Source organism: Citrus sinensis, chromosome 6, assembly GCF_022201045.2.
Source record: "Citrus sinensis cultivar Valencia sweet orange chromosome 6, DVS_A1.0, whole genome shotgun sequence".
Taxonomy (NCBI): domain Eukaryota; kingdom Viridiplantae; phylum Streptophyta; class Magnoliopsida; order Sapindales; family Rutaceae; genus Citrus; species Citrus sinensis.
In genome coordinates this window covers 17,886,083-17,947,030 of record NC_068561.1, presented here as the reverse complement: position 1 = coordinate 17,947,030, position 60,948 = coordinate 17,886,083, and the positions used below count along the sequence as shown (strand labels likewise).

Genomic DNA, 60,948 nt, shown 5'->3' with positions numbered 1-60,948 from the left:
GAAAAAAAAAAAAAAAAAAAACCTCGGGCCAAGCCAAACCCTTTTTTTTAGAAAATAAATTTATAAATTATATTGATTCTAAACTTTGATTTGCTTCATTTTTTTTTATAATTAATGCTTAAAAGAGAATTTATATTATAATTTGAGGTTTTTTGAATCCCAATGGGAAAGGTCATGGGCCGTGAAATGGGCTGGATTTAGATAATACCCAATCCAATTTAACTAGGTGCCCATTTACCCTTTGAAAGGTGTGTGTGTGTGTGTGTACACATACCCTCACATTTTTGTACAATAAGTCCCCTATGGTTCTTTAATCTTCAATCAGTTTGTTTCTCTCTCTCTTTTTCTTTTCCTTTAAATAGAATTAGAAGTTGTCAAAGGACTGCCGGAACTTGCCAACATTAAGTCCTCACAGCATAAGTAAAGAGGTGACAACTATCAAATCAAACTTAATTAGAAATTTAAAAACTAAAATTGTAAATGATTTTTTTTTTTAAAAAAAAGAGGGTACTTTTGTAATTTCATTTATCATATTTATTTCTTTTTATTAGCAAATTGATTAGAAAGGGCTTTAGGTAGCATTAAAGTGCTATGTAATTCCACATAGAACGCATATTGTATAAAATTTTGTCACATGTGGCAATTGAGATACATGGAAAAAAATAAATAAACAGATGGCATTACTTTTATTTGAAATTGAAAACCAGTTGTTCCACTGAACTAACTAATGGATCATGCAGTGGATGACATTAATTACGGCCGGCGGAGCTTTATCTATGAAGATGATTCTTTGCTTGTTCTATAAGATTGCATCTAGTTTTCAATTTCATCGTCAACAAAATTCATTGCTCGCCTAACAATTGTATGATTACGGATGGAGAACTAGAAGATAGTGGAACCCCATTATTAATGATGCAGTTGAAGAAATTGAAAACCATGTAAAGCGATATGTAACTGAATTTCTTAGCCCAAGTAGACAATTTGAGAAGAAAGCAATGTCAAGTGAAATTGCATTGTTTCAATAATACTGGTGACCATCTAAATTTACTGCTATTAAACAGTTAATAATTTTTCATTCGCAGCTAGCTGATCAAAACTGCCATCAATAATTAATTAATTACTTATGGATGGTTTTAATGCAAATTTGGCCTCTCCTCCTAAGAGATTCAGACCCCCCCCCCCCAAAAAGTGTTTGGTCCAAGGTTTAAAAATATTTAATTATGAGATTATTTATAATTTTTTTTAATTATGAGTTCATAAAAGAGCACAGTAAATTATTTATAAAATTGTGAAAAACTTGTGTGCTAAAAAATTATGAGATATGTAAATAACTATTACTCTATAAGCTTGCTAAAACTGAAAAACATAAACATTAATTTCATTTGATCCTATTATGAGTTCTGGAACAAGTTTTACTCTAAATTGGGTGCCGCATGTGTATGGTTCAAATTAGATACATCAATCAGGTCGCGATGTAACATGTAACACTAATTGTCATTTAACCTTTCAAGTTTTTTTTTTTTTTGTTTTTGAGAGAAATTTAACCTTTCAGGTTTAAATACCTTTAATTGGCTCATTAATTAACAACTACTTACAACAACCACGGTGGTTTGCTCAGCGGCGTCATTTCCCGGCGCCGGAGCTCCGGCAGGTTCCTCCGCGGCACTTGAACTTGCAGTTGAGCGTTCATTATTATTAAGCAAGGAATGGCGACAATTCGGACACGATGAGTGTGACAAAAGCCACGTATCAATACACCTTACGTGGAATCCGTGGTTACATTTTGGCAGCACTCGAACTTTCTCTCCATCAACAAATTCTCCAAGACAAATCGGACACTCGGTGGCTGGAATATCCACTCCTTCCCCGTAAACAGCCACCGGAATTCGCCTTAAATCCCGCTTCTTCAGGCCCGTTACGGCCAGCCGTGCGGCCGCTTGCTCCGGTGTCTCTATAGCAAGCCTGTGGCTACACCGCAGAGCGCAACGGACTATTGAATTTAACCCAAGTGCACATATTAACGCACATAGCAAAGCTGCCAGTATTATCACCATGTTGGTATCAAAATTCGCCTCGTTAACGAACGAATCGTGGGTTCTGTTTCCACTCGCCGTCGGCGGTGACACGCTTAGCTCTGTCTCAAGCAACCGCCTATGCATATTCGCTTCTAGCCGCTTGCTAGGGTTTCTTTCAAGATAAGAAAAGAGAGGAAAAAAAAAAGTGAGGGGATGAAGATTTTTTTTTTGGTAGGATTCAAAGCTCGGACATGGTTTTATTTGTGGCTTTTTTGAGTTACAGTAATGTTGTAAATATTCCAACTAGAAAGGGACATACAAAGTAAGGTGAGTGGCTGTTAATGGAATCCGGGACCGTTTTTGCTGGAAATGGTCCTGTATGGACACTCAAATTTTATCTAGAACCGAAACCCAACAATATTAGAACAAAAAAGATGAAGATTCAGCAGGGAAACATAAATAATTATCAGCCTTACTTGGGGATATTTTCAATTTGATATGGTATAACTCATGAACTGAAATATCTGAAGGTTTATGACTATATATATCAAGTTATTTGAAAAGTGACTTTTGTGGTGCACATATGAGTAGTGGAAGCTAGCTTATGTTGATTTATATCAAAAAGGGATCAACTGCACCCCAAGAAGGGGTCAAGTTGCAAGAGATTATTAGACACTTTTGATACTTACAAAGTGAAAAAGTTTAAGATATTATAGTAATTTTGTATTAGATTAATAACTTGCCTAACTAATCATGATTATAAAGCACTTTAGTTAGCACTACTAAAGCCTATCATAATCCTTGGGTGTAGCAGTTGCACCAAAACCAGGCCAATTGCAAACGGTTTTGGGTTATGATTTTCATGTGAGAGAGGTAGCTTGAATTGTAGTGGGAGGTTTGCTGCCTCTATCTCATTTGCTAGTGTCTTACTTTTGACGCATCATACAAATGATGATAAGTACTATGTTTAATGGGGAAAAGAATATCATCATCGCCCACAAAATATCTCTCCACCTTTTGCACGGCAAAGGTAATTTCGTATGCCTGTAGCCGGTATTGCATAGGAAGATATTTTTTTTTTGTCGTTATTATGAAAAACTAAATGAATTTAGTTCGATTTCTCATCATTAAGATTAATATTGCGCCTTTATCTGGCAACTTGAGTTTATTAGATTAAGTATTAATTCCACTAATATAACCGCCAAAAGCAAATTTCTATGCTAGACCTTCGATCCTTATATATAGTATTGTTTGGTCTCTGTCACGGTTTTTAAAGATCTAAATCTTAAAAGCGGATCATTAACTGCCTCCGCTACCAGCTATAGCTTTTTAGCTTGATGTTAGTGGCTGATCTTAAAACTAATGTTAGGTCTTGCTTATTAAAACTCAAGCTTTTGGTTAAACTATAACGCAATCAAAATTACCCTATATCTCTTAAAATTGATTGAAAAAGACCAAGGAAAAGATAAATTGCATGATATGAAAATGGGATTGGGACAGATAAGAGAGGGACTAGAGATTGCAGTGTGTCTGTTTAGTGCCGCTGCCGTAATCTGTGATCCAGTAATTTGAAAATTTGTGAACCGAAAATTGCTATTCCCTCAATGGGAGTGGACACGTCGATGACGATGGGGCCTAATTGTGTTTGGGTTAGGCTAACGTTGAACATCTGTGAACCTTCATAGAATGCATAGTCGTCTTTTCTTGGTTGGGTTTGTTGAATATCAGAAATATATGCCATTTACTTAACTTTTTAGGTAGGATTGAATTAAAAAGCTATTGGTTTTGGCGGTTGGACCAATTCCATGATCCCATCACTTTTTTGAAGTCTTGCTAGCTACATGTAAAATTATGGTTAAACAGAACCGCTATTACCAAACTTGTAATAAAAATATATATTATAAAGAAGAAGAAGAAGAAGAAGAAGAAAGAAAGCTTTGTAATGTGTGTACTCACTGTACAGGACTTCCCAAAAGAATAAAATGCAAACTATTCTATCGGACGTGTGATGGGTCAAGCAGTCAAACCCCCAGGATCCAAGGGGTCTAACTATAACCGAGAGTTGTCGTCCAACTTATTTAACAATTGGAAGTCATGTCATACTTATTCCATGCTTGATGGTCACCATTTTGTTTTTGTTTTTTCCCCCTTATTTTGGCTTTCTTCTGTTTTGTTTTTTTATGCTTTTTGCAATTGCTATCCATTATCAGCTCATTCGTATATACATCCTTAAACTTATCATTAACTTAAGGTTATAATAAAGTATTTTTTTTTTCTTCTTTTACGAAAGGAATTAAAGTGGGATGGAAGAGAAAAACCAACACAAAAGTTGATTGTCTCAATTTTTGCCAATCAATATAAAAACTAATTATAATTTTTGTATCTCTCTCTTTCTCTCTCTCTTTCTCTCTTATCCCTGCAAACAAATCACAAACATCTCCTTTCCATGCCGTCAGAAGGAGAGCTCCTCTTCTGGCGGCTTTACGCTTTAGTTTTTTCTTCTCTTTTTATTTTTTATCTTTGTGCTTTCTTCAACTTCATGGGTGAAGGTAAACAGGGTGGAACTAAAAAATTAATTCATTGGAGGTAAAAACTATAATAAAATTAGCAATTTATAAAATTGACACTAATGTCAAAGGGAGCCCATAAGTTACATTTGGTTGTAACTTACACCACTCACACGAACAATAACATCAGTGTGGGCCCGTAAAATGTGTGTGAGTGGTGTAAATTATAGTTAAATATAACTTAGCATTTGCTAATATTAAAATTTATTTATAAATTTACCGTCGCTCAAACATAATTTTTTAAAAAAATTAATGTGAAAATAATTTTTTTTAGCACAATCAATGGTCCATACTAATTTGTATGCAGATCTGCTCCTGAAGGTAGATCTCCTTCTACTTCATCTGTGAAGGTAGTTCTTTCTATGGTTGTGTATTCACAGCTTCTGCTTAGGATTGTCAATTTGTATAAACGTGTCATGTTTGTGTTGCGATAAATTTAACCAAATACAAATATGACTCATTTATTAATCGTGTTGAAACATCAAAACATGGATACAACTCGTTCATTAGTCATGTTAATCATATTGACCTGTTTACCATATTTAATAAAAAATTGAAAATTAAATTAAAAAATAATAAACTTATCAATATTATTCTTAAAAATAAGTCACAAATAAATGAACATGACGGAAATATAACATGAACAAGATTACAATATAATAAGGATAGGGCATAAATAATTAATTTAGTGTCAGTGTATACATTAATTAATTTTTTTAAAATAATATTACCACATATTAATTGATATTTGTCTCATAAACATGTAATTGTGTTGAGATGGTCCAGTACGGATTCAACACAATTATTTCTCATGTCTTGTCATTAATTAATCTATTTATTAATCTGTCAATATTTGTCAATACGAAAAAGTTGTGTTATATTTGTATCCTAACTTATTTTACCACCTCTACTTTTGCTTCATGCAAACATTGTTACTACTATTATCCATCAAGATGCATGTACTTTTTTTATAATAGATTTGAAGTTTTTCAGCTCTAGATCTGAAAAAAATAATAAGGTTTAGGTTTAAGTTTTACAAGAGATTTGTTACTTGATTAGTTGGTGAAGCTAATAGAAGTCTAGATATATTCTGAAAAAAAAAATTAAGGAATATTCCTAGTTATACTCTAAAATATTGTATGCATCTTTGGTGAAGATATCATTTAATAATATCCCAACACACTGTTTTCCTCCTCGTTCCCGAATAAGTAGTCGATGGCGCTTGTGTATTCAGGATTTGAATTTTTATATTTTGATATAAAAATATATATTTTGATCGAATCAGGGAAACAAATTCATTTCAATCTTTACTTTCTAGTAAATGGAATATGAAACCCGATTTTCAACCACCTTGGCGCTTGTGTATCCAGCATTTGAATTTTTATTGTTCCCATATAAAATAAAATAAAAAAAAGGGCAGACTGTGGCTGATTGGTCACAACTTCAGATTCTTTTTCGTCGGATACACCCCCTTCCACAATTGCCAAAAACTGGCTTGAAGACTCTTGGGGATGCCTAAATATGGGTTCTTCATGAATTTGACTAGTTCTGTACTATTTCTTTCCCCACTATTTTTCTTTATTATATGTATGTATGTATGTATGTATGTAAATCATGTCCTGAAAATTATTATAATTAAAAAAAAAAGAAATAAAAAGCCAAGTGCTGAGCTCATTATAACACATAATAACAAAATGTCACTCCATAAACGTAACTTACAAAATCTTATTCTTTAGTACTTATGGTTGGGACAGAACCTAACAAAACATGAGACAACATAAATCCCACCAGATGACGCTAACAACTTCTATTTAACACTAACACACCATCAAACAGAAGCGCAGCACTCTTATTCTCTCACCCCATGCTTAATTATCCAAGCACACAGCGTCATAACTGATGGCTACTAGTTCATCATTCTCACTGCACCCTGCAAAAATCACAAAAAAAGAAAAAGTTAATAAACAAAAAGATCAAAACAGAAAATATCAGAAACCAAAAACATCAAATTACAATAATATATAGCACATGATACACGCACACGCACACACACACACACATACACATACATATACATTTACATATATGCATACATACCTGCTGCAGTCAGTAGAAGGGCTGATCTGGTAAGGAATGTTGAGTCCACATTTGCCGGGAAGTCCAGCTGCGAGTCCGAGCTGGTACCTGGTGTACGAGATTCCACTGACAGCTTGTTTCAAGCACGTACACACGGTCTGACGGTCAGCTGTGGACCGAGCGGCATTGTAGAGTGTCCTCACTCCGTTGCAACAGTTCGTCGTCACGGCCCCGCCGTATGACACGTAGGATATGCATGGAGACAAGTCATTCACCACCGTGCGGCATGTTACTTGTGCTTTGGTGGACACGAACGCACTGCCCATCAAGCAAACAAGCACCAAGATGCAGCCTGTCACAAGTTTCATCAGCATTACGGAGCTAGCCATTATGATACCCTAGCTTGTGTTGAGCAACACTGAGCGTTGGTGTGTTGATATATATAGAAGGTAAAATAATGGTGTGTATTTAAGTGAGAGTATCTGAGGTGGTTGATTGAATTCATTGCGATTCATGAATTGTGGTTGAGCGTGTTAAATGCTGTGATTTATGGAATTGAATCAAGTTTTTTACCACTCCTGAAAAATTGGGTCCAGTCAAAAAGAGAGTAGAGCTAGCTTATTGTAGTAGCAAATAAAATTCAAAGATTGAATACTGTGGGTAGGTGACTGACAGTACTCATTTAGTAATTTTCACCTGCAACTACAGCGGGGAAAGTTCATTTATGAAGAAATAGGCAGACAAGAGATATGCACATGAATTTGAATTTTGTAAGCCAGCTAAACTTATTAGTACTTTTTTTTTCTTTTTTCTTTTTTTATTCTTCCTACACGTTCATTCGTGATTAATATTATAAAATTAACAGTTAATTACCTTTTTTTTTTATTTTTGTCTAATCACCATCAATTACAGCTTTCAAAAAAAGTAATGAACACAAAAATACAATTTACTTCTTTATTTTTTGCCCTTTTAGGTCATATGCTAGAGTAGCTAGCTCTTGGGTTCAATGAAATGGCAATATTTTTGAAAAGAGATATGGTGAGCCTTGACAATATCCTTCAAGAAATTAACATTTGTCTATAGCTAAATATATACTAGGAATTATGCTAAGTTCTTATTTGAGAAAACACATTTGCTGCCGATTCAGTAATTTATGCTCTTCAAGGTGGGCATCACTAAATAATATCCAAGGAAAAGGGTCACAATGATAAAGGGGATCTTCAAGGTGGAAACTATAATTGTTCAAGCGTGGGTCAATTTGGTCAACAGCCGGTGTGAATTAATTAATAATAGTGACAAACTAATTCACATGGTTAATGTTTGTTTTGCTTTGGCTGGTCTCTGAAGAAAACCATGTTGCCCGTTTCAGGGTTTCAATCTCAGTTCGGGTTCACACTCGGGCTCAGGCTGTATCTGTCGAAGCCCAAATGGAACTTACTGTAATTACAGGGTTCATTTTTACTGAGGCCCAGAGTAGTTAGCTAAGCCTATGTAAAAGATTAAAGGGAGTAATGAAATGCGCATTTAATTTTTTCTTTTTAAAATTTTTTTTAAAAAAAAAAAACTCTATTTGATTCTTAATGTGTCAGCCTCACGACCACTGAATTTGATATCAACCTCACGACCACTGACTTAAGTGTCAAAATTTGGAATTAGCTGATATTAAGGAAAAAAAAATTGTGGGGTTCTGCTGCTTTGTATTCTTATTCTTGGGTGGCACCAAGTGGTCTGATAAAATTGAATGTTATTGATTATGTGTGTAATATTGTGGGTTAGCATAATTACTCTATAATGAAACAATCAATATATATCATGATAAAAGAGAATCATGAATGCCGTAGACGTCAAATTAATTCGTTTTGCGACTTTGCTTCCGCATTCATCTTTTTTTTTTAAGTGTGCTTCCACATTCAACTTTAATACATGTCCGAACATGATATTAATTGGACAAGTTTGGAGTAGAATAGTTCATGAATTGTTATTCTGAGTCAATTAATTTGTATTTTATTTCAATTTTATCGTTAAATTTTCATATTTATGTCGTTATTTTTTATCCGACTTAAAGAATTGAATCAAGAACAATAAGAAAATGTACCAAACATAATATTAATAAATTTAAATAATATTAATTAAATTTATATATTAATATAAAATAATATTTAAATTTATATATTAATATAAAATAATATTATTTTATATTATACCGTCCATACTACACCAAACATAATATTGCATTATAACTTAATGCAATGCATCCTAATGTAATATATCTAATAGAGTATAATGTAATATAGTGTGCCAACGCACTCTGTATATACTATTTGATAAATAAGAATGAACTTTAAATGTTTTTAATAATAATTATTTCTATTACTTGTTTACATCCTTAAATTTTATTAATTACTCATTACATCTTTGATGTTGTAGCCTTCACATTCAAACATTATTTTTAAATGATTGAATTTGACTTTTTAACATAGAAAAATTTTAATACCTTTTGAAAACATATCACAATAAAGTGATAGAGAGTGCATAATAGGTAATAAAAACACATCAGATTTTTTTTTAACCGTCTTAACAGCAAGATGTAATAGGTAATGAAAAGTATTAGCCAATTGGGATTGAATGTAATAAAAGTGAGAATATTTAAGGAACTCGTGTCATTCTCTCCATTAATAATGTATGATTGAGATTAAAATTTTTATTGTTTAATATATCATAACACACAAAATCTCAAGTCATTAAAAAAATCATTTTTTTAAAGTAAAAATAAAATTATCTTAGAATTTAACAGGAATTATATTATTACACATATTCTATACCACACAAGATTACGATAAACAAGCTGATGACACTTAGACGCATAGTCTAGAAGATTTGACTTCTCCAAAATATGAAAAGAGCTTGAAACACCTTAAATTCAATAATTAGAAAAAAAAAATCTAGAAGATTGGATTTCTCCTAAGTAGCAAAAAGAGCTTGAACTTAAATTCAATTTAAAAAAAGAAAAAAAAAACTCTCTTCAAACCTATAACAACGTCAGATATTAAGTATATCATAGAGAAAAGAGTAAGTAATAAAACTTTAGAAAAAATAAAAATCATCATTGATTTGTACTAACAAGGTACGTTACATTTTTTATTTGATTTTGGTTCAGCCCAAAACATTATGATATTTTGTTTTTAAGAGATAGTTTTGATAATAGTATGGGTTGATTTGTCTTGTAACAATTTTTTGAAGGTTAATAGAATTGGGATGGACTTGAAAATAAGAGAAAACAATCATTAAAGGCGACGCCAATGATGGCCAATGACGGCAGTTTGACGACCAAGTCAGATAAGTGTTGGAGAGAGTGATGGGTTTTTGAAAAACCATAATATCAATAAAAAATTGAGAGTTATGAGGAAGCTAAGTTGAACATGTTTTGTTGAGATTATACAGGGAGTGTCCTTGAGAACATGTTAATGTCTTTTTAGACACGTGCAAGTGTAATAAGTCATTCCCCTTCTCAGGTAAGGGCTTTTGGATAATTTGATTATCTAATTTGAGTGTTTTAGCCTCTTTAGGGCCAGACATGTGCTAGCTGAGAGACTATCTTTGATAACACGTCTTAATCTCTGATTGCTTTATTATAAATGAGTCAATTGAGCTTTTAGAGTAGTTGACTCCTCTATTGATAGGTCAGATTACAATTGGGGTGATTCCCTCTCTTACTCTTGGTGCATGTGATTGTTGAGGAGATCCACATAGGGACCATTATAATGATGTGTAGTTTTGGTGAATAGGTCATTATTATGATCACATGGTCCTCCATTATTATGTAGCAACCTTAAGGCATTTTAGGAGACATTTTCTGTTTTAGATTAATAAGGTGGCGCATGTACTTTTCTTGAGATCTTTCCATTTTTCCTTATCCTTTGAATTTTCTCTTCACATTTTGCAAGGTCCAATTGGTCACGAGGGTTGCTGCACGCATGTCACGCTCTAATCGGATGACCCAAATTCTACCACTAACACGTTCCATAAAAGATTTAATTTTTATTATACTTCAACTAATTATGAAATTGGGATCCAGATCAATCATTAATCAATCGTGGACATCTTGCAGTTGCATGGGCTTGTTTAATTTATATATCAAAGGAGAAAACTTATAATACGTAGGAGGGAATATGTCAAAAAAAAAAGAAAACATGTTCATTTGTGCGCTCTCTGGATTTAAGTTAATTCCAATTTTCAACTTTAACCTATGCTAAAATTAAAATTTTGCCATTATCACAACTTCTTCTTTTTCAATTTTATTTGGTCATTAAAAAAAACTTTATTTGTTAATAATTTATTTAACAAATAAAACAATCTCGTCATTAGCTCCTACTTGGCAGTTGCGAACTAGATGGCTGAATTGCCGTTATTACATTTCTTCTCTAAACTTTTTGTTTGCTCACTTTTTTGCGGAGAATAATAAATAGCAGTTAATTCAGTTGAAATGTTGGCTGATTATCTTGATAAACCTCGAAAATACAATTCAGATAGTTTTTGTCTGACTGTATATGTGCCAAGTGATTTCATAGTTCATGTGGACATAGTTAATTATTAATTTAATTCCTTTTAAGGAATTGTATCATGATCAGTAATTTTTAAATATAAGCCAAGAAATTAATCAAATAAGAAGTGTAAGAAACAGAAGCCATTAAATAACAAAGTAGTATATTATATATGAGAATCGTGGCAAGGGACTCGGTGGATGACACTCTGGTACATATATGATAGATGCATAGTACTAATACTCTCTTGACCTAGGAGAGTCCATATCACCCACTTTATTATTCCATTTTATATTCATATTATATATAATAATACTTCAGCATATATTCTCTTTTCCAAGATCTTCATCTCACTCTGCAACAGAACCAAAAAAAAAATCATTAAACAATTTTGTGAAGGAGAAATTAATGAGTCATGCACGTACAATATATACAATAAAATATGATTTAATGCTGAATATATAATTACCTGCTGCAGTCAACGGATGGGCTGATTTGGTAAGGAATGTTGACGCCACACTGGCGTGGGAGGCCAGAAGCGAGGTTGAGGTTGAGGTTTCTGATGGAGCCAGCAGCGGTTTTCAAGCAGTTGCAAACGCTCTGGCGGTCGGGTGTGGTGGTGGCTGCGGAGTTAAGACTCTTAATCCCGCTACAGCAGGCTGGCGGCACAGCGCCTCCACCGGGGCCCGTCACATATGGCATGCACGCTTGAAGAGAGCTTGTCACTTGGCCACATGTGACGGCAGCTTGGGCAATGGGCGCACCCATCACCATGCACATTAGCAGCACAGCACAAGCAAGCTTAAGAGCCATGTATAATGTTCTTAATTAGCTCTGAGAAATGAGAATGTTGCTTAACTTGGAACTTTTCTTCAGGTCGTTGTATGTTGTGTGAGGATTATGGTAGCTCGGGCCTCGTATTTATATACGATTAGGAATACGAAGTGTGTGGTTAACTTAGTTGGGAGTTGAGTTTGATTTAATGCTTTCATTTTCAAATACGGTTATGGTTGTGCAATTTAAACAATGCTGTCGCAAATTAAATTAATTTCTGAGGCTAGAGGGTACAAGTGTACAACTATGTAAAGTAATATGTAACGTGTACCTCGAGTCTTAACACACTCTCCCAATTTATGAGTCCCACGTATTTATTTGACGAGTGCATCATCATTCCAATCATTCATATACGACCGACACATGTTAAGTAGAAAAATTAAATGATCGATGGCCGTACATACTTCCGGGTCGGTGACATTAATTTTGGTCATGTAAAGGACTACCTGACCAACCCGTAGTTATTAGTTATGGTCAAAAAATGATTCGCATATGCTTTGTTGGATTTTATTAAGTTATAATTAATGTAATTTACAGTCCTTATAAATATGTAAAAATTTGTGATATGTCAATGGAATTCATTGTCATGTTACAAGTATTGTAAGTTATATTGATTGTAATTTAATAAGATCCATGTTTGTTACAAAAAATTTCAATAAGAGAATTCTGTACATTAATAAACTACGACAAAAGTTATTTTATAACATCGTAAAAATTAAAAATAATAAATTAATTATATACAAGTTTATATCGTTATAAGTTTATTCTGTATTTCAATAAAATGCATGCCAAATTCTCTATAGAAGTTGACTTATGTCTGCATAATTCATAAAATAATTATTAGAATCATTAGCAAGATTAACTTAGATTTTAAACAATAACGAACTGCTAAATTATTTTCACCATATATCGCTAAATTGTTTTTTTAAAAGGATAATCCCATGATCTTTGTATTCACAATCAAACACGTCTTGAGAGGGAGGATACATTTGTTATCCTGATATGCCATTCATGAGTTGTTGTTGATCACTTGAAATGTTGCTGAATCAAAAGCCTATTTTATTCGAAATCAACTACAAATTACAGTTTCATCATCATACACACAAAAGCAAAAGCAAATGAGAGGGAGAGAGATGATGAGAGCCACACACACTCTTAACCGAGAATAGACAATGACAAAAAGTGAATTCCAATGTGCTAAAGTCACGTATATACTAATGTGAAGATCCTCGTATATTAGTTATAAAATTATTCATCCCATTGTAAGCCGCAATAACACATTATAAAGTTATACTTATCCATAATATACTACCTACTACATAGAGAGTGTATTCAAAATTAAATTCATTAACATCATATTTGATCACATAGTAAATAAGTCTATCAAATTTATTCTTTAATATTTTACATTATTTAGCTATGTATTAAAATGATTTATCCTAACCCACTATATATGAGAAATAAATACAATAGGAGAATCTTGCATATCCTCCACATGAAAGTCATTATTGAGAAGCATAGAGCAGGTAAGACTCGTAACGAAAGAAATTAATTTACGATTTGCAATGGTAATAAAATTAAACCAAGAGAATCTTTTGTCAGTTAATTAATTTCTTTGCACAATAATCATTTTTGCTACACAAGCATACTAATTGGTTCTCGCATAGAAACAGTCGGGAAATCATAATATAGTTACTTATAAGCTATATTCATCGGTTATAATACAAAAGAGCGTGATTCCGACCTCTGGCTAGTGCTATTAATGAAATGAACGCTCTTGATTTCACTGTGCACAGAAGCGATGCCATAATTTAAAATTTAGGGAATCAACAATTATAGAGATAAAATTTTAGAGGTTAAAGTCTAGAAAGAGTAGATAATGAAATATTCGGTCCTCAACACTTTGCTCGTGCTCTGTTTGGAGATAATTTAAGAAGTTTACCTAATTAAATACATTTTTCTTATAAGGGATGATTGGATGAAGGAGAAAATCTTGAATACATCCATTGTAATACAATTACCCCATGAGAATACAATACGTCAATTTTATTTTAAAATAACTACATTGTCCATTTGTCAATTTTTTAACTTAATAAATTTGCTTATAAATGAATGTATATGGCTTCTGAAATGAATGATGCGGGTACCTTTGGATATACTTGATTTCTGGAGAATGAAGTCATCTAAATTAATATTTTGAAACTTCATCATATCTTAGAATGTGTTTGGGTCATGACGAATTAAAAATGGTTGATTACTTTAACTATAAGGGTATCTAATTTTTCTGATTCAAGTATTATGAATTTAGGAATTTACCTATAAAATACAAAAATCATACTAAAAAATAAATAAAAATAGATGATTTATAAAATAGGTTAGAATTTGTAAATGCGATGAAATTGTTAGTGTTATCAACACTATAAGTGAAAAAAAATAATTTTAATCTTTATTAAATGTACACTTTCTAGTGTTAATAAGGTCATTATTTGAACTTTTTATGTTAAATTATGAATGTGTTGTAATATCTCAATTCACTTGTGATAAAATGTTTAACTAGTAAGTAAAATCTTGGATTCTCTTAACTAGTTAGATATGTATTTTGGATTGTAAAATCGAACAACAAAACTATCTAATTAACGAACACTCACCGTAGTCTAGTTGTTTAAGGTTGTTAAAAGATAAATTTTACATATATTTCATACTTTATAATTAGAAGATGCATCGGTAGTCTAATTGGTTAAGGAAGTGACAAGATAAGAACTTTCATATACATTTCTTATTTTTAATTAGAGAATGCAATCCAATGGAATATACTTTATCTATGATTTCACAATTAATTTCCTATTTTTAATGGTGGAATTTTCACTCTGATGAAGTTCTAATACGATAACAAATACCATCACTTATTAATTTCTTAATCAAGGAGAGTCCCTAACAAGTAGGCTTGGCAATTTAGCCCGACCCTAATTTTGGCCCGATTGACCCGACTCTAATTTTTAGGGCTTTGACCCAAATTTTCAAGTTTAGGGTCGGGTTAGGGCCAAGATTTTAAGGCCCGAACAAATTTAGGGTCTGGGTCGGGTTTAATGCCTACCCGACCCGACCCGACCTTATTTAAAAAAAAAAAAACTAACACAAGTTAACATACGGACACAACACATCCTCACAACATCACACATTGTGTGTTTTTAATTTAATTGTATTGTATTTTTATTTGTATAAGACATGAGTTTTTTTTTTTTTTTTTTATGTTGAGTTGTTGAATTGAATTGTGTATGACTAAAATGATTGTGGAATTACCCGACCCAACCCGATGTTTTGCCATCCCTGCTAACAAGTAAACAGTAACTCCCATTTTATATAGTGTATCTTGATGCAGATTATAACTCCTCCAATAATCTCAATTCACCCTACAATATATACAGCAACAAATCGTAAATTAATAATCCACTTTTTAAATAATAAAATAATTAACGAATCATACACAATGTAATATCAGTTATGTTCTTATACATGTTATATGTATATATATGTGATATAATTAGAGAACTAGTAATTACTTGGCACAGTCGGAGTTTGGGCTAATCGGGTAAGGAACTTTGACACCGCGCTCGCTACTCGCTAGGGAGGCCAGCTGCAAGGGCGTAGTTGACACCGAGGATGCTGCCGGGCGCAGATTTCAAGCACCTGCGCGTCGCCTGGCGGTTGGGTGTTGTGTTGGCCGCCGCATTAAGACTCTTGACTCCACTGCAAGCCGGTGGCACAGAGCCACCAGCCCTCAGATATGGTATGCATGATGAAAGAGAGCTTGCCACTTGCCCACATGTGATGCCATGTGTTAAACAAAGAAGTTAATTTGAAAGTAACGTCGCTCACAACAGAAGTGAGACTTTTTTGTTAAACGACCGAAGTCCGAAATTTTATCAATTTCAAATTTTAAAAAAGTTTGTTTGTTTGTGTTTTTGTAACTTAATTATAATTAATTTTAAGACATTTACATTTGAATAAAAAACTAAAATTTTGTGACTTTTATCTAGATAGATAAACGTTTGAATGAAAAGTAAATATTATATCCTAAATATATTTATATTAAATATATTTATTTTCTTAACTATAAAACCTAATCTCTTTATACATTTTGACTTATGAGAACATAAATATCAAATAACTATATTTTAGATACTTTTATTTATAAAAATAAATAAGATGTATCTTATATATATTCAGATACTAAAAAAATATAATTCAAAAATTTTTACTCACATCCGATCATACTTCAATCAATTTCAGACCTATTCAGATCGAAAATTAAAAAACAAGCACAACTTAAATTTTTAAAAGGATTAATTACCTCTAGGTGACACATGTTTTGAAAATTTTTAAAAAGGTAACACGTGTTTTTAAAATACTCGAGCAGCAACAAACCGTTAACTTTACCGTTAACTTTAATGTAAACAGTAAATTAATTATAAAATGACATTTCTGCCCCATAATTAATTATAAAATGACATTTATGCCCCTATAGTAGCTGCAAAATGACATTTCTAGTCCTACAATTAGTTACAAAATATGTTTTTATCCCTACTCAATTATTTTTTATCTTTTAAGTAGAAAAATTATAAAAAATTATATCTAAGTGTATCAACGGGTTTTTTTCGTTAAATCATGCAATCTTTTTTTAAAAAAAAAAATTCTTGTTGAATCAAACAAAATTTTCTTATTAAATACGGCAAAGTTTGATTCAACAAGAAACTTTTTAAAAATATTTATTTGATTTAACCAAAAAAAGTCTGCTAATTACACTTAGATGAAATTTTTATTTAAAAAATAAAAAATAATTGAGTAGGGGGAAAAACATATTTTATAACTAATTGTGGGGATATAAATATCATTTTGTAGCTATTATACGGACATAGACATTATTTTATAATTAATTCTAGGGGCAAAAATATTATTTTGTAATTAATTTACTGTTTACATTAAAATTAATGATTGACTCGAGTATTTTTAAAACACGTGTCATCTTTTTGAAATTTATCAAAATATGTGTCACCCAAAGATAACTAACCCTTTTCAAAATGAGAAAAAAATTAATTTATTACGCTTGGAGACAAATGTCCAGGATAGTGGACACGCTGCAGTAATTAGGAATGAAATGCCTTCAACTTAATTTGCAATTGCAACCGGATTTTTATCCATGACTAACTATATAAATTTTGAGAATAAACAGAACATGATCGGTTAATTAAGTCAATATAAATGTTAAATGTTTAAAAAGAAATAACCCAACATATGAGGTCTTTTTCTGTTTTATTTTCCTACTTTGTTCCATTAGAAAAATAAATGTAACCAAATAAAGAGTTTTTTTTTTTAGTTTAAATTGTGTTGGTATATATTTCTTACTTAATTGAACAAAGGGTAGGACTATTTACAATTTAAAAATTAATCGAGCTCTCTTATTTTAATAAAATAATTTATTAAAAATTACCTATGATGTGATCTATTAGAAGGAACAATCTATTATGAGTAAATAAAACATAATTACTTTAGATACCCATATAATTAGTAAAATCTTTCTAACATATAAACAATTCTTCTTCCTTAAAACCTAAAAGTCGTACAACTATTTACAAAGAAGCTATTACGTACCCTTTTGATTTTTCAGTAAATAAACAGTTAATTGCTCCAATCGCTTTTCAGCTTCGTAAGATCTAGCAAACTGCTGTTAAGTTGGCAAAATTTGGTGATGGTTCGTTAACTTCATTGATTACTTCCTAAAATTAGTTTCATCTCATGCATCTATGCTTCTATTTTTAGTATAATATTTCTGGCACTTCCTCGTAAGGTTTTTACTCAACTTGCCGGTTGATGGCTAATTTTTTAAGATTGAAGCTGAGTCGGTTTAGATAAATCATAAGTTTGGAATTAATTTAGTTATTTCTTCTTTGTTTGTTTAAGAAAATGAGTTTTTTTTTTTTTAAAAAAAAAAAAACGAATTTGATGGACTTGAATAAGTACTTGAAAATTTTTCTACAGAAGGAATTGAAGATGTCTTCTTTTTCTCCCCCTTTTGGTGAATTGAATATTTTTATAGGTGTGCACTGTAAATAAAAGACAATGAAAGGTTTAAGTAAGGACTTTTTAAAAATTAATTTTTTAAAATGAGTGAGTGGGCTATCTGAACCCACCCAATTTCTTTTTACACCCATTTTAAAAAATAAATTCACCATAAAAAAATTAAAATTTAAATATCTCAAAATTACCATTTAGTAATTTCTTTCTCTTTAGCTTAGGATTGCATATTCTCTCTCTATTTTCACATTAAGCAAACTAAACGCTCAATTTCACCCTCTTTTAAATTTATTTTTTTGGTCTTTCTTATCAGATTATGATCTCTACATCACTCTTTCTATATATAAGAATTTTTTTTTTTATATTCATTAACTTTTGTCCTTAGTGAAACTTAATTTCTCAATATTTATTAACTCTCATAATTGATAAAAAATTGTTGATGTTTAATTTAAAATAGTGGATTTTGTTCTTCTTAATTTGTGATATCAATTATTTACAGCTAAAATATATATATATAAACAAATTGATGAGAATTTGTGAAATCGAAATGAGAAATATAAGAAATGGTTAACTAAATAAATAATTTTAATTAATAAAATTCTTGTTGAAAAAGCGTGTAGAGAAAAAATTGGTGAATTCAAATAGTTCCACCTTTTAAAAATTTATAAATAAGTGTTTAGTGTAATTTTTAGAGTACTAATAACTCTAAAAATAAATAAGTATAAATATTTAATAAATAAAAACAAAATTTTGATTTTATCTAAGCCAAGCTCTTTTTCAATGGTACGGAGCGGCCTTTTTACAACTCAGATTCCAAGTTCGAACTTTTTTTTTTTTATTAGATGGGGCTCAAACTAGCGAGCTAAACAGGAATAAGACGGGGTTGAGTAACCCCATATAAGTCTTGTACAATAATTGAATAAATACCCACAGGCGGGCTAGAAAATAAGTGCAATCCATGGGGGTATGAGTGAGCCATGTTTGCCATAAAATCCGCCGCCGAATTGGCTTCCCGATAAATATGGGTGATGGAAACTTGCCAGTTTCTACTAATAATCTCCCGGATAGCAACGACCAAAGCATAGAACTCGTTAGGCACAACCACTTGCTTCGAGACCAATTGAGTAACACAAAGGCTATCCACTTCAACCAAAAGACGTTTTATTCCAGCCTCCCAAGCTAGATGTAATCCTTGGTACAGACCCCAAAGTTCCGCCATTAACACCGAACTCTCTCCAATATTCATACAAAATCCAGCTAGCCAGTGTCCGACCGAGTCTCGAATAATACCACCAGCACCTGCACCCTCATCTTTTCTACAAGATCCATCCGTATTCAATTTGCACCAAGGCCATGGAGGTGGCAGCCATCTAATAAAGATCTCCTTCCTCTGCGGCTGTTGACTTATATGAGAGTTGTTTAATCTATGGATTTCGTTAGCTCTGGCCATAACATCTACACAGACTGTTGAGCTATCCGCCAGCTTCCCCTCCACCATAAAACGATTCCTCCAATACCATAATCTCCACACCGCTACGCCGAAAATACACTCCCAAGCTAATGGAGAGGGAATGTTCCACTTGTTTTGTAGATTCGCAATTATCCAATCTCGTAAAGACGACTGAAAGAAAGAGGATTGATGCCTAGCTGGAACAAGCCGAAACCAAACCCGCTTGATGCAATGACAATCTCTCAAGACGTGAATAATATCCTCAAGAGGAGCCCCACAACGATCACAACCTGGAGAGACCGGAATATGCCGCCTAGATAGTTCACTCTTGGTTTTTAATTTCACATGTAAAGCCTGCCAAAGGAAAATGCGAGTTGCTTTCGGCCCCTTCCAGGACCATGCATGCTTCCATGCATTATCAGTAGCAGTGAGTTCCAGCTGACCGAGGGACTCATATGCCGAGCGAACCGTAAAGTTGCCACTTGGCTCATAACGCCAATAAATTTTGTCAACACCAAGAAGAGAGCTAGGAGGCATTATCGAGGCAATTTGCATCAGGATAGAATTGGGAAGCAAATGTTCAAAAGCTGACTAGTTCCAGCCCCCATGCACGTTCAGAAAGTCACTCACCGTAGCATTAACCAATTCATGAGGCACTGGATGAACATCGAGATTGATCAAAGGGCCTTGTTTTGTTGCCCAGCAGTCCAGCCAAAAGCGAGTTCGAGAACCATCACAAACAGCCCAGCGAGCTCCCTGCATGGTGGCTGACCACGTGTGCTTTATGGCTTTCCAGATTCCAGAACCTTGTTTCTCAGGGAGGGACAACGGCAAGTGTCTAGAATCCAATCCGTACTTTGAGCAGATAACCTTAACCCACCGTTTGTATGAATTCGAAACTATTTGCCAACTCAGCTTCATCAATAACGCTTGATTCATCACACCCAACTTCTTAAACCCCAGGCCACATTTAGTTTTCGGCATGCAAATTTTATTCCAGCCCACCATACTCATCTTATGGCTCTTCGACTTCCCATCCCAAATAAAACGACGGCAAGACTGCTCAAGCTTCCCACGCACCGGAGCTGGTAATAAAGTTGTCTGCATTGCGTAAATTGGCATTGCTTGGAGCACCGAATGAGCTAAAGTAATTCGGCCAGCAAATGATAAGTGAGCTGCATTCCAACCCGTGAGCTGCTTTTCCACCTTATCAAGGATCGATTGGTAGGTAGCTCTATTTATTCTCGAATGGATGAGAGGCATTCCAAGATAGCACCCTAAGTCATTTGTAGCCGAATACCCCAACACATTACTGAGGAGCTGAGCATCTCTTGAACCAACATTCTTAGATAAATAAATTTTAGTTTTCGACTTGTTGACCTTCGCTTCAGAGCTCCGACAGTAATTGTCTAAAACTGCATCAATGGTGTACGCCTGATCAATTGACGCCTCTGCAAAAAAGAGCAAATCATTTGCAAAAAATAAATACGTTAGAGGAGTTCCATGCTTGGCCAACCGAATAGGCTTCCAGCTGCCCTCCCTCACGGCATGTGATATTCCATGGCTCAACCGTTCAATACACAAGACAAAAATATAAGGAGACAGCGGATCCCCCTGACGGATTCCTCTCCCCGGGACAAATTCTGCTGTAGCCTCACCATTCCATAAAATACTCATCCGAGCCGAAGTTACACATTCCATGACTAATCGAGATAACTGAATCGGGATACCAGTTTGCTGTAGAGTATCGAAAATAAATGACCAATTAATTCGATCGTACGCTTTTTCTAAATCCACCTTGATGGCCATAAACCCTTTTTTCCCCGTTTTCATTCGCATGGAGTGAACTACTTCTTGAGCAACAACAATATTATCAATAATATGGCGTCCGGGCACAAAGCTAGTCTGGTGGGGGCCTATGAGATCTGGCAACAAGGCTTGCAAGCGGTTAGCAATTATTTTAGTCACTGTTTTATAAGCGACCGTGCACAAACTAATAGGCCTAAACATACTTAGGCTAGTGGGGTGCTCCACTTTGGGAATCAAAACCAACAGAGTAGTATTGATTTCTTTGGGGATCTTGCCCGAACTAAAAATGTCACCTATAAGCTTGCAGAAGGAAGGCCCCACAACCGGCCATTGAGATTGGTAAAAGATTGCATGCAGACCATCAGTACCTGGAGCTTTGAGGGGTTTCATACTAAAAATCACCATTTTAATTTCGTCATCTAAAACTGTGACGACAGTACTCTCCAAATCATAAGCATTTAAGACTGGGAATAAATTCGGTACCTGATAACTTTGAGGGGTTGCAACTTCACTTTTGTATAAGGACGAAAAATAATCAATAGCATAATTTCGAATCTCTCCCTCACTATAAAGCCAGTTCCCCGAAGTATCTTGAATAGCTTCAATTCTATTTCTCCGTCGTCTTGCAATGATCTTTTGATGAAAAAACTTCGTGTTCCTATCCCCGTGCAGAAGCTCGTCTTTCCTTGACTTCTGCCACCACAAGATTTCCTCTTGCCCTATCACCGTCTCCAACTCATTCCGAAGCCTAGCCTCTAACCGCACAAGCCCTCAGGAGTTATACCTTTCTAAGGCTGCTTGAATCCCATTTATACGAGCCATTAACCGTCTTTTCCGCTGAAAAATATTTCCAAACACCTCTCTATTCCACTTTTGAACCGCCTGGACAAAATGGGACGCTGCATCTCTATAATGGGCTTGAGGATCCCAAACTTTCTTAACAAAAGAATTGAAGTGTTCATGAGTCAGCCAGGGTGCCAAAAATCGGAAAGGCCTAGTCCCCCGGTGTCTGTACTCAGCTCCCGCAAAACGAACCAGAACCGGCCTATGATCTGAAGCAACCTTCGGAAGGTGAAGAACAGAATTGTCCGCAAATTTTATTAACCAATCACTATTACAGAGAGCTCTGTCAAGTCGTTTAAACAGAAGTCCACGAGACCAAGTAAACCGAGGGCCTTTAAATTTTAGATCAAAAATTCGGTACCCATCAAACCACTGCCGGAAATTACCGCAAACTCCTGAATTCTGTGTAGCACCCCCCTGCTTCTCAGAAGCATACAATATAGAATTAAAGTCCCCACCAATTAGCCAAGGCCCTTGAATTGACATAGCAATGCTATCCATATGCTTCCACAGCTGTCTCCGCAACATCGGGTTTGGGCTAGCATAAACCGCCGTTACCCAAGATATAAAAGTATTATTCCTACATATTTTAAAGTGGATAAATTGCCTATGGTTCAGCATCACCTCAACCTCAATGTAACTCTGCCAAAGAATCCAAATTCCACCCGCAAAGCCCACTGCTTCCACTCGATGGGACTGGTCGAAACCACTCTTCTTAATGAAATCATCCGCTTTGACCCCACTAATGCGAGGTTCCATCAAAACCACCAAGGAAGGGTTGTAGTTTTTAACAATTGTCCTGAATGAGCGCCGAAAAACAGCCGAGGCTGCCCCTTGGACATTCCAATACATAATGCTAATCATCATGAGATAAATAAAAGCAAAAAAAGGAAACATAGACACCTTATTAATGTTGTCCATTCCCGTCATGCATCAACGCCAAAGGCGTTTCCTCGATCATCGAGTCTTCCTCATCGGACATCTCCTCCCTTTCATTCTCCCCCATAGACACAACCGGATGCACATGAGCATTTACGTTGTTTCTACAATCAGCATGTTGATCGTCTGGAGGGTCAGACACGTGCTCATACTCCCGTTGCAGCTGACTGCTCTGATCACTGCCCGCCTCTCTTACCTCTCCAAGAGATCGGTTTTGGTTATCACAGAATATCACCGTATGCTTTTTTGGGTCCAAGGTTGTAACTAGAGGGGACATTTGTTGTTGGCTGGGGTTGAGTTGAGGGTTAAGACATGATTCGGTCCTAGGGTTTGCATGGGGCAAATAGTTTGTATTTTCTGTTCTTAAAGTGAAAGTGGTCTGCTGAAAAGGGTTACGGATTGGGTTCAAGGAGGAAGCTGGTGTCTTCTTTTGGGGTTTGGCAGTAACGGCTGTGGTGTGCTGCTTACATCTAGCCGGAGTTTTAGTTCTATCCTCGTGATTGGCAGTAAATATCTGGTAAGGGTTGGCCGTGTTTGGTTGGTGAGAAGTGGATGGATTGTCTATCACAGCGGCATGTGTGGGGTGCTCACGGTCATCCGTGACCTGCTCAAGAATTTGGAATCTGGAAACACCAGCCCCTGTATTTTCTCGGTTCTTAGTCAAGCCATTGTTAATGTCCTTGCCACTATTAAATTTTCTGCCCTTTCTCGTGGCTATCATCCAAGGTCCAAAGGACTCGGCATTACTATCAATATTACCGTGATCAGCTGGTTGGACAGTGTTCCCCTGGGGCTGCATATTAGGTTGGGGTTGAACCCCTTCTCCAGAATTGGTTGCTGAATTTAATACCTTGCAACTGCTACTACTATGGCCGTATCTTCCACATGTGAAGCAAATCACTGGTAATCCCTCATACTCTACCTTTTGAACCTTCCCATCCAACACAAACTGAGAAACCAGAGGCTTGGCCAGGGAAAGACGAACTGCAATTCGTGCAAATCTTCCACGCGCTGAGGATGCGGTGTTCGAATCAATTCTCATCACTGTACCCACCAATTCTCCAAGTTTCTGGAGTACTTTCCGGTTGTATAGGTGAACAGCGAGTCCGGGAAGACGGATCCATACATTAACTTGCTCTATATCCACTGTATTGGCATCAAAAGACGGCGTCCATGGCTGCACCGTGAGATAGTGCCCCATAATAATCCACGGACCTTTTGTTAGGGCATCGACCGCATCAGTCGCCGAACGAAAGCGAACCAGGAAATAATTGTTTTCTAGGTCAATCACCGAGTAAGTCATTGTTGTCTTCCACATGGCATTCAGTCTCGTACAGAGAGTTCTATAACCGATCGTGCGACCCAGCAGCTTCACTATAACCGAGTTCTGCCATGGTTCACATAACTTCTCGTGAACCCTATCCGAGAAGGTTATGGAGGGCATAGGTCCATCTTTATTTTCCGTCACGTCCCCTTCCTCAAACTCCCAGTCCCCTGCGCCGCCATCGTAACCCGTCTCCATTGCTCGCGACGAGTTTACAAGGGTTTCCTTATACGAAACATGTACAGGGGTATCATCTGCAACCTCCTCATCACGAAACCTTACCTTCTTAGTTGTTCTACTTTCCCTGAACGGTGGAGGGAAAATTCCTCCCGCGTTAGGGTTTTTTCCACGTCCGGATTTTTCGGAGCTCTCCATTATGCCAAATATCCAAGTTCGAACTTTAATAGACGCGTGACTTAATAATAATAATAGCGAAAAAAAAAAAAGAATCCCAATAAAAAAGACGCAACTGCTACACGAATTCTCTCTCATCTAGAAGACTCACTGCAAAAGCCAACTCTGTAGGTAATCCTTCAGCTTGATCTTCTCATTAGCACTTATTTATAAAATGTCAACTCCCAACTACGACCACATAAAATGTTTCTGGCCGAGGCGGGTATTTCAATATTCTTATCATCTTATTCCGGCATTCTTCTTTTGGCTTCTTTATTTTCTTTTGCTTTATTATTTTATTTGGCTTCTTCTGGCATTCTTCTTTGTTGAAGGCGGCTTTGTTGACTCCGATAATCTTTGGCAATCTGTGCCGGCAATTTTTGGTCAAACGTGACGACATAACTTTCCCGTCAAAGTAGCTTTATAATTAACAACATCAATCGAACAAAATCATAATTTCTGTGTTTAAAGACTTCATCGTCAGCTGCCAAAACAGCCCTCATCTACAGCCATTGCAGCACTAATATTTGAATACTGGGGGCGACGGAAGTAGTACGAGTAGTAAGCCCAAACGATACACTGTTCATGCACAATGGTGTCGTTTCTGTTGTAGTCCTAGTGTCATTTCTAACATAACGACAGACATATTAATGAACATGCAAGACTGCAAGTCGAACCTGATACGTTTCTCAATTTAAAAAAATCTGTATTTTTTTTTTTAATTCATTATTATGAAAGTAACAAGACAAAGATATTGAATGATATAATTTCTTACAACAAAATTGAAACAAGCAGAAATTTTTAGAGAATACGAAACGAGAATAATCAAGGACTGACTTAAAACATTTTAGAGAGCAAGACTCTTTGATTCGTACCAATTGAATTGCATCATAATTTGAGGAGGTTGAGGCATGCATATGGCGCTTAAATTTGGAGCTTTATCGTTTGCTAGGAGCTCAATTAATTAATTAAAAACTTTATACTAGATTGATGTAGGACATTATTTTAGAATTATAGGATTTTATTATTTTAATTAGAGTCTATTATAGTATGTTTCTTAATCTTTTATTCTAATATAATTGTGATTTAATTTCTCTTTTTAAGTTAACTTAAGAAAGTAAGTTTTCTCTATTATAAATAGAGAGATTTTATTATTGTTTTCATAACTATAGCCTCAATTAATAATAAAACTCCATTTTGTAATTCTCATTGGGATTATTTATCAAAATCTCTTTTGTAGAGTCTTTCGATTAGAGCGTCATCTAATCTCACTTTACACATTATTAAAAATCTCATTGAGTCGTTTGCGTTAGAACGAGATCTAATCACACTTCAATTAGAGCATAAACTAATCACATTGGCTTGGTCGTCCGGTACTAAAACAATATCTAGTGTTTCCTACCCTATCAATTCCACTTCCGCTACGCCCGCTCTATCATACATGCATTAGCATTTGTTTATCCCTCCATAAACAAGCCAAGAGAAACTTATATTAAGTAACTCATTTTTGTAGCCTATTTGTGGAAGTCTTATTTCGGTGGAATAAAAAAGACTTTCTTTTTCTATTTGAAATTAGTAAATTATATTTGAAGGGTAAAAAATGACCAACATTATATTACCCCCATAGAACATAAATATAAGGCCATATAAAATTCAAATACAGCAGTTAGGGTAACTGAAAACTCAAATATAGCAAAGACAAATGCCTAACAATAATAAAGGAAAAAAAAAAGTAAATAATCATCCACTACAGATTTCTAATAACCGAAAGATAAATGACTTCAAAAGATTTAATAAGGTATGTACTGAATAAATTTTACCAATCTTACCCAAATCAACAGCCCAATATTAGTAGCTCACTTTTGACTGATTTTATTTAAAGATTTCTCAGCTGCTTACATTCCAATATATAGGAACTTTTTTAATTTTATTTTATTAATTTTATCAAGAAGCATGCATGTGGCTGTGTTCATTTTCCTTCCTTAGAAAAGTCATAATGGAGTACTGATGGTCAATAAAATAAGTATCTTATGTGATTGGAGATTTTTTTAAAATTTTAAAAGGATAAAATAAGTATCTTATATGGAGTTTGCTGGTCAAATTTTTGAATGTCACCAAAAAAATTGTCTTTTTGTAGTGTTATTTGAATCGAAATATCCGCCCATTGACACGACTCAAAAGTGATGTTACTCTCAAGTATAAGAGTGTCTAGTTATAATATAACCCGATAAATTCGGGGTCGAACCATAAGAAATTTAAAATCTAGTAGTCAATTTGTTAAATAAAGAAAATTAATTACGGGAAAAGAAATTACTAGGAATCAATTTAAAATTATGCTAATGTTAAGGGATCCACTCTCAGTATTCAAACTATAATTTTAATTCTCTATCATTAAACACTATGCATCTGTGGTCAATTTGCATGTGTTTGTCAAACACTATGCATCTGTGGTTTTTTAAAGTTGTAGCTCCCTTCACATATTTATTTATCGAACTCTATACATACGTGGCTTTTAAACTATATAGCTCCCCAACAACAGTTCCAAATGAACCCTTGTCTTAATTTAAAACAGAAGCTGATTGTTATTTTAATTTCTTATTTTTGCTTCATTTCTTATCTACAAAATTGGGTCTAATTTTAGAGCTTTTCAAATTTGATTTGAATGGATAATCGGACGACCTTTTGCATGCATCCAAAGGAATATGCGATTGGCTTTTATACTACCCCATTTCAACAGTTTTAGGATTGAAATTTGGCTTCTTATTTTGACGGGCTGGTAATATGTTAATACAAGAGTATACATATATTTTCAATAACACAAATTTAAAAGTTTATTCCATGCCAAATTGAAGCCTGCCAAGGCAGAGCCATTGATTGTAAAAGAAAATTTTGTTACACAATGAAAGCACAACAACTGCTTCTTCTTATTCTGTTGGAGTTGTGAAGCTCAAAACTGAACCTGGGGATTTGTATGACATGTCGATTATCCTTCATGAAGCATAATGACTTGTCGTTTGAATTAGAGTTCAGAGAAGCTGAATGGATTAAACGCTATGTCGGCTGGATGTGTTAGCAATGCACGTGACTCGTCACATGATTCACTAACTCAAACGGCAGCCACATTTGCGTTTTAGTTAGCAGATTGCATGAGCCTCTGACAAGTGTCCCAGAGCAGATTCAAGAATTGGTTAATTCGATTAGATCACGCGGGAGACAGCTGATTCATCATCTTGGCTGGAAATACAGAAACGTGAGCTGACCTCTGGGGGCTCTTTCACTTGGTTCTGAAAGGACTATAAAAAGTCCTAGGCTCTATTACTAATGGTATTCTATTGAGTTGTATTAATTCTTCATATGTGTAACTTGTTCTCTGAAATCAGTAAAAGGGTTGCTGCATTTTCCACAGTGGATGTAGGCCAGAAATTGGCCGAACTACTATAATCTTGGTGCAAAGTGTGTGATCTGTTTTTCTTTGATTGTGTGATTAATTTCAGTAGGTATTCTTGGTTCTTGACAAAACTTCTTGAGAGATTGATTCCAGAACTAGATCAAGTTTCTTTGAGTGGGTCTTGGGGGTTCCAAATTGGTCTTGGTAATTAATTTGGATTCAACAAATTGGTATCAGAGCCTATCTCTGGTTTCTTGGTCTTTGCAATGGCGTCAACTAAACTGAAAGTGGAGAAGTTTACTGGCGAAAATGATTTCCACCTATGGAGACTCAAGATGAGAGCCTTATTGGTGCATCAAAGGTTGGATGTTGCACTCGATGATGAATCAACATCCAAGAAGCCAATGAAAGTAACTGAAGAAGAATTATCTGAGGTTCTTGATAGGGCACACAGTGCAATAATTCTAAGTCTTGGGGATGGTGTACTTAGAGAGGTGGGTGGAGAAAGAACAGCAGCAGGTTTATGGAAGAAGCTTGAAGACTTATACACAAAGAAGTCAATGGCTAAAAGACTAGCCACCAAGAAGAAGCTTTATACCCTGCAGATGGAAGAGGGATCATCAATTACTGATCACATTGATGCTTTCAACAAGATCATCTTGGATCTTGAAGACATTAATGTAAAGATTGATGATGAAGACAAAGCCATGATTCTGCTCTGCTCTCTGCCGAGCTCCTATGAGAATCTAGTGGATACTTTGATGTATGGAAGACAGACTCTCGCTATGGGAGATGTAAAAGAAGCTCTGAGTTCCAAGGCTGCAATCAAGAAAGAAACCAGGGATGGAGAAGGGCTGACAGCAAGGGGAAGAACTGAAAGTAGAGAGACAAGTAAAAACAAGAAGAAGAGGTCAAAATCCAGGCCAAAGAACTTGAAATGTTTTCATTGTCATAAGGAGGGTCATTTCAAGAAAGATTGCCCTGAATTCAAAAACAAGAAGAATAAAGCAAAGGAAAAGAGTGGAGATGCTGCTGTTGCATCAGAATGTGAAGAATCTGATGGCTATGACTCTGCTGGAGTTCTAATAGCAACTAATGCTCAAACAAAAGGTAATTGGGTTTTAGATTCTGGTTGTTCCTTCCACATGTGCCCTAATAAAACTTTATTCACAAACTATGAGACCTGTGATGGTGGGGTAGTGGTAATGGGTAATGATTCAAGCTGTAGAGTGGTTGGCAGAGGTTCAATTAGGTTGGAAATGTTTGATGGCATGATTAGGGAACTAAGGGATGTCAGGCATGTGCCTGATCTCAAAAGAAACCTTATCTCCCTAGGAATGCTGGATAAAATTGGATGCCTTGTTAAGCTTGAGTCAGGCACTTTAAAAGTCTTGAAAGGGTCAATGGTTGTGATGAAAGGGAACATGAGCAATGGTCTGTATGTGTTACAGGGATCAGCTGTTACAGGGGATGTTGCTGTGTCAAACCAGAAAACAAATAAAACCATGCTGTGGCATATGAGGTTAAGCCACATGAGTGAAAGGGGCTTGGTAGAACTATCAAAACAGGGAGTCTTAGGTGTAGATAAGATAGAGCCTTTGAGATTCTGTGAAGATTGTGTCCTAGGAAAATCTTCAAGGGTGAAATTCAGTACTGGTATCCATAACTCAAAGGGGACTCTAGACTACATTCATGCTGATCTGTGGGGGCCTGCACAGACAGCTTCTCTAGGTGGGGCTAGGTATTTCTTATCTCTTATTGATGATTTCTCAAGAATGGTTTGGGTATTTAGTTTGAAGAGCAAAGATAAAGTGTTTGATCAGTTTAAGAACTGGAAAATTTTAGTTGAAAATCAGACCAATAGAAAGGTGAGGAGACTGAGAACAGATAATGGGTTAGAGTTCTGCAATAAGGACTTTGATGATTTCTGTACAAAGCATGGTATAGTTAGACACAAAACAGTAAGACACACTCCACAGCAAAATGGATTAGCTGAAAGGATGAACAGGACCCTAATAGATAAAGTTAGGTGTATGCTGATCCACTCTAAGCTACCCATGAGTCTATGGGCTGAAGCTCTTGATACTGCCTGCTTCATAGTAAACAGGAGTCCCTCTTCTGGAATCAATTTCAGAACCCCATATGAGCTCTGGTCTGGCAAACCAGCAGACTATTCTCAATTAAGAATATTTGGCTGCCTAGCCTATACTCATGTCAAACAAGGGAAGTTAGAGCCCAGGGCCTTTAAATGTGTGTTCTTAGGATATCCTGCTGGTGTGAAGGGTTACAAGCTGTGGTGTACAGACATGAAGCCACCAAGGGCAATAATCAGCAGGGATGTGGTGTTTAATGAACATGAAATGCTTCAAAACTCAGCTACTGAAAATCAAACCATTAAGAGAGAATCAGGGGGTGACAAGAAGAGTTTTCTTGAGGTGGAGCTTCCAAGCTCTAGCACAGAAGCTGATAAAAAGATAAGGCCTGAGAATGCACCTGGAATGGATATGCCTGAACAGGAAGATGAATCAGAAGGTGAAGATGACCTCAGAGATTATCAGCTAGTAAGAGATAGAAAGAAAAGAGAAACAAAGCCACCTAAGAGGTATGCATATGCAGACTTGATTGCATTTGCACTATCAGCAGCACAGGAAATAGAAGAAGATGAACCAAAGTCTTACACTGAAGCTGTCAGTAGTAAGGACTCAAAGAAGTGGATTGCAGCTATGAATGAAGAAATGAGATCACTGATCAAGAATCACACCTGGGATCTGATTCCAAAACCAGCAAAGAAGAAAGTAGTTGGCTGCAAGTGGATTTATAAGATCAAAGAAGGTATACCAGGAGTTGAACCACTCAGATACAAAGCCAGGCTGGTTGCCAAAGGCTTCACACAAAAAGAGGGAATTGATTTCAATGAGGTTTTTTCCCCAGTGGTAAGACACTCTTCCTTAAGGATCTTGTTAGCACTGGTTGCAGTAAATGACATGCACCTGGAACAGATGGATGTCAAGACTGCATTCCTTCATGGGGAATTAGAAGAAATGATTGTAATGGCACAACCACGAGGTTATGAAGATCCAGCTAAAGCTGACTATGTGTGTCATTTGAGAAAGTCTCTATATGGATTAAAGCAATCCCCGAGACAATGGTATTTGAGATTTGATAAGTTCATGGCTGAGAATAGCTTTCAAAGATGCTCTTATGATTGCTGTGTATACCACAAAGATTTGAAGGATGGGGGTAAGATCTATCTGTTGCTATATGTTGATGACATGCTTATAGCATGTAACCACATGGATCAGATAGATAAACTGAAGAAGCAGTTAAGGAATACCTTTGAGATGAAGGACCTTGGAGCAGCCAAGAAGATTCTTGGAGTAGAGCTGCTGAGAGATAGCAAGAAGGGGATATTAAAACTATCACAGCACTGCTATATAAAGAAAGTACTTGAGAGATTTGAAATGGTGGATTCAAAACCAGTTCAAACTCCTCTAGCTGCTCATTTCAGGTTGTCTTGTAATCAGTGTCCAAGAACTGAAGATGAAAAAGCTGAGATGAGCAAAACTCCATATTCAAGTGCTGTGGGATGCTTGATGTATGCCATGGTCTTAACAAGGCCAGATATCTCCCATGCAGTAAGTGTAGTTTCCAGGTATATGGCTAATCCTGGAAAGGAGCACTGGAGAGCTGTTAAATGGATCTTAAGATATCTCAATGGGACTGCAAATTATGGCCTCATCTATGGTACAAAAAGAGGTACAGAAGTTGATGTTGAAGGGTATGTGGATGCTGACTATGCAGGGGATCTAGATAAAAGGAGGTCTCTAACAGGCTATTTGTTCACACTCAGTGGCTGCACCATAAACTGGAAAGCTTCACTTCAAAGTGTTGTTGCTCTGTCAACAACAGAAGCTGAGTACACTGCAGCTGCAGAAGCCTTTAAGGAGGCAATATGGCTCAGAGGAATGGTTACAGAATTGGGATTTGAACAAAGACAGGTGGTTGTTCACTGTGACAGTCAAAGTGCTATTTGCCTAAGCAAGAACCAGGTGCATCACGAAAAGACAAAGCACATTGACATTAAACTTCACTTTGTCAGGCTGGAGGTGTCTAAAGGAGTGGTGAAGCTGATAAAGGTTCACACTGATAATAACCTTGCTGATATGTTGACAAAGGGTGTACCAGTTGCTAAGCTAGAGTTCTGCATGAACTCAGCTGGAATATGCAGGCTATAAAACTGCAGGGATAAAGTGGGAAGCAGGAACTGAGGAGTAACTGATTTGAGTTCAAGGTGGAGAATGTTGGAGTTGTGAAGCTCAAAACTGAACCTGGGGATTTGTATGACATGTCGATTATCCTTCATGAAGCATAATGACTTGTCGTTTGAATTAGAGTTCAGAGAAGCTGAATGGATTAAACGCTATGTCGGCTGGATGTGTTAGCAATGCACGTGACTCGTCACATGATTCACTAACTCAAACGGCAGCCACATTTGCGTTTTAGTTAGCAGATTGCATGAGCCTCTGACAAGTGTCCCAGAGCAGATTCAAGAATTGGTTAATTCGGTTAGATCAAGCGGGAGACAGCTGATTCATCATCTTGGCTGGAAATACAGAAACGTGAGCTGACCTCTGGGGGCTCTTTCACTTGGTTCTGAAAGGACTATAAAAAGTCCTAGGCTCTATTACTAATGGTATTCTATTGAGTTGTATTAATTCTTCATATGTGTAACTTGTTCTCTGAAATCAGTAAAAGGGTTGCTGCATTTTCCACAGTGGATGTAGGCCAGAAATTGGCCGAACCACTATAATCCTGGTGCAAAGTATGTGATCTGTTTTTCTTTGATTGTGTGATTAATTTCAGTAGGTATTCTTGGTTCTTGACAAAACTTCTTGAGAGATTGATTCCAGAACTAGATCAAGTTTCTTTGAGTGGGTCTTGGGGGTTCCAAATTGGTCTTGGTAATTAATTTGGATTCAACATATTCAATTTTTTTTTTTTTCAAATGAGCAAGACGTAGCTAGCCAGGTAGCTAGAGTCTGTCAAGGCAGCGGTCAAGGTTGAGATCCAGTTGGATTGGCGTTGTACTGGGAAGGGTTGGGACCTGAACGAACAGGTCTCGAACCAAAAGCAAAAACAGCTTCTGAACCTGAGCCTGAGCCGGGGCTGGAGTTGCTTCCTTTCTTAATATCCTATTAATTCCGAAAAACGAACCCAACACACAGATTATTAAAAACAAAGTTAAAAAAAAAATAAAAAATTTTATTTATAATCAAAAAAGAAAAATCGACGCGTTCCTTAAAATTTTCGCAGTGACAACAATATAAAATAATTATTAAAGTACTGCTAATAATCAAAATATTTGCAATAATATTTTAAATAAATCTAGTTAGTGGGACCTAAAAATATTTTACGCAAAACAAAAAAAATGACCAACATTACATCGCTACATAAAGCATAAATACAAGATTATAAAAAATTTATATACCACTTGGGATAACTTAAGACTGAAGTCTAGTAGTTAAGGAAAGCAAGAAAGTCAAGAAAGAATTGTTTGTTTGGGGGTAGAGGACTGGGGAGAGGAAAAGAATTTAATTTATTTTTTTTCATCTTCTAATGTTTGGTTGGATCAATTTCCATCAAATTGAAGAATTTGTATTCTTTATCAATGGGTACGGATTTCAAATTTCAATATTATCCTATAATAAAATTAATTTTAAATAAATTAAAGTGTAAATAATTTATATTTGTTTTCTTAAATTAATAGGGTAATTTTTTTATTTTTTATTTTTTGGGAAAAAGAAAAAGCATTAGAAGAGATAAGAACGCATTCGTGATGAAAGGAAAGCAAGAAAGTCAACAGGAAATATTTGACCGAAATAAACGGTACATTGTTTTGAAAACCGCTTATAAACTAACTATTGGGACTTCGCCTCTTTGCATTTTGAGTTTGGCGTTCAAAGACTCGTATGTTTGTTGCCTCTTTTAATTGAATCTAATGCACACAACTTACATGTGGTGTGGTCAAAGGAGGTTTTTTGGATGCGGACTGAGATTCGAGAGAAGAATAAAGACCATAATGCGATGCAATCAGGATTCATTTTAATCCAAAAACTAAAAGTGGTCTTTATTTAATAAATAAACAGTGTGTCCATGCTAAATAATATACATCATAAATGCCATCACAGTTGAACGTGAAGTAGAAACCACGCCGCGTGTTAATAATGTTAATGAGAATTGATATTAGAATAGGATAAGGTGCGGATAAAAGTTGTGTCTATTTTGTCTTTTGAAAACTTTTTTTAAAAAAAAAAAAAAAAGCAAGAAATTGGAGAGCTAAAATAATAATAATGTCATTTGTAAAATTGTTGAATGCTAGCTCTTGGATTCAGTCAGAGGCTAAGATTAAAAGTGCACATAATATCAAATTCAGGACTCTTGTTGAGAAAATGTGCTATATATATGAATAAAAGAGAAAAAAAAAAAGCATGAATTTTAATAATATTGTCTTTTAACTCAATCCATATTTGAAAATAACAGATCTGAATGTTAACTCAATCCGTATTCACCGAAATGAGTATAAAAAATAGCACATAAAGTATATATGACAAAAAGAAATTATCTTGTGGTGAATATATATATATATATATATATTTAATCCTGTAGTAAATTTTTTTAATCTTTCAATGGTGGTGTGTAATTTTTTTATACTAATTTTTGTATACTTATCACTACAGAAGATTTTATAATGACTCAACGGTTGTATTTCCATGTCTTAAGAGCTCATATTTTGCTCCTCCTTGGCGTGTAAGGATTGCGTGGGTTAATTGTTTGCGGCTCATTCGGAATATTCATTTTGTTTATTCACTTCGATTAGAAAGAATCTTCTTGAGGTGTAAGGAATATTGTTAAATTTACAATCTATAACCACCTAAACCATTTAACAGACATGACAATTAATAATAACGAAACAGAGCACAAAATATCAAAACGAAGTGTAAAAAAGGTAAAAAATAAAATTAAAAAAAAAAAAAAGAACACCAATGTTAAACACAACCCTCACAAATAATAAAATCAATTCTAGAACGTTTGTAGCCAACGGGCTCATAGTCCATTGGCATGCTCATACCTTCAAGAACCTTGAGGGTATGGATTCTCCACATTAAGATATAATCGATTTTTTTTTAATATTAATGGTGGGGTAAATATCTCTTTTTAATTTTAAATGAGAGTTAATATTTAAACTGTACTGTAATATAATTATTCGAGAGAATTCTGACTGATTTTTTATTGTAAATATCAATAACACTTTGATTGTAATATATCAAAAAAAAATAAAAATTCTAGAACGTTCATCAATCTAAAACCAACAATTATTTTCTTTGATCTATGTTGAAGATAACAAGAGAGTGCGCGGAGAATGTTTTGACACGTGCGTGCTTTCTCACTGGCTGGTGCAATTATTGTGAAAATCAAAATCATTCAACAAGCCAGTTAGTTGTGTGCAGACAAATTAGAGGTCATCAAAACTAACCAATTTCAAGGTCAAAGGTATTAACCATTAAAGACGAGGGCCGGCGAACGAGTAATCGACAAGTGAAAATAAGATCTCATTTCTAGACGTTTCAAAACATGCTACTACCTACTAGCACTAGCAGAGACAAAATTTATGTTCGGAATTCATTTATTCAGTTCAATTAGACATGAAATACACGAGTTCGGGTTTAGAAAAATTATTTTAATTAATAAGTAAATCGAACATGTGTCAATTCGTTTAATAAACAAGTCAAATGTATGAGTTTGAACTCATTGATTCATTTATTAAACTAATTTATATTTGTGTCAGAATTACTCGTTTATGATGCTCGTTTAATTAAATTAATCATTTATGTTTATACTCTAAAATTTATATTTAATTACTTAAAAATAAGGATAAAAAAATATAATAATGCATCACATTATTCATTAATACGATTATTTTACAAATTATTCATGTTTATACTCTAAAATTTATATTTAATTACTTAAAAAATAAGGATAAAAAAATATAATAATGCATCACAATATTCATTAATACGATTATTTTACAAATTATTCATGTTTATATATTCTTTCATAATATTTCTTGTCTTTTATAAATATTATTATTGTGGACGCTGCGATTTAATCCAACGGTGAGTCCACAATAATTTCACTTCAGACCTTTACCCTCATTCTAATTAAATTTGCTTTGATTTGCAAATTTTTCCGCGTGATGCAGGTCTGGTGTTCTGGATATTTACAATTTTCAAGTTACACGTGTTTCGCCGAAGCATCGGCCACTTGCTTTTTGATTAAGCGTGATATCTATAAAGTTGATGGTATGACTGGCATTACCACCTCGGTTTTAAGGGCTAAGGGTCATGCCCGGCTACGTTTAGCTCGGCCTGGCTGAACTTCGACCTAATTTTAAGGGCCAAGACTCGGGCTTGGCTCAATATTGTAGAGCCTGGGTTGGGCTTAGATAAACATAGGCTCCGCCGCTGCCCTGGTCTATAGACCAAGAGTCGAACCTTTTGAAGGTCCAAGCTCTATGTTACGTTTGGAGGGCCCAGCCCCTCAACCCTATTCCTTGTCATTTTCCCCCTAAAAAATTAGGCCCGGTCTATTTTTCCGTTTAAAATCGCCTGACAAATAAGGGCTATGAAATGTTTGATTTAAATAGCCGAACAAGTGAGGTCTGAGCCGTTTATTGAGTATCAATCACAGGTTCATAATCACGTCAAGGAGGCACCATCAGGGCCATCCATTTGTGGTCAATGTAAGGCCAATGTAAGCTAGATGCGACGTCAATGCGCAAACAAGAAAGAGTGATACATGCTGCGATCCGGTACGTCCAAACCACAAGCGGTCATGCAAATCAACGGACCAAACATGCGCGTGTCAGTATCCGGGTCCAAATGTCTTAAGAGACCATGTGCAGAATTAATGGGCTGGGCATTGGGAGTTGGGAATGTTAAAATGAAGTTAAATTAGTGAGGTGCATCTAGTAATTGCTTTGGAAAGGTCCAGTTGTTATCAATAATGAATTTACTTGAAAGACCTTACAAAATGTCGCATTTAAATGTTTGTCATGCATTATATTCATAATCGTCTTACAAACATTTCTTATTGAAGAAACCTCTAAAAATTTTAAAGTAACTTCCTTTTTTATGTCTACCCTGCCGGTAATCCATTTTTCTCCCTACTTATATAAGCGGAATTCAAATTTCAAACATTTTATTTTTCATACAAAATATATTACCACCTTAACTAGTTGGTATTTTTAATTGAATCATTTCCATTACACTCCAATTTGTTTCGGGTTCAATGACTTGAAAAACAGAAACTTAATGTATGTTCATAAAGTTTGCAATCTTGACATGCACGAATGATAATCTTTAACTTATTTTGGTGTATGGATGGAAGATTTTTCATACCACTTTACTTATAATCTTTTGATATTTTTGATATATGATTTATACTAGTTACCATTAAAAGAATGAATAAAAACAATTAATAACACATTCAATTTTTATTCAAAACTTTTTATTTATTTGAATAATCACTACAGAATATTTATATATATTTGGTTAAATATAATTAAACATCTTATTGATGTTTATGTACACTATTTTGATGGGTTTATAAAAACATATTTTATTTATTTGAATAATCACTACAGAATATTTATATATATTTGGTTAAATATAATTAAACATCTTATTGATGTTTATGTACACTATTTTGATGGGTTTATAAAAACATAGTTATCATGATAATTTAATTTATTAAGGTTATATTTACATTTAGGTAGATCTATATCGTAAAATTTAAACTTTAAAAATTTTAGTTCATAGATTTAGTAAGTAAATGAGTTTAACAGTAATTTGAGGATCAAATTAGGGCATCAGGCCACGCTTCAAATTAAATTGGGTTTAAAGAAAGAGAAAGCTGAAGGGGAGAGGGTGCTAAAATATATTTATACAAAATCAAAGTACAAATCTTGGAGCACAATGGGCCTGGGCTACAAGCAAGCAATGGCCCATCAGGGGCTCTAGTCTTTTACCGATGAGATAATTACTTAAAAGGACATAAACATTCATGTAAGTCAATTTTTTTTTCTTTTTTATTTTAAAGACAAAAGGTGAGTAAAATTTAAAAATAAAAAAATGATTTTAAAAACTTATTTAACTCTTTTAAAATTCGAATTCAGAAAATTAAACAGCACTGGCCAAGGCTTTGTACCCTGCACCGCAAAATGTAGTTTGCTTGCCGACTTATTTATTAGCAAGCAGTAGGCCGCCACGTGCTCTACACTGAATAAGCTTAGGTTTTCCCGAAACGAAAGGTTTGTTGGACTGATAACAATTCAGTCATATAAAAAGTTATTTATGAGTTAATATTAGGGCCAGTTTTAGGGAATTTGAGGTCTTAACGAATTTTTCTTTATGGGCCTTCTTTTATTCTACGATTTCAGTATTAAAAAATATAATAACATAAAAGAGCTCAAAAATTGATTCTATTTTTAGTTCATGAATTTTAATAATAATAATAATAAAGATCCTAAAAATTTCAAAAAAATAGTCAAGAAGATATTCCTTTTTACTTCCATTAGAACTATTACAGAAGCAAACAAATAAATAAGAATAATATTATTTTTAAATAATATATTTAGAATAGTAGCACATGCAAAGTTGAAATGATGAATTGATGATTAGATAATGGTTATGAACTTTGTATTTCAAGAAACTATTTTTTTCTTCTTAGAATGAATCAATGATTATAATAATTTTTTTTTTTTGCAGAGAAGAGCGCAATAAATTTTTTACCTTTTGACTTTTGAGATTATAAAGTTTTTCATACAAATTAAAAGGAATGCTAAAAGTGAAAGATTCTAAAATTAAATAATTAAGATTTATTAGGAAATTGAAAAGGTAAATTTTTTTTTTGGAAAGACTAATAATGAATTAAATAATGGTAAGATAATATTAATAATTATATCAATTAACACTAAAGTTACCAAATATAGATTTGTTATAAAAATAATTCTTAATCGTAGAATAATTATTAATTAGAGAAATGTTTAATAGGTTGTCCTACAAAAAGTAATTAAAATTTTTTTTTATTAATTAGAGAATTATTAAGAAAACACCAGAAAAACAAAAATATAGGGCTTTAGGCAACCGCATTTTTTGCCTATACTTAAACCCACCCCTATATGATATAAGTTACATATGTTGTAATTCTAAAAAGAGTTTATGTCAACGATAATGATATCCCTAGACACATCAAATTAGACACACCAAATTAAGTATTGACTAAGCTAAAAGTTACAACCTAGCTATTTAATTTTCAGAACTATTTTTAAAATAAATAATTGAGCAAGCTCTAGAAAACTCGAAATTAAATTTAGCATATTAATAAATATAATTCGTTGAAGGTGGAATCAAGCATGTTTAGATGTACTTCTTTCTTATATCTAGTTAGTCAGCCACCATTACAAAACGAATCATTATATAGAGTTAAAAGATTATGGAGAATAGAGACGCTTTTTACAAAATTACTTTGATTTGTGATCTAATTAACATATGGACTGTTGGAGTGGAGTATCTTAATTGTTAATTCAAGGGTTATATTTTACTTATTTGAAAATTGATTCATAATTTATACATGGAAAGAAAACATATTAATCATCCTGGAATATTGATTTGGCCTAAAATTTTAGATTTTATTAAAGTCTAAAAAAATTATTATTGTATAGTATAATGGTGTAATAATATAATAACATTACACTAATACACTATGTGATGTTAATATGTTATAGCTTTACCATTATAGTTGGATAATTTTTAAACCATCCTAATCTATATTTATGGAAATAATAGAACCTTTAGTCATCAAAAGACAAAAGAAGAAAGAAAAGGATTTCTCCATCTCCGTTATCTGTTCATCTTCCCTAGACCTTGAAAACAACTTTCAATTTATGGTTCTAAAACAAATTCCCTTTTGTAAGAACCTTCTGTGACTTCCACCTCTTCGTTAAAAAGCTGGCCAAGCAACAACGCAGTCATTGGGACCATACGTACAAAGCTCCAAGGAGACATTCATTATTGTTCTAAAACAACGATATGGCCGGTGTTCATTAATGAAACAATGGACCACCCCATCGCTTGCCTTACATATATCACAAATTTAAATTTCTGAACAGTCTGAATTTCATTATTAAGATCTCTTTTTATCGAGCTACGGTAGCTTTTAAAGTGAATATATATATATATATATATAATTATGAAATAAAAATTAATAAAATATAATAAATATAAAATTTAAATAATAATTTTAATAAAATTAATAAATATATAATAAATTTTTTACTATAAAATCAAATCAACTTAATTTTCAAACTATAACTGTTAGTAATTTAGTACTATCGTGTTGTGTGGAAACATATGAAACGGCGATTTGAGATAATAACAAATAAAGGAGAAAAAGAAAACGAATAAATTGCCTACTATAATTCAAATTTCCATTATTATGATAAAGGTGGAACACAACTCTCCCAACCTCACTTCCCAAATCTCCAATAAACCCTTTCTCTTAATTCACAAGTATCAAAGAAAAAATACTCAAATTATTCGAATTCCTCAAATAATAAGAATTGAACCTCACAAATGCTACACGGGAAGCTCTTAACTAATGCTTATAGAAAACTCACAATCATTTTTCTTTGATACTCAAACAAATGGAACTGTAGGCTATTTATAGCCAATTTGCAAACAATAGCCACATTATTTTAGTCCAAAATGGTTACTTAACTTGACCATTTCCTTTACCAAAATGCTCCACCAATAATTATTTAATGACACCTAATTTTGTCACTTGGCTTACTTTACCTAATTGCTTCACTAGCAAATGTTGAATAGTTTAATAAAAGTTACATCGTCAACATGTAGATACAACTACCAAACTTCAATCTCAAATAAGAACTACTCAATTTCAATCTCAAATAAAACTTAAATAAAGCTTAAGATCAGTTCAATTTGTGGGGTCTGGATCTATAGTTATTAAAGAATTACATTGAGGATGACTAAGATGTCGTTTCTTGTCACAAAGTAGTACTTAATTTCTCGTTCGATTTGGACGCTAGTTGTAATATATTTTGAACCAAACCATTATATTTAATTCCTTTTTGGGTCAAATATTATCCAATAATATTGTCGTTTATTCCACATAAAATATGTTATTCGTCTCCGAATTGCAGTGGAAGCAAGAGCTCAAAAGTTCACGTGAATGAGATACTTGAAACTGTGGATAAGTCGTTAAAATGAACACAAGGCAAGATTTCATTTAATAAACAGAATAGACACAAACTGACGATGACATGAAAAGCAAAGACAATAAGACACAACATGAAACGAGGGCGGGAACGAGACTCGCAGTACAAAGTGTAGAGAGAGACTCATAATTCGGACACAAAAATGTCCTTATTATTATACATTTATTCTACTCCGTCAACTTAAATATGAAAATCAACAGCCCAGATTCCTGTTCACCGGACCCTGAAACACAATAAAACAAAAGTGAGTAAAAAAAAATTGAAAATTGAAAAAGAAAAATAATAATAATGTGGAGATTTAATTGAAGTTGAAGACATATATACTTAGAGCAGTCAGTGGAGATGCTGATCTTGTAAGGAATGCTGACTCCACAAGCTCGTGGAAGACCAACAGCATTATTAGGGTTGAGGTTAGGGATTGATCCGGCGGCTTGCTTCAAGCAGTTGCATGCAGTTTGGCGGTCAGGTGTGGTTCTGGCGGCAGCGTTGAGAGACCTGACGCCGTTGCAGCATGGCACAGGTATAGGGCCGCCCGATCTCAAGTAAACGATGCATGGTGCCAATGAGCCAGTCACCTGCCCACATGTTATGGCCTGAGCACTCAGGGGACCAGTCACCAACATGCACAGAACCAAAGCTGAAACAAGCTTGAGGGCAGCCATTTGAGATTTCTCCTGAGATTTTCTTTTTCTTTTTCTTTTTTTTTTTGCCTTTGTTTATGGCTAGCTGTGTTCAGAAGCTTGAGTTGAGTGAGTAAAAGTGTGTTAAGGGCTAGTGTTTATATAGAAGCTTTAAAGAGAGACTACTGTACTGGTTAGTTGGTTGTTGAAATAATTCAATATTGCATTTGATGCCTTTCTCTTTCCTTTTCCACCTATGCGAGTTTCAACGACATTATTGGACTTTTTGATCGTCACATCCTGGACGTTGAAAGCCATTAATTAAAATGGGAATTAGATACGCATGAATGTGCCTACAATTTGTGTTATTCTTTTCTAAGAAAATGCATGTTAAAAAGAAGGCTGATGAAAATTCATATAGTATCCAGGTTTGATTTCATAAACGTATAGTCCAAAAATCATGTGATGGGGGGAGTCGGAGCCGACTGGTTTCCGTGTACACTATAGCGAAAGCAAAGAATGTCTTTTGTTTGCAATATTATGAACAAGTTTATTTTCCTTCAAGAACTGAAATTACAATATTAACATAAGATAATTTTTTTGTCCTTCTAGAATATTCAATCAAATCACGGGGCAGCATGCAAAGTTAGAAATATTTTCGATGGAGACAGATAAATTTATATTCAGTCAGTAATATCTCTTCACACACACACACACATTCCTTTGGAAATAATTAACCATCACAAAGGTAAGAACGAAAAATAAACTTCGAATATATGATATGATTATTTATTGCATATTTTCATTTAGAACATTCCACACGAGTCTCACTATCGAGTAAAGATCAGGTAATGGATAAGGTCATAGATGGAAATTAAATGATCCAACTCTTCGGCTTAATTTGAGAGCGCCATTTTAGTAGATACTCATGAGCTCAACTCATAATTAAACTAATTAGCTGAGAGTTTCAAATTTATATTTTTAGCTTAATAATTTATCTCAACTAATGTTGAATATTTCTTTAGTCTGGTTCTTGCTAGGTAAAAAGAAGAGTGAGTTTAACTCGAATATCATGTATAATAATTCGCGAGCTGAATTTATTCTCGAAAATAGCTCAAAAATTAAAATTGAAATTTGTTAAAATTTTATTGTTAGTACAGTAACTATATATGCTCCTTTTGAATTTTTAACCAAGAGTTAATTCCGTGTGCAGACTTGCTTTTAAAATTGCGGGGAGAAAGTGTATAGAAGGATGGGACGGAACATGCACAGCTAAGTTTTCGGCAGACTGCATGTAATTGCCGGATCATAAATGTGCTACCTCACAAATTTATGACTTGAACAAAATTTTACGAGGGGCATACACGTGTCTTTATAATATCATAGCATAGTTGTGTTAATTCGATATAAATTAAAAAAATTAATTTGTAATTTTTGCTACTCCTACGTTGGAAAAAATCAGAAAAACAGAAAAAGAATATTAAGAAATAAGAATTGCCTCTTCCTCTCAGGCAAAAAAAGGGCCCATAGTTTTGTGGCACCTTTATTTTTATTTAATTGTATGTTTTATTTTTAACAATTATATATTAGCCCCAAAAAAATGGATCTCTCACAAATTATTTTATTTAATAATAAAAAAACAACAACCCTGTTCATTTCTTACCGCACATGCTGTAACTTCTATCAGCTGTAACTTTAATTAACTTTCGGTTCAATGTTTTGAATAAGCACGTCCCTGAAGTCTTCGAAATCTGAAGTTTGGAGAGAAGAAGCACGGTATCCGAGGCAGCCACCGACGGAGATGAGAGATTTTAACAGGTGCAAGCATGTGGACACTTGGCAGCAGTCTGATGGAGTTGTCAGATCTCGTACGTAAAAGTCTCGTCAAATTAATTGTAATAATTCACTGTGCCTGAGCATGGGAACAGAATGGGACTCTGTCAACATTTGGTGCCTAACTGGCCGAGGCTGAGGCCGAAGAACATTGATATGGATGGCTTTTTGATTGCCCCCTTTTATTAAAATAAAATAAATTGCTTGAAAAACATTAAATATACACATTTAAATTAAACATTTCTCTGAAAATTTGCCTTCTAATCTCAACCATTCCTGTATTTGTGTAGGTTACAATATTGAAACGAAATGAAATATTATTAATTGCATCGGTACAATCAAATAAATTTTCACACATTAAATCTGTATATACATAATTACATATATGTAAAACTAAATATTAGTAAATTTTTTTTATTATATGAGACTATTTCTTAATATTACAACTCATATTATATGAGACTATAATTAATATTTATAAATTAAATCATTATTAAAATTAATTTATATCAATTCTTATAAAGTACCGTCCATAATTTTATCATCATTAATATTCAAAAAATATTCACTCCGCTCAATTATTAATAATTGAGGAAGGAATAAATCTCCAATAATGCGTTTATGGGGTCAAACAGCTACCCTCACTTATTTGGCCGAGTGGCAAATATTAGTGAACTAAATACAAGTAAAAATAGAATCGAAAATGTAGTAGTTTGTCACTTGTGATTTAATTTAGGGATAGTACAAGATCGGGTCGTGAACAAAATACAAGCAAAAGAAAATAGAAAATGTAGTAGTTTGTCGCTTGTGATTTAATTTAGGGATAGTACAAGTTCGGGTCGGGCGTTCCTTTTGCACACCCAGCGATTGGGCTCGCGAGCAGGCCCAGGGCCACATGTCTATGCTATTAAAATTAATGTTTTTTTTTTTTTGTCACTTTATAACATGTCTTAGTGTTACTGATTTAAGCTTTTCTAGATATAAATTATGACTCGTAAGGAGAAAAATTAGAAATAAGTAATTTATAGAAATTAACTTAAGATACCAACTAGTAACAAATAATTTTGTTAATGGGCTACTAATATTACAAGTGCATATAATTTCACAATGAATGAGCAGTTGGGCTAGGTTTAAAGGAATAATCAATTTTTTGGCCCGGTGTATACAGTAATTAACTTAAGTATGTACCACAAAAAATAGTAAACTTTTAATTTTATGTCCAAGCTCCGGGCCGGGCTCTGTACTTTTTGTTCAAAGGCCGGGCTGGGCCTTAATCACAAACCTGCTGACAGGCTCGAAACTGTCGAAAACGAAAAATTAATTAGCTAAAAGCTATTGTTAAAGCCATGCTCTGTTGTATCACAGATTTGTGGATCATTTAAAAAAATCAAAATCTACTTTAATATTTATGGGCTAGCCTCTTTTAATTATAATTATATAACCATAAGCAATTGGAATTGGGACTTGAGTGTAATTTACTGGGGAGTAAATGAAAATTATTGGGGGGGCTTGAGTATAATTTTAGATTGCAATTTCATGATTTTTTTTTTCGTTTTTCCCCATTACAAAATAGATATCAAAGTCCATCCTAAGGGCCCTCCACAGCTCCACCCTACCGGCCAATGCAATCACACGCACCTATACCAATTGGTTTGTTATGAATTAATTATAGTGTCTCAAACTACTTTGAAGGCTTTTATTTTTACCTTTTTTATTATTATTAATTGTGTAATATTACATTTGTCAATGAGATAATCTAACCTTGACCAACAACAATTCTTCAGCTAATTAGTATTTTGATAAAAGTACATTTTACCGATCAATACAATAGGATTAAAAACTGTTAGAACCATTTTGTTAATTCATATTTTTTGTCTATATATATATAGGAATTAGATATTGTGTTAGCTTGAATTAGAGGATTGGGAATTGTCTTTTTTTTTGTATATTAAATCATATGGTATCCGAAGATCACATTAGGTCTCGACTAATCCAGATTCGAGTCGGATAGGACCACTTGGGCGGCAAAGCTCTCCCAAGAAGTATTTGACGCAACTGCATTCTTAAACCTTGAACTGAGGATTTTGGTTAAGTTATAACAGTCTCATGACAGCTAATTTACGCGCTTGCTGGTAATTAGAAATTGTCTTTATAATAATTAGATTTGGAATCAGAATTGTTTTTGCAGTGTGATTAGGAATTTACAGTACACTCTCCATGACATTAGAACATGATGCTTATTGAATCAAGATTCTCTCATGATGTAAAATGATATAGAGATGTCGTCAACATAAAATAAGAGAGAATTTATAATATAATACCACAAAATAATTATAATTCATTACTCAAAACACCGATCAGGATTACATATTTAATATGACATAAAAAGCAAAGATACAACATGACATGAGAGTGAGACTCGCACAAGTAGAGACTCATTCGGACAAAGAAATTAACATAATTATTTATTTATTTATTCTTCTCGGTCAATACTTAGGATTAAAAACTGTTAGATCATCTCTAAAAACCTCTATAAATTTTCCTCTTCAAATACTTATTTGCTTATCTATGTGGCAAATAGAAGGGTGAAAAATATGATATTCTCCAAAAGACTCTTCAAATATAAATAAGTTAATATTATTTTAATCATATAATTAGTTTTGAAAGGAAAAGTCAATAGCAATTAAAGCACTTCTCTCTCTTTCTTTAATGAAAAGTAATAAAATATAAATTGAAGAGGGAGAAATTAACTCTCCAAATTTGAAGAGAGAGAATCAATTCTTATTTGAAGAATCTTAATTAGAGTGTCTTTTGGAGTTTTAAATATTGATGTGGCTCTTCAAATAAGTAATAAAATCTTATTTGAAGAGCCTTTTGGTGATGCTCTTAGAACCTTTTGTCAATTTCTATTTCTTGTTTATATAGATATTGTGTTAGCTTGAATTAGAGGATTGGGAACTGTCTTTGTAAAAATTAGATTTGGAATTGGAATTGTCTTTGTAGTATGATGAGGAATTGGTGGCACTGTCTCCATGACTTTAGAACATAACGAACAATGGTTCGAGATTCTCTCATGATTCAAAATGATAGAGAGGGACATAAAATAAGAGAGAATTTTTAAGATAATACCACAAAATAACTATAATTAATCACTCAAAACACAGATCGCGTTTACATATTTAATATGACATAAAAAGCAAATATACAAACATGACATGAGAGTGAAACTCATACAAGTGGAGACTCGTTCGGACAAAGAAATTAACATAGATATTCTTTATTTATTTATTCTTCTCAGTCAATCATACTTGGAAAGTCACAGAGCTCAAACTCAACTTCACCTGACCCTGCATCACAGAAACATGAAAAACAAAATTCTAATTAAGAATTACATAATTAACAATCAGAAAATTGAAAAAAAAAATAAAAACAAAAAGAATTAAAGAGGGTGGAGTAATTGATTAACATACCTAGAGCAGTCGGTGCTGGGGCTGATCTTGTAAGGAATTCTGACTCCACATTGACTAGGAAGGCCAGCGGCAACATTAGGTTTGATGCCGCGGATTGTTCCGTAAGCTCGTTTCAAGCAGTTGCATGCAGCTTGGCGGTCAGGGGTGGTTCTGGCGGCGCCGTTGAGAGACCTGACGCCGCTACAGCATGGCGGTGGAGGAAAACGCCCTCCAGTTCTCAAGAAAGGGATGCATGGAGCCAAGGAGGCTGTCACCTGCCCGCATGTTATGGCATTAGTCACCGGGGCAGTCACCAGAATGCACAAAAGCAAAGCACAAACAAGCTTAAGAGCAGCCATGAGGATTCTTCAGGGAGGCTTTTGCTTGGTTATAGCTAGTTATCAGGTTCTGTTTACAAGCTTGAGTGACTGAAACTGCGGGCAGGGTTAGGGTTTATATAGAAATTTTGAACAACGCGAACAAGAAAGAGGGAAGGGGAAAGTGAGTTCGGGGTTGGTTGTTAGTTGAGAAAATTTAATTAATGATCCGATGGTTTGTTCTTTGGTACTACGCCCTCGATGTGCGTTTGAGTTTCGATAGTTTTACTGGACTACAAGTTGATCCTCGCATCGTCGAAGTTGGAAGCTATTATTGATTAATGAAAAAGGAATTCCACGTACGTTTGCATGACCCTGCAATTCTTATTTATTATTTCTCAGGAAAAAGGAAAAATAATAAGCGGCAAAAGAAAAAAAAATCTAAAAATATGATGCACATATTCCAGTGATCATGTGATGGGATGTTGACGGGTTTACGTAGACTACACCGATTGCAAAAAAAATATGCCTACATTACATTACTCATTAAATATTCAAGCGCATGCACATGCAAAAGTAGGAATTTGAGGACCGAATAGAGAGATACTAGCCGATGGAATAGTGCTGGGACCAAGATTTTGGCTCCATTTGGCATTTGCTATTACAGTACTGTTGTGGGATCGTGGCATGTGGAATGGAAGTATTAGATGTCGAGGAAAATGCGATGGGTATCCGGTAAACATCACTAGTTCTCAAGTGAAAACTATTGAAAATGTTAAAGAGATAAAAGAGTTGATAAAAAAATAATGATAAATTATTGCCGATTTACTGTGTTTAACGTTGTTTTTATCAGAACATATATCTTTTTTCTTTTTTTTTCAAAATATCATTGCTCTTATTTATATTTTCAGAAATTACTGTTTATATAATAAATAGGAGAATAAACCATTTATATTGTCAAAGTCAAACTGCAGGTGTTCGTCAGAATTTTGAAAGCTTGGCTTTGTGATATTAACCGTCAAAAACCTAAAACAAAATGGAGCATTAATTAATAATGGTCAAACTCACAGTGGTGTAGCCAAAAAATCATATCGGTGGAAGCAAAATTTGTGACTGGCCGAATGAAGAATTTTACAACCTTGCTTCACTGCTTTTATAAGTTTATTAGTATTTCTCTTTACACGCCTTGAGAAATTGAAGTTTTAAGAGAAAGTAATCAAATCGTAAAGATTGTAGGACATATATATAGTTTTAGTTTTAACTAAATCCGATCGAATTTGAAATTAGATTTTAGGGCACGATTTAATAGATTCAATTGGATTTTTGCCATCTAGTTACTAAACACTAATTATGCAACTAGACTGATAAATTATTAATGAATGAGAACGGTTTCTGACTTTAAAATAAATTTTTAACTTGAATTTGTTGTATTTAATTAATTCCAACGGGAGCAAATTTATAATTTAACTTACTAGCTAGATTGAATATGTCATCTGAAATTTTTGGACCATCCGCCTATCCTTTGGTGGGTCCATTACTTTGAAATCATAATTGAGATCTCAATTGATGAAGATGTGATTTAATGAGCTGGAATCAAGCCCGTATTGTCAAAGCACATTTCTAACCATGAGTGAACTCCATGAGAATTTGCGTAGGAGAAGGAACGTGATATGGTCAGTCTAAATTTTCGGCATCAGAGTTTGCATGCCATTGCATGGAAATTAAACGCCATGTGACAACTTTGACATACATTAAGATTACACATGGGGCACACTCGTTTTTTAGGTAGCTAGGTCATCAATAGAGCAGAGTTGGGTAGAGGCCTCTTCAGTAGGGATGGTAACAATTCTCACGGAGACGAGTACTCTCAGAGATTTTCTCCATTCGGGGAAAGTATGAGAATAATTTCATACTGAATTTCTTATTTGGGGAAGGGACGAGGAAATTTTTTTACTTAATTTCTTATTCGGGGAGGGAATGGGGATGAGGTGGAATTCCCATCCCCTACCCATTTCCCCATTTTAATTTTTAATTTTAATTTTAATTTTTAAAATTACTAGTAAATAAATAATAAAATTTGAATTATAAAACTATAAATATTGGTAAAAAAAATCAAAATATTTATATTATTAAATTTTTAGTCCTAATTAACTAATTAAAGTCCTAAATTTTTATTTAGGACATTAAAAAAACTAGGTAAATTCTATTAGCCCAAAAATTTTGTTTTAATTTTAATATTCATTAAATGTTTTAAACTTAAATCTATTTTTATTTATTTTTAGATGTTATAATTGCCCACAGCGAATTACAATTTTAATATCTAATTTAATATAATATAATATTTGCTCTTGATTTGCTCCGACTTAACTATTGTGCTGTAAAGGGAATAGTCCACATTTATAAAGTGCCACGCCACCATTGAAAAAGTTAATTTTGAATCTAAATTCGATTTTATTTGTAACAATTTTATATTAGACTATTAATTTATTCACGATAGTTTGTAAAAGAAGTTTGTATCCTTTACATGCTGCGTTACTTACTAATTTAATGTATGTAACTTTTGTAATGGATATTAATGTAAGATATATTTCAAACTTTATTTTTATTTGAATTTTTTATTTTAATATGATTAACTCAAAATCGAAAACAAAAAATATATTAGTTATTCGGAGATTGGGGACTCTTAGAGATCCTCTGTTATTATTCGGGGAGGGAATGATGATTTTCTCAAGTAATTTTGACGGGAACGGGGAGGAGACATGGACATACGTAAAATATCAAAAATAAATACAGGAAGATTGGTCCCTCTCCTCCCCTCCCCGTTGTCATCCCTACTCTTCCGTCTATTTCAGGTAAAAATCAAAGAAAATTATTTAAATGATAAAAACAAATCATTCATTCATTTCAGTAATTAAAGGAAAAAAAAAACATCATGTTTATATCTTGTGGGGCAAGTGCTAAGTTACATTCAATGTAACTTACACAATTCATCTCAACCACATAAAATTATGGGATCCACAATTTATGTGGTTGAGATGAGTTGTGTATGTTACATTAAATGTAACTTAGAGACTCCCATCTTGTGGTATTTACTACCTAAGGAGACAATATAGGGCATCTTCTTATCAGGATTGAAATGCATTAGTGTACCATATTGATTATCGTGTCAATGTCACTCTCTCCCACCGCCTTATTAATAATAATAAATGCAATGTCGACTGTCCAAATATTTTCGTCTTTCTGTTCCAATGAATCTCTTGGCTGCTAGGATTTTGGTTCGGTGGTAGCTTGTGTCTTCAATTTTGTGGGGCACAATTCTGAGTTCCCATCAAAATTTAAATATATCTTTTCTCAAGTAATTAGTGGGAGTATGAAAATTGTAATCATTTAAAAAAAAGAAAAGAAAAGAAAACTCTGGCACCTTGGTGATATAAATCAAAGAAACCCAACTCCTAATGGCTAAAGAGTATTTTTAAAAATCTCTATTAATTTTATTATTTAAATATTTATTTATTTACCTATCTAGTAAAAAAGAGAGTAAAAAATATATTATTTTTCAATAAATTCTTTAAATAGAAATAATTTAATTATATTTTAATTAAATAAATATTTTTTCAAAAGAAAAATAAATAATAATTAAAATATTTCTCTCTCTAATAAAAATTAATAAAATATAAATTAAAGAACGAAAAAATTACCTTACAAAATTAAAGAGAGATAATTATTTTTTATTTAAAAAATTTTAATTACAGTATCTTTTGAAATCTTAAATGATATTAATATAATTTTTTAAATAAATAATAAAATTTTATTTAAAAAGATGTTCTAATACTAAAAAAAATTAAAGTCGAGTTTCTACATATATCGGCTAAGATATGTCAATTATATGTCAATTCATTATTAATTACAAATAACAAAAAATCAACGGTGGTTTGAATGTTTCAAGTTTTTTCCTCCCGACGCAAAAACGGCAAATCGAGAAGTTTGCACGTAACACTGCAACGTGGCAGAAATCTGATGGAGTTGGTCGGATTTCGTACGCGAAGGTCTCTTGAAATTAATTAATAGTAATATCACTTCATGTCCGCTGGGAATGGTTGGGACATGGACGTGGACACGTGGTCCAAATTCGCTGTCCGTCCCATGAAATCGAGGACACCGTACCTTGACAATCGAGTGGCCCATTATCGGTGCCGCATCTTTATGGGAGTACTGATATTTAAATTCCTTTTAATGGTAGGTCTTCACATTTTAATTTATTCTATCCATTTTCAAAATCAATCTTATTTAAAAAATAAAAAATATAGAGCCCTTTTTTTTTTTTTTAACCTTTCTCCTATCCTGTCTCCCTCTCTCAATCTAGTAGATTATCAAATTTCTTTATATGTTTTTTTTTAAAAAAAAGTTGAAATTTTTTAATAGATTAAGGGATTAATATCAAATACGGAAAAGAATCAATTTTATATTGTTGAGCATAAATCATTCAAAGCCAAGAAGAAAGAATGAAAGGATATATATCAAATAAAAAACAGAGGAAATAAAAACAATTAAAAAAAAAAAAAAAACTCACACACCCTCTCTTATTGTAAGCGATAGTAATTTGTTTATTGAAGCATTCACTATGATGAGAACTCTCTTTATTGTCGTTCTCAAATTTCAAAGGTGAATTATTGAAGGTTTCTGAAGGTCAAATATCTCCAGCTTCTGTCGAAAATGCAACCCTAGAAAATGACAAAATGATTCGAGAAGAAGATGAGGAGCACATCAAAGCAGTGTTATTCTCTACTTGAAACTCTAACCTAACCCAGTTATGCTCCCAAAACATTTATATGTGGGGGAAAAAAAAAAAAAAAACCGCGCCAGCCCAGTTAAATTAATAGTGCAGGGTTTTGGTCCGGGCGACGTTGTATGTGGCAATTTATGATTGAAGGCTCCCCCAATTATGGGACGGAAGAGAGTGATACGGAAGACCCCCCAGTAATTTTCTAAGCAGCCTCCCATCTCTTCAAATGTACAGCTTGGGTAAGAGTGACTAAGTGCGTCCATTTCGGTGTCGGATTCATTGAACAGTAGGCCTGTTAGCATCCCTCTATACTCTTGATAAAACTCCCTCGTGTACAATTACAGTAATAACCTTGCCATTGAATTACTTACTACAGAAGAAAAGAAAATTTGCCATTCAATTACTTCCTTTAAAAAAAATAATTCCATGAAATTACACCCCTTATTCATTTTTGCCTTTTATCATCGTTTTTTTTTTAGTGATATAGAAATAAATTAAACAAAATTCCATAGACTGTAAAGAACCAAAAAAAAAAAAAAAAGTCACCACCATGAAAATCAGAAGGCCGAAATTCTGGGTTTAGTATATAGTAGAAAGTAAAATTAAAAGAAAAAAGTTAGAGAGAGAACTAGATTTTATTAATAGAAACCTTGTAAGAGTTGTTTAATATTAATTTAAGTTTCTTTCAAGAATGATAAGTTATCTTACAAAGAAAGAGATTTATGGAAACTGGAAAGTTTATTAATGATGAAACTTAAAATTAAGAAAATTAATTAGTTATTTAATTCCATTAGTGTTGGGAGTTTGTTAATCATATATGTGAGAATCGTTTGTAGTTGCACACTTGAATTTGTAGAAAGAGAGTCTCATTAACGAATTCCAATGAAACATACAAATGAAGGGTTAGTCGTGAAATAAAAACTATGTGCATTTAGAAGTGATGTAATATTCGTATAATTATAGTGGGGTAAATTTGGTTATTTATAAAATGAGTGGCCCCTCTTAAAAGTCAAAATACCTTATTTCTAAAGCTTACTCTTTTTTCTTTTTCTCAAATGGGTTACGATCTACATACAACTATAATCTATTGTGAATTTACACTTTATAATTCATTTTGAAAGTTCACCAAGTATAACTTAAAAATCTACATTTATTAAGAAATAAGATCTCTATCCCAATGCATGAAGATATAATTCACTTTAAAGGTCCACTAAGTATAGCTTGAAAATCCATTCTTCGAGATCTCTATCATAATTAATATATGAAATATCTCTATCTCTATCGGAAAGGATCTATATCCCAGTACATAAAAATATAATTCACTTTAAAGGATTGTAAATATAATTTAAAAATTTATACTTCGAGATCTTTGTCCTAATATATGATATATATCTATCTCTATCCATAAAACACGAGAGAGAGAGAACTTTGATTCTTCAAGTGACGACTCGAATTAAAGCTCTCACCTTTGGTGAGAACAATGGTTACCACCCAGATCAAAGGCCTAGTCGGCAGAATTCTAAATTTCTGTCAAAACAAGCATATTCCACCTACTCCATTTTACTTCATGTTGTTTGCCCTTTAGGTGAAATATTTTCTCCCTCCAAAGTAAGTAGCCAGTGAAACTGTGATTGTTGCAACTGGACCATTAATGGCAGAACCAACTTTGCGAAGGGAAGGTGCATTTCGTTCAAAATTTGAGGAGGCTGCATTACTTACTTACAAGAAAGATCATGCAGCATTTTCTGTTTACACATGAACCCCCACGTAGTAAATCATATTAAATGAAATCATATTAAAGTCTTTTTGTTTTTTGTTTCGGGTTGTGATTATAATGAATGAAAGCAAAAGAAGATGCACCAAATATTGAACATCAGAAGATTTTCAAAATCAGAAAAAGGCATGAAACCCGGCTACACATGCACAGCCCAGCAGGGACACGTCATCACCACTCTCTTATTTTGGTCGGCCAGCATGTCAACGACCACCCAATCAATATGGGTCACATGTCACTTAAAAAGACCAAAAGTTAGCTGATGTGTCACTCTCTACTCTCTGCCACGTTCATACGAGCTCCCTCCCGTGAACTTTCAAACAACCAATAGGATTTATCGTTCCTGGTCTTTCTATCATAGTCAAAGAACTAATCTAATTTTATCAATATTATTTGATTAATTTTAAACTTGTTTAGGGCATGCTCGTGATCCTCGTATATTTTGCTTGATTGCTTCATTTTCAAAGAATATTTGCAAAAAGATTTTTATAAGCGATCACTTGTATTTACCATTACTGCTCAACTAGACATCCACATATAATTGAAAAAAAAAAAATTATCGATGCTATTTCATAACACCGAAAAACCTTAATCACAAATATATCATGAACTATTCTCGTAAAACTTAGTGACATTATTAGTAAACTTTTTTTTAAAAGAATAATAGAGCTGAAAGCAGAGGGCTAATTCTGTAATTCACATACTATTATCGTTGACTTTTTTTAAAAAAATTTTAACTAAATTAATCGGTCACCGTTTACCATTATCATATTCCTCATCAATAAGTCAATAGAATGATAAGATTAATATAAAAAATAATAAACAATGGCGTAGGGAAAATGCTTGTGATAAGAGAAAAGAGAGAATTATTTGGCCCTTTTTGCTGTAACGCAGGCACGTACTTTTTTAAGCTTTCATGATGTACTCCTTTAATTAATTTTAATATCAAAATTTTAAAAAAAAAAATTTATTTACCTGGGCAGTTAGGTCGGCACAAACGTGATAACGTTTTCTCTCATAAAAAAAAAAATAATAATAATAATTCAATTCGCCTCTTGGTCTCTCAGCATGATCACAGATAAATAGCCTCTGCTTCGTTTATTTTCTGTCAAGCCTTGGTCTAAGCAGCAAAATATAATCGATCAACAGAAGCAGAAGCATATAATCACAATGGCCACTAAAGCTAATGCCATGAAAAACTTTCTATTTCTTGTTTTGTTCTTTTTCATCAGCATTTTTGTTCACGCTATAAATGGGGACTACGGTGGCTGGCAAATTGCACATGCCACATTTTATGGTGGCAGTGATGCCTCTGGCACAATGGGTGAGCTCTCATTTGCATTTTCCATTTCTTTTCCATAGCTAATAGGTATATATGTGTGTGCACTTAGTTATATGTATATATTAATGATTATTTACTTTATAATTAAATTTCTAGGGGGAGCTTGTGGGTATGGAAACTTGTACAGCCAGGGTTATGGCACAAACACAGCAGCTCTAAGCACGGCTCTGTTCAACAATGGCTTGAGCTGCGGTGCATGCTATGAGATACGTTGCGCCAATGATCCACAATGGTGCCTCCCTGGCACCATCACTGTGACTGCCACCAACTTTTGCCCTCCTAATTATGCTTTGTCTAATGACAATGGCGGCTGGTGCAATCCCCCTCTTCAACATTTTGATTTGGCCCAGCCTTCTTTCTTGCACATTGCACAATATCGAGCTGGAATCGTCCCCGTCCTCTTCAGAAGGTATTTTTGTAGTTGCTTGCTCCAAAAACTTAAGCTGTCAGAACGAGTCCTTCAGGTAAAACTAGACTTGATATTGTTCAAGTCTTTCTATTATGATTTGAAACTAATGCTTGCAATCCAAGCAAGCACCCCAATTTCCTAAACATCGCTAAAAATCAGTGTCGTCGTCGTCATCATCATCGTCATCATTATTATTATTATTGTTCTTTAAATTTTTGGTTTGTGATGCAGGGCACCATGTGTGAAGAAAGGGGGCATAAGATTCACCATCAATGGTCATTCATACTTTAACTTGGTTTTGATAACAAATGTGGGAGGTGCTGGCGATGTGAAGGCTGTGTTCATCAAGGGGTCAAAAACAGGGTGGCAAGCAATGTCCAGAAATTGGGGCCAAAATTGGCAGAGTAATTCTTACTTGGATGGCCAAAGCCTCTCCTTTAAAGTTACCACAAGTGACGGAAGAACTATTACCAGCTACAATGTTGTGCCTGCGAATTGGAAGTTTGGGCAGACTTTTGAAGGAAGTCAATTATAGAAATTTTGCATGTTTTCCAAATATGTTTTTATTGTAAAGCAGTACGGGAAGGGTTTATGCAGAGGTGACAAATGGGCACCCGCTGGGCTTATGTGTGACGATGGTTTTATTTGATCATTTATGACCTGCAATTGGGTTAAATTAGCAAGTTGTGTGTGTTTTGTATAATACCAACTCTGTCAAACAGAGTTTGGGTTGATTAATAAATGCCACTTTGATTTAGTAACTTCAATTGAATATCACTGTCTCACATTCTCCGTCTTTTGATATGTTATCCCCCTTTTTTGGGTCAATTTGTAAGCAAATCGTTTTGTGGTTGATCTCTGAATCCCTTCGTACTTGAGAAGAAGCTGGCATTGCTTCAAATTCACAGAATTTCTTAGGGAACAGGAATTTGCCACCAAAAATGGAAGAGTGCATGTTCAAAGCCACTTACATTACACATCCTCCAGCACCTCAACCATTCAACTCAGTTCATCAAAATTGGATCTGTTTACAGGCATGATGAACACAAAACCTTATGGATCTAAACACCACCTTTTTCCTGCACACTATCATTCAAAAACTAAATAGTTTATACACTCAATAATTGAGCAAGGAGTATTTGACTCTCAAAACAATTTTGCCTTTCTCAACCCCAAGTTTTCCGCCTGTCACCAACCAGTGACCTGGAGGATCTTGTGGACCTTTGGTCATCTCAGACATGTCAATCAATTTCACCAACTTGTTGCCTGCAATGTTTTCTCTTGAACCTGTACTAGAGTCAGCAGAGTTGGCGGTTCCTGTGGAAGCAACTTTTTTAGGCTTGTCATTTGGAGAATGGTCCCATAGAGATCTTCGTATGGTGCATCCTGGTAGCCGAGAATACAAAAGCTTCATGTACAAGACATTTTTTGAACCAAAATCCCATACTCCGAGTTGAGCTCCAGTGACTATGTAGACCCCAGAGAGGTCATTAAAAGTTTCGGGGTTCTCAATTGGTGCAGTGCTCACATGAGAAAAATTCTTCCACTTTACTGGCTCAAACCATCGACTGTCTTGCTCTTCGGGACCCTGCCACTTTGGAGCACCAATTGCCACATGGGTGTCCCAGTAGCGAAACAAAATCTTTGGAAGAGATGCCAAGTGCTGAAGATGAATACTTAATCGATTCTGCTTGGCTCCTTCCAGACATAACTGCAAGCCTGTAACAGGCTTACGACCAACTGATATCTGCATTTTCATGAATCCAAAGTTAAAAGCAATCAAATGATCTGCTGTTCAGCACATAAATGACAACCTTGGTAGTTTAAACTATTAGTGTTATGGAGATAATTTCATTCATTCAAGTTTTTAGAAAAGTCAGAGTGGAAAAACTATTAGGTCATACAGAAGATAGTAAAACACCAGATACAAACTCTGGTTGCCACAGCAAATGCAATGACATGATTCAATTTTCTTGAAGCTACCAAATACTACCTAACATCATATAGAGTGAGCTAATAAAACCTTTACCTGCTCTTGGCTGATGTAAAGCTTTTGCCCCATCATGCTGAATTGCAAAGATGGGCAAACAGGTTCCTTCCTCGGTTGGCCAGGAATCTTGTTCTGTACAGGAGCCCACACCCGAGGGATCTGAAACTCTAGAAAATATCTAAGCTCTTCAATCTGAGGCTTGCCTGTGCAGAAAATTTTTGAAGCTAATGGTTAGAATTATTTGCACTGCTATTAACAAAGCGCATGAGCCTCTATTACATTGTGTCAACTGTCTTACATTCAAGATAGAGACCAATAGCACGAGTCAGATGCTCCTTTCCAGTTATCCCATCAAGCAGAGCAGTGATAGGAAAGAACGTCATCTCAATGACATCCGGAGAGGAACGGACGGTTCTTGCCCATTGTCTGTGGTTCTGCTCCAGATCATCACCTCCCCTTCTCCGGAAAATGACTGTAACATCCTGCATCAATGAGAGTTCCAGAAAGTTCTGAGTTCAAGACTTCACGGTAATTTAATAACAAAATATAAGAGTCATAGAAGAATAAATAGACAATACTCTAAAGAGAAAATGGATCATTGGCATATAAAGTAAAATGGGAATTCTGAGAATAATAATAGGAAGTCTACATACTTCTTTCCCCGTAAGATATGGCGCACTTGTTGGTTGAGGGTATATTCCTTGGCTGTTGAATAAGCCAGGATCAAGACCCTGCAAACTCAAAAGTTACAAATAGTAAGTCCTTGAGGATTAAGAAGTCACAGTATTATATGGAAGGAAGACCAAATACAAAGAGATATTGGGAACGGGAACTAGCCTTATCCTTCAATTTCAATTGACCTGAACTTGTGAGACTGTCCTTGTCAGAGAACCTCTGATTTCCAACATCCTGAACATAGGTTTTAATCTCCATGGTTGACAAAGGTGATGACTGATGTTGTTTAACATATATCACATCTTTACCACCAATAGTCACTGATGTTATGACGTGAGTCCCAAAATTTTCAATAAAGCTGTCAACAGGAAAAAATATATATATATATATTTAAGTATGGTTCCAAACTAAATTAACAAAACTTTCCTCTTACTGATTCAAGCATCCATACCTTGCCAATGAAGGAGGGTCCCAAGATGCTGGGATAGCCCGTTTTACATTTTCTTGCAAGACTAATGGAGATTTAAGCTCAACTTTGGCAAGTGGAATATAAAACCCATCCATTGACAATGTCTTTGTGGCTGCGGCATCAATATGCTTTGAAGCAGTGAAGCTAAATGCAGCATTGAAACTTCCAAGAGGAAAACCTCCAGAAAGATTAGCCTTCTCATTAAAATACTCTACCATCTGCAGTTATTGATTGCAAGAAACATATTAGAATGAAATAAAACAAAATAAATAATGAAATATGCTACAAACAGCACTCTTAAATTTTTTTAAAAAAAAAACTCCTCTCTGATTTGCATTTCCATCCTGATGCCAACAGAATTTAGCAAAGTCCTCCTCTCACCCTTCCTTCTCCCACCACCCTCCCCACAAAACAGCCAAGCCAAGTTTCTAGGTTCATAAACTATGCTTGGTTAAAACAGAATCATTTCTAAGCCAATTTTCATGGGGGAAGAAAAAAAAAAAAAAAAACTCGGTTACTCTAATCCAATGTCTATTCACATATATTTTAATTTGTCTGCTCCCAAGCTACCCAACAAATATGGTTTGGTATCCATGTCAATGTCTGAAACTAGTGGCACTGAATGCCCATCAGTACTCTCAACAAACTACTTGTCATCCATCATTGAATTCCATCAGATGTCAAATAAAAATAAGAGTGCTTCTTAAGTGCCATGAAGCTATACTGCAAAATGCTTGCCTCAGATTGGACTGGTTCAATCTTAATTCGTCAAGCGTCTAACCTATTTTCTTCTTCTTGTAGCCTCAACAGAGCTAGAAAAATGAGCTCGGGCTCAACCTGTGAGGTAGTTTCCATGAATAACCAGAAACCTACTCCCTTGTTGCTAAAGAGCTGCTAGCTCTTGGAACAATTCAACACATTCCAAATACGAATTCCCGACAGAAATTATAATTCTGATTGACATAGGAGGCAGCTTATATAGGGCAGTAAACTAGAGTGATGACGATGGAGAAAATGATTATAACAATATATAACTCAAAAAACTTCAAATCACTCGGTTGTAAATCATTTTTTTATCAATATGAATGTCCAATCACCAATTTGCCTTTGAATCAACATCTCTTTCTCCAAGCAAACAAATAATTAAAATTTTAGAGAAAGCCGGCATCATTTCAACACCAGCCTAAACACAATTCTCGAACACCTAACTCTAATCTCAGAACATGAAACAACAAAAACCAATACATATTGCGTTAATTAGACAAAAAATTGAAAGCAGAAAAATAACAAACTTACCTGAGGATAAGTACAAACCCCAGAGCTCTGCCTTCCAATAGACTCTTGAGAGTTCTTAATGTCCCTAGAAACATTAGGCACAACTATTTCATCATACAAAAACAGATCCTTCTTATGTTCTTCATCAACCTCAACTACTCTAGAGCCTGCAACGCCTTTACAGTACAACAACCTCGTGTCAAAATTCACATCAAAACCTCTCCCCAAAGCCTGCACTGAGTTTGCAGCTGTGTGCAAAGCTGCTGCATTTTCATCCATCTTTCATCAAACCTTAGGCGAACCAGAATCCGACCCAGGTCCCACGACACACCGAATTCAGGTCGGGCAGCTTATTATCATCAGCAAAGCCTCGAAATTTCGAAACTTGAAGCCAATAAAAAACA

At 34.3% G+C, this 60,948-nt stretch overlaps 8 protein-coding genes across 8 annotated transcripts in view; 1 reads left to right on the top strand and 7 right to left on the bottom strand.

The window, feature by feature from the left end:
* Positions 1–1,347: 1,347 nt before the first annotated feature.
* On the bottom strand, positions 1,348–2,607 carry LOC102625542 (RING-H2 finger protein ATL74). The gene has a single exon (XM_006481122.4). It carries the CDS (start codon positions 2,157–2,159, stop codon positions 1,581–1,583), a length of 579 nt encoding a protein of 192 aa, XP_006481185.1. The 5' UTR covers positions 2,160–2,607; the 3' UTR covers positions 1,348–1,580.
* A 3,626-nt stretch (positions 2,608–6,233) lies between these two features.
* Positions 6,234–7,085, bottom strand: LOC102625272 (non-specific lipid-transfer protein 1-like). Its single transcript, XM_052443042.1, has 2 exons — positions 6,680–7,085; positions 6,234–6,512 (listed from the first exon to the last, which is right to left on the bottom strand). The coding sequence occupies exons 1-2, from the start codon at positions 7,045–7,047 to the stop codon at positions 6,503–6,505; spliced, it is 378 nt and encodes a 125-aa protein (XP_052299002.1). The 5' UTR covers positions 7,048–7,085; the 3' UTR covers positions 6,234–6,502.
* A 4,260-nt stretch (positions 7,086–11,345) lies between these two features.
* On the bottom strand, positions 11,346–12,106 carry LOC102624990 (non-specific lipid-transfer protein-like). Its single transcript, XM_006481120.4, has 2 exons — positions 11,669–12,106; positions 11,346–11,554 (listed from the first exon to the last, which is right to left on the bottom strand). Exons 1-2 carry the CDS (start codon positions 12,010–12,012, stop codon positions 11,545–11,547), a joined length of 354 nt encoding a protein of 117 aa, XP_006481183.1. The 5' UTR covers positions 12,013–12,106; the 3' UTR covers positions 11,346–11,544.
* An 11,008-nt stretch (positions 12,107–23,114) lies between these two features.
* On the bottom strand, positions 23,115–24,845 carry LOC107177444 (uncharacterized). Its single transcript, XM_015531217.2, has one exon. It carries the CDS (start codon positions 24,843–24,845, stop codon positions 23,115–23,117), a length of 1,731 nt encoding a protein of 576 aa, XP_015386703.2.
* A 16,746-nt stretch (positions 24,846–41,591) lies between these two features.
* Positions 41,592–42,367, bottom strand: LOC102624700 (non-specific lipid-transfer protein 1). Its single transcript, XM_006481119.4, has 2 exons — positions 41,933–42,367; positions 41,592–41,831 (listed from the first exon to the last, which is right to left on the bottom strand). Exons 1-2 carry the CDS (start codon positions 42,268–42,270, stop codon positions 41,822–41,824), a joined length of 348 nt encoding a protein of 115 aa, XP_006481182.1. The 5' UTR covers positions 42,271–42,367; the 3' UTR covers positions 41,592–41,821.
* A 4,808-nt stretch (positions 42,368–47,175) lies between these two features.
* LOC102624419 (non-specific lipid-transfer protein 1-like) lies at positions 47,176–48,183 on the bottom strand. The gene is made up of 2 exons (XM_006481118.3): positions 47,532–48,183; positions 47,176–47,408 (listed from the first exon to the last, which is right to left on the bottom strand). The coding sequence occupies exons 1-2, from the start codon at positions 47,867–47,869 to the stop codon at positions 47,399–47,401; spliced, it is 348 nt and encodes a 115-aa protein (XP_006481181.1). The 5' UTR covers positions 47,870–48,183; the 3' UTR covers positions 47,176–47,398.
* A 7,041-nt stretch (positions 48,184–55,224) lies between these two features.
* LOC102624130 (expansin-A4-like) lies at positions 55,225–56,907 on the top strand. The gene is made up of 3 exons (XM_006481117.4): positions 55,225–55,708; positions 55,823–56,135; positions 56,367–56,907. The coding sequence occupies exons 1-3, from the start codon at positions 55,555–55,557 to the stop codon at positions 56,668–56,670; spliced, it is 771 nt and encodes a 256-aa protein (XP_006481180.1). The 5' UTR covers positions 55,225–55,554; the 3' UTR covers positions 56,671–56,907.
* A 182-nt stretch (positions 56,908–57,089) lies between these two features.
* Positions 57,090–60,948, bottom strand: part of LOC102623843 (MACPF domain-containing protein CAD1-like) — a 4,155-nt gene continuing 296 nt past the window's right edge. The window contains exons 1-7 of the mRNA XM_006481116.4: positions 60,566–60,948; positions 59,252–59,487; positions 58,963–59,158; positions 58,779–58,856; positions 58,424–58,607; positions 58,165–58,328; positions 57,090–57,882 (exon numbers count right to left, since the gene is read on the bottom strand). The exon at positions 60,566–60,948 is cut by the window's right edge and continues 296 nt beyond it. Coding sequence (XP_006481179.1) covers positions 57,253–57,882; positions 58,165–58,328; positions 58,424–58,607; positions 58,779–58,856; positions 58,963–59,158; positions 59,252–59,487; positions 60,566–60,823 — 1,746 coding nt within the window. The 5' untranslated portion in view covers positions 60,824–60,948 and the 3' untranslated portion in view covers positions 57,090–57,252. The remainder of the gene's footprint in view (positions 57,883–58,164; positions 58,329–58,423; positions 58,608–58,778; positions 58,857–58,962; positions 59,159–59,251; positions 59,488–60,565) is intronic.

What these genes read in the sequence shown, in the direction of transcription:
- LOC102625542 (XM_006481122.4), bottom strand. Translation starts at nt 2,159, where the DNA reads ATGCATAGGCGGTTGCTTGAGACAGAGCTAAGCGTGTCACCGCCGACG.
- LOC102625272 (XM_052443042.1), bottom strand. Translation starts at nt 7,047, where the DNA reads ATGGCTAGCTCCGTAATGCTGATGAAACTTGTGACAGGCTGCATCTTG.
- LOC102624990 (XM_006481120.4), bottom strand. Translation starts at nt 12,012, where the DNA reads ATGGCTCTTAAGCTTGCTTGTGCTGTGCTGCTAATGTGCATGGTGATG.
- LOC107177444 (XM_015531217.2), bottom strand. Translation starts at nt 24,845, where the DNA reads ATGGAGAGCTCCGAAAAATCCGGACGTGGAAAAAACCCTAACGCGGGA.
- LOC102624700 (XM_006481119.4), bottom strand. Translation starts at nt 42,270, where the DNA reads ATGGCTGCCCTCAAGCTTGTTTCAGCTTTGGTTCTGTGCATGTTGGTG.
- LOC102624419 (XM_006481118.3), bottom strand. Translation starts at nt 47,869, where the DNA reads ATGGCTGCTCTTAAGCTTGTTTGTGCTTTGCTTTTGTGCATTCTGGTG.
- LOC102624130 (XM_006481117.4), top strand. Translation starts at nt 55,555, where the DNA reads ATGGCCACTAAAGCTAATGCCATGAAAAACTTTCTATTTCTTGTTTTG. An exon ending in TGATGCCTCTGGCACAATGG is followed by an intron (nt 55,709 to 55,822) that starts GTGAGCTCTCAT and finishes TTAAATTTCTAG; the next exon opens with GGGGAGCTTGTGGGTATGGA. An exon ending in GTCCCCGTCCTCTTCAGAAG is followed by an intron (nt 56,136 to 56,366) that starts GTATTTTTGTAG and finishes TTTGTGATGCAG; the next exon opens with GGCACCATGTGTGAAGAAAG.